The sequence below is a fragment of the Chionomys nivalis genome, chromosome 15, assembly GCF_950005125.1.
Source record: "Chionomys nivalis chromosome 15, mChiNiv1.1, whole genome shotgun sequence".
Taxonomy (NCBI): Eukaryota; Metazoa; Chordata; class Mammalia; order Rodentia; family Cricetidae; genus Chionomys; species Chionomys nivalis.
In genome coordinates this window covers 34917081-34988611 of record NC_080100.1, presented here as the reverse complement: position 1 = coordinate 34988611, position 71531 = coordinate 34917081, and the positions used below count along the sequence as shown (strand labels likewise).

General features: G+C 42.1%; 3 protein-coding genes and 1 pseudogene across 3 annotated transcripts in view; 2 read left to right on the top strand and 2 right to left on the bottom strand.

Annotated features, from left to right (window-relative positions):
- The first annotated feature begins 12874 nt into the window (after window positions 1-12874).
- On the top strand, window positions 12875-13325 carry LOC130887492 (transcription factor BTF3-like; annotated as a pseudogene).
- A 2998-nt stretch (window positions 13326-16323) lies between these two features.
- On the top strand, window positions 16324-44369 carry Mier3 (MIER family member 3). The gene is made up of 13 exons (XM_057789917.1): window positions 16324-16335; window positions 17747-17771; window positions 20862-21007; window positions 26499-26633; window positions 28122-28242; window positions 29032-29117; window positions 29699-29771; window positions 31825-31976; window positions 34396-34477; window positions 36403-36497; window positions 39976-40103; window positions 40191-40333; window positions 40428-44369. The coding sequence occupies exons 1-13, from the start codon at window positions 16327-16329 to the stop codon at window positions 40877-40879; spliced, it is 1647 nt and encodes a 548-aa protein (XP_057645900.1). The 5' UTR covers window positions 16324-16326; the 3' UTR covers window positions 40880-44369.
- Window positions 44370-47780: 3411 nt separating this feature from the next.
- Window positions 47781-50518, bottom strand: Setd9 (SET domain containing 9). Its single transcript, XM_057789407.1, is given in 6 exon segments — window positions 47781-47784; window positions 48419-48470; window positions 48473-48532; window positions 49298-49515; window positions 49517-49557; window positions 50411-50518. Coding segments are annotated over 6 exon segments (483 nt in total).
- Window positions 50519-62519: 12001 nt separating this feature from the next.
- Map3k1 (mitogen-activated protein kinase kinase kinase 1) overlaps window positions 62520-71531 on the bottom strand; it is a 67247-nt gene continuing 58235 nt past the window's right edge. Inside the window, exons 16-21 of the mRNA XM_057789406.1 lie at window positions 71484-71531; window positions 70522-70684; window positions 68904-69035; window positions 67414-67556; window positions 66611-66742; window positions 62520-65024 (exon numbers count right to left, since the gene is read on the bottom strand). The exon at window positions 71484-71531 is cut by the window's right edge and continues 105 nt beyond it. Of these exons, the coding sequence (XP_057645389.1) occupies window positions 64875-65024; window positions 66611-66742; window positions 67414-67556; window positions 68904-69035; window positions 70522-70684; window positions 71484-71531 (768 nt within the window). The 3' untranslated portion in view covers window positions 62520-64874. The remainder of the gene's footprint in view (window positions 65025-66610; window positions 66743-67413; window positions 67557-68903; window positions 69036-70521; window positions 70685-71483) is intronic.

The window sequence follows — 71531 nt, the reverse complement described above, 5'->3', positions numbered from 1 at the left end:
GCCTCCTTGCAATATGAGTAGCAAAATTAAACAGGGAGAAGTGAAGAGCTCCTTGTAGGTACTGTTTTCTGTTTAGCTTCATGATAGATACTGTGACTTTATGGGCCATTTAGAGGAGGGGCAGGCATTTGCTGTATTTAAGGAATTGGCCCATCCCTGAATAATATAGGGCTAAAATAGTGACGACGACTTACATGTTGTGGGAAAACAATGTAAGTCCAGTGTGAAGAGACAGATATTATCTCAATATAATATCTGCTTTGACTTGGAGTGCTTAGGGAATGACCTAATTGGCACACACACACACACAAGCTGGGATCGAGTGGGTCATGAGCTCGGTGGCAACACACCAACAGCAGCCTGGAGACTCGGACAGCTGATGGTAGATGGTCTCTGGAGGAGGCTTCTGTAAGGGAGCAGTCTCAGGTTGTAGTCATCTAGGAAGTAAAAGCTGCAGTGAGAGTTCCTACACACACTGGTTTTAGATTGAGGTCCATGACATGACTTTGCTCATGTCAACAACATGAGCACTCAGGGCTTTATCCACTCCCGACAAATATCAAAATATTTTACCTTGGTCCAGCACAGCAGCTCATGCCTGAAATTATAGCACTCAGAAAAATGAGGCAGGATTATGAGTGTTGACCTCTGATCTCCACATAGACACACATACACAGGCACCCACTTGTGCACACTCATAAGTGTGAGTTCGTAAACTCAAAAATACAATAGTATTACCTATTATATAACTAGGTAATATAATAAATCAGACATGGTAAGTCTTAAGCCAAATCTGGGTGAGCTTGACCATGGTTCAAAATTTTGACCAAGACATAATGTACAAACACTGTCCAGTCCTAGATTATATTAAAATTAAGAAATTTATTTAAACTCAAGACATCATGGATAAGATTACAAAACAGTAAACTGGGAAGAGTTTGCAATGACTAAGGTCCATTTAGGATCTGCAAGGAGTTTTCAAACCAAAAAGTAAGTAAACATAGTTTCTTCCATAATTTAAATATAAAAATAGGAAAAGTGAGGGCCAGGTATGGTAGCGCATGCCTTTAACCCCAGCACCTGGGAGGCATAGTTAGGTGAATCTCTGTGATTCCAAGGCCAGCCTGGTCTACATAGTGAGTTCCAGGACAGCCAGAGCTACAATAGTGAGATCCCATCTCAACAAACAAACAAACAAAACCCGACAAAAAAAGGAAAAAGTGTATATCAGGAAATAGACAGAAAAAGAACACGGAGCAGGGGACAGGAGAAGGGGTGTGGAAAACTGTGGTCAATTGGTATGTAGAATAAATGAAAAAAATGTTATTTAAAAAATAAAATAAAAAAAGAAAAAGAACACCTACAGATCAATAAGTATTGAAGAAAAGATAATAATTTTAGCAATTAGAGAAAAAATGTTATCACTCTATGTCTCCTGGACATGAAATTGCAGATAGTGCTCTGAGGAGCTGGGAGGCAGGGGTTCTTTCTATACATCGTGAATGAGAACATGATGAGAGCAGCCAGCCCCGGGCATCTATCCCTACCCTCCGAATCAGCACCTTCCCTTCTAGGTGTCTATCTCCAAAGGATCGTCAGAGAATTTTTATTAGATTATGTCACACACGAGCACACGCACACCATATAACCATATAACGTATGGTATAGCAGGGATAGATACAGGATAAACATACTAAGATACTGTTAGCGATTATTAGAGGATCCACCTGTGAGTATAACTTGGGAGGGGTGGAAACCTCAGGCCACAGCGGAAGAGAGCCAGAAAGAAGACTGGTGGATGTATCCTTAGGAAGGTTGTTAGTATCTGCCGGGAAGAGCTCAGATAGAGCTAACTGAGACGAGCTCCACTGTCCTAGAGGGGGCTTATCTCTGTGTCAGTATTGTGACAATTCATTTCCTGGTCACCTTGTTTGGGCCAAGGCAGATAAAAGAGGAAAGAAAGAAAGCCAGTTGAGGGTAGAAATTCTATTTCACCACTCTCTTTCCACCATGAAGATGCTACTTTGTAGGGCTGCCTCAATGGTTATATGCATGTAGAGCTCTTACAGAGGACCTGAGTTCAATTCCTAGCGCTTACAGGACGCAACTCACCACTCCCTGTAACTCCAACTATAGGGAGAGCCACTACCTCTGGCCTCCATGGTTGCTTGCATCCACACGTACATTCCCATACACACATATACACTCTCACACACGCACACACATACACACTCACACATGCACACACACATACAAACAGACACACACATGATTAAAAATAAATCTTAAAAATATAATAAAAGCTCCTCTGCCACACAGGACCTGCGTCTGTGATGTCCTGCCTCACAGCCAGCCAAATGAACACATACCGCAACCTCTGAAATGGTGGGCCCTTGGAAACCATTGGTCTACTGTCTGTCTTGATAGATGTATTTCTGGCTCATCCAGATGTGTGGAGTCCTGTAATCTGTGGTTCCTTGTGACTGGCTTCCTTCCCGTAGCTTAAGGTTTGCAGGCGCCATCTATGCTGTGGCCTGCGTGAGCACTTCACTCTTCCTTAGTACTGCGCATCCATTCCTGTGGATGTACCACTCCTCTTCTCTCAGTTCTTCAGCAGGTTGGTATCCTGGTTGTTTTTGTGTCTGGTGATTATGACTAATGTTGCATGACATTTGTGTGCAAGCTTCGGTGTAGTGATATACTTTCATTGATCATATTTCCAGCAGTGAAATGCTGGTTGCAGGCTAACTCTACATTCAGTCTTGCGGAGAACCGGTAGGTTGTTTCTGAAAGCAACCTACACCATTTTACACTCACACCAGCAACATAGAAGGGCTCCTGTTTTTCCACAGCCTTGTCAATATCTGTTCTCTTTCACTATGGATCCCTCTCTAGTGCCTGCTCTTGGCTCCAAGTTCCTCCTAGGCTCCTCTAAGATGTCTTTTACTCCCTTGTCTTCTGACAGGGCTCTTCATCCACTAGGAAGGGACTGGAGATAGCAGGGTGCTTGGAACCCCACTTTTAAAGGGAAATGTGACCAAGTTACTTTAGACTTTGTGACGGTTGAGTCTGTGTGTTAACTTGGCTGCTGCTGTGGAATATTCCTTTACACTATATGAAGACACGTCACTGTGGTTGGTTCAATAGAAAGCTAAACAGCTAATAGCTAGGCAGGATTTTCAGAGCAGAGAGAATGCTGGCGAGAAGAAGGCAGAGTTGCCAACCAGATGCAGAGGAAGCATGGCATGTAGGAGGTGAGGTAGAAAGCCACGAGCCATGTGCCAGCGCATAGTTTAATAGAAATGGGTTAATTTATAAGAGCTAGTTAGAAACAAGTCTAAGTTATTGGCCAAACTTTCATAATTAATAATATAAATACGGAGCTGACGATCCCAATGAGTAGTTCAGTTACAGACAGGGTTAGGAGATAGCAGAGAAGACATTACTTCTGGGTGTGTCAGTGAAGACGCTTCTGGAAGAGACTGGCATTTGAATGAGCAAACTGACTACTGTTGGTAAGCATCATTGAGTAGTTGAGGATCTTAACAACAGGAAGGCAGAAGAAACATGAGCTGCTGCTTCTTAGGCTGGGACACCGAGTTTCTTCTACCCTCAGACACTGGAGTGTCTAGTCCTCCACCTGCAGACAAGGAACTGATCACACCTCTGGCTTTCTTGGGACTCCACCATCCAGAAAGCAAGTCTTGAGACATTTTGGCTGGCCCAGGAGCATAAATTAATATCTATAGTAAGTCTGTCTACCTGTCTATCACCTATCTATCATCTATCTATCTATCTATCTATCTATCTATCTATCTATCTATCTATCTATCTATCATCTGTCTATCTATCATCATCTGTCTATCATGTTCTATTTTTCTGGAGAATACAGTTCTTTTCTTTATCTTCTGTACAGTTGCTGGGAAGAAGAGCTGAGGAGACAAGGTGTGGATGACCTGGGGACCATTCTGGAATTCTAACCTGAAAATGTTATGGATGATGGCAAGCCTTGGGTGATTAACCATTTACAGGAAGATTTTCTTTAAGTCATTTTAGTTCACAGCTGCGGAGTGGGGGAGAAGCAGCTGTGGGTGTGGGGATCATAAATCAGCGTTTTTACAGACAGCAGCCTACACTTGATAATGCTAATTGTTTTTCTTATCAGTGATTTCTCTTTTATGGCTGGCTTATTTAGAAACAACTGTTGGCAATTGAACCATTTTGACTTGTTCCAGAATGATGAGTCCTAGTTCAGGGTGAAACAGATCTCAGGATTATCATGACTAAAGCAGCAATGTTGCCAAGCACACAGAGGAAAATCAGGAAGCCTTGGATTGTGTTTCTGTTTAACTTTCTGTTCTGAGGCTGGGATCATGTTTGAGCCTTGATTAACTGACCTGTTCTTACATTTCTCAAATGCATTTGAATTTTGCCTCAAGAAAGCAGGATGGACCCCATGTCCCATTTCCTGAGCCAGCAGGGTTAGCAATTTCCTTAAAAATGAAAAACAAAAAGAAAAGAAAAGAAAAAGGAAAAACACTGTTGGGGCCAGGTGTGGTGGCATATGCCTTTAATTTCAACATTTGGGAGTCAGAGGCAGGCAGATCTCTGTAAGTTCAAGACCAGCCTTGTCTACATAATAAATTCTAAGCCAGCTAGAGTTACATAGTAAGACCAGAACAAAACAAACAAACAAACAAACAAACAAAAACACTCTTGGGGCTCAGGAGATGGATGTGTGAAGTGCTTTCTACACATGCATGAGGACCCAAGCTCTTACGTTTTAAAGAGTTGCTCATAGTAGCCTACACAACAATCCCAGTACTGGGAGTGGGAGGCAGGAGGATCCTGAAGGCTAGCAGGCCGACCAGTCTAGCCAGTCAGTGAGTCCCAGGTTTAATGAGAGACACTGTTTCCAAAAACAAGGCGAAGAATAGTCAATGGAGACACCCAACGCCCACCCCCTGCCTCCACACATCCATGAACAAATGTGTGCCTCCTGTGCACAAATGCACAACACACACACACCGAGTGCACACACGCACACATACCATGTCACAGTCATACCCTGAAATAATTCTTTACAATTATCTCGTGTTTCTTAGTTAGGAAAATTGGCATCTCCAACTAATCATCATGAAGTTCAAACACCTATGGTGGCCTTCCTCCAGAAGACACCATTCTCTTGAGGGCCCACTCATCTCGTGAGACCAGCATTCATTTCTCCCCAGGTTGGCACCCAATAACCCAATTATATTTCATAGGCCTGACCTAGTTTTGCCTCTTCACTGCTGGGGTAAAACACTGACCAAAAGCGACTTGGGGGAGGAATGGGTTTATTTGGTTCACATGTCCTGGTTAGAGCCCAGCACTGAGGGAAGTCAGGGCAGGAACTCCAACAGGAACAGAGGCAGGAACCATGGAGGAAAGGTGTTTTCTGGCTTGCTCTCCATGGGTTACTTAGCTACTCACCTTTTAAAAATACTAATATTTTTATTTATTCTTTGAGAATTTCAAACAATATATTTGGTCACATCCATTCCCCTTCTCAAATACCACCCAGATCATCCCCTACCTCTCTACTAATCCAAATTTAAAAACCAAAACCAAGCAGAGTCTTGTTTTTGTTGGACTACTACTCCTGGGTATGGGCCTGCCTTAGTGTATGATTGACATATCAAGTATCACACTATTGAAGAAAACTAGCTTTTCCTCGCCCATTAGCAAACAAATGCCAATAGCGCCTTGGGTAGAGATGGGACTTCATGTCCACTTTTCCTCATCCATGTCGGAATTTTGTCTGGCTTGAGCATGGAACCCTCAGATAAACGTTCATGCTCTCCTAGTCCCCGTGAGTTCATATGTGCATCTGCCCTGTTGTGTCTGAAAAGCACTGTCTCCTCACGAGCATCTCCCACCTTTGGCTTTTAGATTTTTTTCTGATCTCTCTTTCCCATGGATTCCTGAGCCTTGATGAGAGGGGCGTAATGTAGACATCCCATTTACGAATGAGCATTCCAAGGTCGCTTACTCTCCACATTGTCCAGCTGTGGATTTCTATGTTAATTGCCATCTACTTCAAGAAGCTTCTCTGATGATGGCTGAGCAAGGCACTGGTCTATGGGTAGAGCAATATATCATTAGAAGTCACTTTATTGCTATGGCCATTTAGCATAATAATAATAGTAATTTCTCCTAAGGTCCACAACCTAGCTAAGCCCCAAGTTCTTGGCCTCATTGGCATTGCCAGGTATAGGTTCCATCTCATGGAGCAGATCTTAAATCCAAGCAAAATGTGGTTGGTTGCTATCAGAGTGTTTATGTTACTATTGTACCAGGGGAATTATCTTACCAGATAGGTCACTATTACATCTCACAGGATTCATAGCTGGGTGAGATTGCTAACTGCCTTTCTTCTCCAGTGGTGTACATAATACCTTACAGCATTATGTTGGCCAGTAGAGATGAAGCTTTCAGTTGAGTACCAGCTAGACATCTCCATGTTCTATGGTGTAAGTATGTGGTATCTTCAGTGATAGGGTCATACTGTCAGGTTCAAGGGTAACCTATAGCATTTCTAATAGTCTGTAATGTTTAGTGGGTGCGTGTCTATAGGTCCCATTGGCTTAAAAAATAGATAGCCCATTCCTGGTACCCAAGCTTAGCTCTATAATGTACATGCTTAATGATTCATAATTCCTCCAATTTTATTTATCTATAACATGGGGAAAATAATGCAAAGTAGTGGATAACAAAGTACTGTGCAATGAATGCACAATTCAATATTTGCCAATAAAATGAAATATTATACTCATGTATTGTTATTTGTTTGCATTAAATAAAAAAGGAGAAAAATACTATTTAAAAGGAAAGTGTATTGTAATGAGTCTTTCTCTGTCCCACCAGCACCCAAATAATGACATAGAGACTTTTTACTCATTATGAAAGCTTGTCCTTAGCTTAGACTTTTTTTTTTTTTTTTTTGGTTTTCCGAGACAGGGTCTCTCTGTGGCTTTGGAGCCTGTCCTGGAACTAGCTCTGTAGACCAGGCTGGTCTTGAACTCACAGAGATCCGCCTGCCTCTGCCTCCCAAGTGCTGGGATTAAAGGCGTGCGCCACCGTCGCCCGGTTCTTAGACTTGTTTTTAACGAGATCTTATAACTTAAATTAACCCATTTCTATTAATCTACTTGCTGCCATGTGACTCATGACTGTTAGTTACCTCTCCTCCTGCATGTTCTCCACCTCCTGGAGTCTCCTGTGTGCCTAGATTCCTCCCCTCCTCCTCCTCTTCTTCCTCCTCCTTCTCTCCCCCCCCCCCCCCCCTCTCTCTCTCTCTCTCTGCACAGAAACCACATCTATACCTTCTATGTGGTTTTTGGCTGTTCAGCTATTCATTACACCAATCACAGCAAACATCTTCACACAGTGGACAACTATTCCACAATAGCGTATCTTCTGATATTACAGAAATATTTCACCGTAGCCGGGCGGTGGTGGCGCACGCCTTTAATCCCAGCACTTGGGAGGCAGAGGCAGACGGATCTCTGTGAGTTCGAGACCAGCCTGGTCTACGAGAGTTAGTTCCAGGACAGGCTCCAAAACCACAGAGAAACCCTGTCTCGAAAAACAAAAAAAAAAAAAAAAAAAAAAAAGAAATATTTTACTGTAATACTTTGAAAAGAAGTTAAACTTTTATTAAAAAAAGCCTTAGTGAAACAACAAAGGAGTGTGTGTGTGTGCAGCTTCCCCGAAAGCCTAGCAGGCACCTTTCCTTCAGTATTGGGCGGTTCTCTGGTTGAATACCAGATGAAGGAGTTGGCTTGAATTTATAGACCATGTGGTATCAAAAAGAAAAAAAAAATAGTGTTTCTTTAAACACCAGAGTTATACTCAAGGCGGCAAGATGTTCTCACGGTGGAAAGCCACCCAGCGCTGGGGAAGGGTCCCCTCTTCCACCCAAAGCTAACCCTGGAGTGCACGAAGCAGCATCACGGCCACTTTCTTCCAGCTCATTTATCCAGATGTTCTAGTGACTAACGATGCAATACCCTTTGCATCTCCCGCACTAGCCTGCTTTCCTGAGATGCATGGGTCCAATTCCTTTTTGCTTTTACTTGCCTTTCTGCTTCTTCGTTTTCTTTTCTTTCTCTCCCCTTCCCTCTTCCCCATTCTCCTCTCTTCCTATCCCTTCCTTTTGAGACATTTTGCAAGTAGCACAGTCTAGCACGAAACTTGATATGTGTAGTTCAGGCTGGCCTTTAACTAGCAATCCTCCTGCCTCAGTCTATCAAGTGCTAAGATTATATAATCATGCCCAACAAGTGCTAAAATTATTTTTAGTGTTATTTTATGCATTCAGTTCGTGTGTGTGTATGTGTATGTGTGTGTGTGTGAAGATCACATGACAACCTCCAGTGTCAGCCTTTGCCTTCTGCTTGTTTTAAGGGAGAATCCATCGTGGTTTCCCTGTGGTATACACAAGGCTAACAAAAATAAATAAATTATTCAAAGACTTTAAATGATGATTTGATGATAAAATCCATTCCTAGCTATGCATTTTCTAAATATGATTTTTCAAAGGTCATATCTGTAAAAAGACTAAGAATACAGTTGGTATTAAGCTTGCATCCTAGCATCAAGCATCATTCATTAACAGAGACATGAATTAATGTTTAAATACACTATCTATTCTATTGCAAGATTGACTTCCAATGTAATTTTTGTTCAATAAGATTTAATGAAAATAATACATATATATTGTTTTGATCAATGGTAAATTGATAATAATTAAATTGATAACACAATCTGGAGGAAATTAATCTTGACTGTCAACTTAGAGGGATATTTTTGCTGCAAAGAAAGCAATATATCACAGAAAGATTTCTACACATAAATCATAGTGTACTTGTTTAGAATAGGATGGGAATGTGTGTTCTAAGAAAAGGAGAATTGGGTAAAATTTCCTATTGTTAAAGAAGAAACAGTTTTATTTTAGCAATTTTAAAATTAATTTTTAGGTTAGCATAGAAATGGGTTTTATTATGCCATATTTTTTAGATATGTGTCATTATACTTTATTTTCATTCATTCACACTCCTACCACGTTTACCAGGACCCCTTTGCCCCTGGTTGCCTTCCTTCTCCCAAACAGCCCTCCTCATAGCCCCCCTCATAGCCCTCCTCATAGCCCCAATCATAGCCCTCCTCATAGCCCCCATCATAGCCCTCCTCATAGCCCCCCTCATAGCCCTCCTAATAGCCCCCATCATAGCCCCCTCATAGCCCCCATCATAGCCCTCCTCATAGCCCCCATCATAGCCCTCCTAATAGCCCTCCTAATAGCCCCTCCTTTTCTTATCACATGCAGCCCCTTACCCTTTCTCTCCACTACCCAAGATGTTTTCCTCTGTAATGCCTCTATTTCCACTTTCATAACCTACACATACACATACACACATGCTTTATTTTTAAAGAATGATGGAATATCAACTTCATATGGTACTTAAGAATCTATTACATACATTTTGAAGTGTTATGTAATGGCTTTAGTTTTAATGGTCATTATTGCAATATGTGGGAGAGTATATCCTTTGCAATTATTTAAATGGGCAATAAAAATGAAATACCAGGGTTGGAGAGATGGCTCAATAGTTAAGAGTACTTGTTGCTCTCGCAGGGGACCTGGGTTCAGTTCCCAGTTTCCACCCACACAGGATGCCAGACAACTGCCTGTGACTCTGGTTCCTAGGAATTCAACATCCTCTTTGTTCTCTATGGACACCTGCAAACACATGGTACACAGATAGACAAGCAAGTGCACATGTGTGTGCATGCACAGAAACACACATACAAAAAAATTTTAAAAGCTGATATAACTTGAATTTGTGAGGGAAAGCACAGTTATTAAAACTATTTTGAGGGCTGGAGAGATGAGAGATAGCTCGGCTGTTAAGAGCAGCTGTTGCTATGGCAGGGGTCCTCTGTTCAGTTCCCAGCACCTGCACTGTAGTTCACAACCATCCATAACTCCAGACAGGGGATCTTATTCCCCTTTCTGCTTTTGGAGAGCACTAGGCATGTAAGTGATGCACAAAAAGCCATGCAGGCAAAACACACATACAATGAAATAAATAAACACAGGCATACATATTTTGAGGATGTAACGTAAATAAATGTAAAATCACTGAGGTGGAAGGTGGAATTCGGCCACTAACAAGGATATGTTAGCTTAAAGAATCCATCTCAGTTTGTTGGCCTTGATTCTTGGAGACACGTTCCTGTCCATGGACCAGCCTGCCCTCTCCTTGCACAGGAACTAAGAAGACCAGTTTAATCAGTGTGAAGTCTTTTCTCACTGTGTAAGTCATTTCCTTTTTCTCAGTAATCTTTATTAGGCAAAACTTACCATAATCAATTCACCTCCTCAGTAGGACAGTAGCCACTCTTTCCAACGAAAGGTATTCAGGCTAATTCTTGAAACTGTACTAAACTTAAAATCTTATTTAATTCAATATCATAGTCCAGACATAGATACAATTAGAAAAAAAAAAGTAAGTATTTAAACTTGGTGCTGGTCTGAATTATCATTGCAATTTTATACAAAGCCTTACAGAGAGGTTAATTTGGTGTTGGGGACTGTCCTGGGGCAGAACATAGGGCGTTGTGTATGCTAGGCAAACTCTCTGCCCCTGAGGTAGACCCCTAACAAGAGGTCATTTTCAGTGAATGCTCTAGGCCAGAATTTATAAATTGGAAGCTCATGGGATGCTATGATGTACTTACCTGTGCTCTGTATTTGTTTGGTTAGTTTTGAGGCTGGGTTTTGCCATGTTGTTTGGTCTTTGAACTCGGCTTCCCAAGTAGCTGAGACCACAGGTGTCTACCACCACGCCTAGCTTTTTTTGTTTTTTCCTTACTCAACAACCATAAACAACAAAACAAGCTAAAAGAAACCCAAGCAACTTCACATAATTCTGCTTCTCGGCTGCTCCTGGCAAACTGAGAACTGTGCATTTGTATAGAAACCCGGGTTCCACTTTTTTCACAGGTCAGGAGCAAGTCTGCTGAAGTATAGTGTTGCCCTGTTAGGGGCAGCACATGCTATACCTGCATTTGCATCTCTCTGGGTTTTATCTACACTAGCCTCCCTCACTCCTTCCTGGGTTCTGATTGAGTATGATGGGTATTTTTAAATGGAGGCATCAAGTTCGGATAGCTCATTATTTCCCCTTGGGTTAGAGGAAGTCTGTAGATAGCGGAATATTGATATTGCCTTATTGTAGTTTCAAGATGGAAACTCCACGAAACAGGTTATAAAATTGGGTAGTGCTTTGGAGCCCTGGCAAAGGAAAGGGTCTTTCCTTATATTTCTGATACTGTCCAGCACAGGCAAGGAAGGCATTTAAAGTATGCTGAATGTCATTGTGCTGGTGAAGAATCTGTGTGTAGCTTTTCAAAGATGACAAAGGTCAAAGAACCTGTTGTGTTTACTTTTTTTTTTTTTTGGTTTTTTGAGACAGGATTTCTCTGTGGCTTTGGAGCCTGTCCTGGAACTAGCTCTTGTAGACCAGGCTGGTCTCGAACTCACAGAGATCCGCCTGCCTCTGCCTCCCAAGTGCTGGGATTAAAGGCGTGCGCCACCACCGCCCAGCCTGTGTTTACTTTTGTTGGTGTTGCCCGGCTGCCACACTTTATGGTATAACTGTTACGTTCTAGGCTGTCCTTCATTAATGTGAGATTCCCCTCTGTATGTTTGGAATATGTTTTATTGCCATTGGTTAATAAAGAAGCTGATTTTTGCCAGTGACTTAACAGAGTAAAGCCAGGCGGGGAATCCAAACAGAGAAAGAGTAGGTAGAGTTAGAGAGACATCATGTAGCCACCGAAGGAGACAGATGCCAGAACTTTATCCAGTAAGCCACAGCCTTGTGGCAATACACAGAATAATAGAAATGGGTTAATTTAAGATATAAGAGCTAGCTAGAAATAGACTTAAGTTATTGGCCAGACAGTATTATAATTAATATAGTTTCTGTGTGATCATTTCGGGTCTGGATGGCCAGGAAAGAATGGACAGCCTTTACCTACATAATGGTGCCAATTTGGAGCTGATGTCTGCCACCCACTTTGGGTCCTGGTACTTGTGTGCCCAGAGTTGAAAGGAAAGTAGCTGAGACCATGCCCGTGGCTCCATAACCCCTCCCCCTTCCTGGGCAGGCCGCAGAATTGTGTCTTCTAGGCGTACACAGGCAGGAGAGCATCGCAGATTCTTACCACCATACATAGAGGTATTTCTAGGCTGTGCAGTGCACTGCATGGAAGATTTAGCTTTTACTCAGATAAAAAGGGTTTATATGCTGCACAGTGCTACCCAGAGTTGAGGTGATGAGGACGGCTCCCACCCAGCAGTTCCAGAGTTGGTGGTGAACTACCTCCACCATATTGAAAGCCTAAGAGAGGCAGAGCCAGCGTCCAGGGCTGCTGCAACCAAGCTGCTTACCATTTTAAAAGTGCTCCTGGTCAGAAAATTATTACAGATGTACAATAAAAACAGGTTCAGATAAAAAAGACCTCTGAATGGGTCACAGTGTTGGATAAATGTACATAGGCTTGGGAGAGAGAAGAAAAGGAATATAGACAGTTATAATATAAAAGAGTACAGACAGTCATAGATTAAAGGAGCAAAGATAATAAAATAAATATTAAACTTCTAGAAAAAGTAATAGAGTAAGAAAAACAAGCCACATAAAGATAGCTAATTCGAGCTGCCATTTTGCCTCCTGGTGTGTGCGTGCCTTATCTTAGCTGGTCTGCCCTAAGACCTCCTGAGCATGAACCCTAGTCCCACGGGCCCCATTTCCACTCAAACAAGATGAAAGAAATGACCAGGAATCAGGAAAAACTCGCCAAATTGCGGGCACAAGTGTGCATCGGTTGGAAAAGAGCTGCTTGCAGAAAGAAGATGCTTCATAGGACAGCAGCGCAGATGATTTTAAAAAACAAAAGAAAATGGCAACTCTCCTCAAAGAAGTGAGGGGTAAGCAATGTCTCTGGCAGTGAAGAAGTAAACATGTTTATACACCACGGAACATGGATCCATTTTAACAATCATAAAGTTCAGGCAAACAGAAATGCCTCCCAGCATCCTAAATCAGCTCCGGGCAGACAGTCTGAGTCGTCTAAGGAGACTGGCTGAAGCTCTGCACGAACAGTCTCTGCATGGAAGAGTACCACTAGCTCCTGGTCCTGGAGAGGACGGTGATGATGAAGTTCCAGAGCTGGTGGAGAATTCTGATGAGGCCCTTGGGAAGGAGGCGAACTGAACGGAGGCCACGTCAGAAGAAGGCGACGTTTGCAGAAGTTACAGGAGCTGCTGTTTTATGTCATGACTGCTTTTGAAAACTCTTTTGCTGGTGGGCCTGATAAAGTCTAGAGTGCTGATATTTTCAAGTCCAAGCGCCCTGGACACTGCAGCTCTCTTCAGTTTTTGCTCATACACAATTCATTCTTTGCGGCAAATTAAACTTGAAGAAACCGGGGATAAAGTTTGGAAACAGATTAATAAAACTCTGCCTAGTAAAAAAAACTGCTAATTCATCTAACTTTATCATTTTATGAATTTATTAAGACTACGGACAAAGCTTCCCCTGTGATGTGGAGCGTGTAAGCTGTCAAAATAGCAAAAGAGAATCTACAGAAACCCTAGTCCACTCGTGCAGAGCTCTGAGCCCATATCATTCTCAGAACTGGCAAACAGTATCCGAGGTCACGTTTATTATATGGATTTGCCAAATTTGGTCGGATGAAACATTTCTCGTGGTGTGAAGGACTGGCGGGCTGTTGGAGACCTGGCTGTGGCAGAGTTGCTGAGGCAATGTTTAGTGGCTCTGTCCACAGGGCGTGTTCCCTGCCTCATCTCTGAAGTTGGCCACTTGCATTTCACTTCAAGTTGCTTTTTTTTTTATTTTGAAAACTCTGAACGCCTCATTGAGGATGGTAGGTACAGCATGTGCCAAGCCTTTGGCTTCAAAGTTAAGTTGTTTTTTAAGTTATTTGACTGAACAAAAGGTCACAAGATATCTTTCACAGTAGGGAAAATGTAATTTTCCATGTCTTTAGGATGTTTTGAAGTTGTGGAGTGGTTTTTTTCTGTAAAGTTTCCATGAATAAATGACTTTTAACAGTGTTGTAGCTTGATTTTTAAGAGTGCCTTGACAGTAGTCTTTAAAGTAGCCCTTCCTTCTCCCCACTGTTCAGTCTCGAGCCGCTTCCTCCGAGTAAAGGAACTGGAAACCTTATGTTAATACCCCAGCAGTGCAAGTTTGAACTAAAAGTTTGAAATTCGGGGGGGGGGGCAGTTGGAGAGGTGGTTCTGAGATTGGGAATTCTGGCTGCTCTTTCAAAGGACCCAGGCAAAATTCCCAGCACCCACAAGGCAGCTCACAACTGTCTGTAACTCCAGTTCCAGGAAATCTGACACTTTCACACCAATGCACATAAAATAAAGTTACATAAATTACATAAAAGTATGACATTTTTAGCATATTAAAAGTGTTTAAATTTATGAAGTTATAATGCAAACCTGTAGCACAATTAATAAAAACCCAGAGACAGATATTGGGGTTCAGACTGAAGGTCAGAAAAGCAAAATAGCCAGCCACTGACTCTTACCTCTACCTCAGCCTGAAATGGCGATTCTGCCTCCAGGAATCTCAAAATGAGACTGAGTCTGAGAGCTGTCTCCTCCTGTCTTTTATTCTTCTGTAGGACTGGGATTAAAGACGTGCACCACTGGAATTAAAGAATCACACCACTACTGCCAGGTTTCTATGGCAAGGAATTAAAGGTGTGTGTCCCCACTGTCTGGTCTGTAAGGCTGACCAGTGCAGCTGTTTTGCTCTCTGAACTTCAGGCAAGCTTTATCTATTAAAATACAGATGAAATATCACTACACAAACCTCATTTTTTTTTTTTTGCCATTAATATTACATGTTCCTGGCGGCAGCTGGGAGGAGAGCTCTGGCGTTTGCCAGCACACTTTCCAAACCCCGCTAAGTCCCTAGCTAGCATATGCTGCCGTTTGTGTATTCATGGCTTGTGGAGCCAGGCAGCTAAGACTTCTGTTTCCATACACATGATTATTTCCAGCATCCCACCTAAAGGCAAGATATATCTTCCAGATTTGCCAGACTGACTCCCCACAGACTATCTTCTTGCACAGTCTACCTCTGCAGGTCACTAGCCGGTTGGTAGTGTATATTTTTGCGCACTTTGCTCAGTGTGAATGAGTATCTACCAAAGGCTAAACTTAACTCCCACAATGCAAAGAAAGTGGCAATCAAGCCTATGTAGGAGCAGATACATCTGCTAAATCTTCTCTTTCTTCCATCTATCTACTTGCCTATGAGACTACATATATTGTGTAATCTCAAGCAAATGTTTGTTCCCGTTTCCCGGAGGAGGTGAGAGGCAGTTTTTGAAACTCGGTTTGGGGTCTTTGGCACACTCTTTCATTTAACAAGTTTATCAAGTGTATATCTTTGGGTCATCTTCCAGACTCTTTGTGATTAATAACTCATCGAACTGGTCTTTTTTTAAAAAAAAAAAATAATAAATGCACAGTTTATGAACGTCGTCTTTGAGTCGTGCAAGCTTGCTCATCATGTCTGCCGTGTCGTTCTTCTGCCTTTTCTTCTGAATTGTCCTTATCTCCCAGAGCCTGTCTGGCCAACGTCTACTTCCACAGTTCACTCCACGCCAGTGAACGCCGATGCTCATTCCATTCCTGCAGGTGCCTGGTCGGTCGGGTCGTCGTGCACCCTGTCGGTTCTCCCTCTGCCGTCCAGCATCAGCCACTTACTTGCTCGCTTCCCATCCCCGACTCTCTCACTTCGGGGAAGTCGGTCGAGCCCTCCTCCTCCAAGTCCCCCGCCGCCCCCGGCCGTTCCCCCGCCCCCGCCGGCTCGGGGCCCTCCTCTGCACCGGCCGATCCCCGCGCCCGCCCGCCCGCCCGCCCGCCTATCCGTCCTCCCGCAGTTCGACTGCAACTTTACTTCGGCCGAGGCAGAGCGCCGTGGGCGCGCGCGGGGCGGGCGCGTGCAGGAGCGGCGGCCGCGGGAGCGCCGGACGGCGTGGGTGTGCGAGCGGGCCGGGGGCGTCGCGGGCCGGCCTGCCCTATAAGGGGCCGAGCCGCCTCTGCCTCCGGGCGGGTGCCTGGCGGGCCGCGGCGGCGGCGGCGGCAGCGGCGGCGGCGGCTGCGATTGGCTCAGGCGCCCCATCCGGGGACTGGGCTCGGCGCTGCTCGTTCGCCCTAAAGGTACCAATATGGCGGAGGTGAGCGGAGAAACCGGGCAGCGGCGGCCGTGCCGGAGCGGGAGCCGGGCGGCCCCCCGAAGCCCCCGCAGCCAGCCTGAGACCCTGGGCTCCTCCCGCGGGTCCTCGGAAGGCGGCGCGGCGGCGGCGGGGGCGCGGGGCGGCGGCGAAGGCGCGGCGGGGCTGCCGGGGGGCGGGAGCGGGCGCGGGAGCGGTCTCCCTTCGGGACTAGGCCGCGGCGGCTCCGACCCCAGCCGGCCGGGCGGTGGGGCCGGGCGGCGGCGGTGAGCCTCGGGCCGGGGGAGGCTCTGGGGCTGGGGCCGGGGAGGCTGACGCGGGCTGCCGTTCGCTCGGCTCCTTCTCCCGGGGTCAGGGTGGGTGGAGAGCTGCCGATCCACCGTCGGCGACCGGATTGCAGCGCCGAGAGCGGGCTGCGCCACTGCCCCGCCGGAGTGAGCCGGCCCGGCCCGAGGCTCTCCGGCCGCCCCGCCGCCCCTCCTGGCCGGGGCTCCGAGGCCAGCGGGAGCCGAGCTGGACTCCCTGCCCCGAAACCTAGGGTGTGCGGCGTCCCCGGGCGCAGGGACCGACCCACACCTCGACGCCCTCGCCGGCCCGAGAGCCCCTTTACCCCGAGCCGGACGAGGATGGCCGGGCGAGCGGAGCCGCCGGGCCATCTCCCCTGGGACGGGGAGCTGGGGGAGGGGGTGGAGTGACGGGAGCCCCCGGGGCTGGGCAAGAGCGAGGGAGGCAGGGGCCGAGCCGGAGACTGACCGCTTACCCGGGGAGGAACCGGCTCGTCCCAGACCCGGGGGCCGTGACTCCGGTCCCCGTAAGGTGTGTGTTGGGGGGGGGGGAGTCTCCCGCTTTGGGTTGGGGACCAGTGTCCTGGTCTAGCAGGCCTACGCGTGGGGCAGTGGACGAACCCTGGAGTTGGGGCATCCACGCCCCAAAGGGCAGGTTGGGTCTCAGAGGTGAGACCCTTCCAGGGAAAAAGGGGTGGCTTCGAGGAGTTGCCCTGGGGCCAGCGGAGAGCAGGGTGAGCTGTGTGTATGTGTTGGTGGGGGGGAGGCACGACGACTCTCGAGATGCCCGGGATGAAGGACTGATGCTGCGAACCGACTAGCTCTGCCTTCAGCTTGTCGGCTTTGTAACTTGCCAAGCTCCGAACTGTGGCTTGGAGTTGCCTGTTTCAACTCCAGCCTTCGTCCCGTGTCTGCGAGTTTGTACACTGGGGACTTGGGGAGGAAGGCGAGGCAGCCAAGAGGGGGCCCGAAAGGGGCCGGGAGCGATTGGAGCGAAGCTACGTCTTGCACTTTTTGGCAGCTGCCTGGGAGCGCTCGGCTCCGCCCCCTCTGCGCCCTGTTGCCTGTGCTGCCTCCTTCCCTTGCTATGCGATTCAACCTCACAATTTTCTTTTCTCTCTCTCTCCCAGGCTTCTTTTGGAAGTTCGAGCCCAGGTTTGTTCCACTTTGTTACCTCTTCCGGGGGGGGGGTGTCCCTATGAGAAATGGGGACTCAAAGATCTGTTGCTAAAAGGATCTTGCACACACAGAAATTCATCCTGAGAGTTGTTCATCATTTGGATCTTAAAGAGTTTTGGTAATTACGTTGTTTGAGGAAGAAATATTTATGCTCTTATTCTCTGTACATGTTGAAAAAAATACCCCCAAAACCTTATTACAAAGCTGCAGACAGACTTTTTTTTAAAGTTAAGTGTCTTTTAATCTCACATAGCTTTTTTTCCTGCTTATTTTTCTCCAAGCTGGAAATAGTGAATCCCAAGTCAACTTTCCACAAATTTTAACAGTTTAGCTTTTATTTTTGTTTATTTAAAATAAATTGTCCTTTTAATTTGTTAGAACTTGGGGGCAACTTAGATTATTAATTTAACTCTCCATTTTCCTTTACTTTGTCCCTCAAGAAATGTCTGTATTGTATTTAAATTGAAAATTGAGTTAGGTAAAGCTCTCTTAATAATAAAAGGAAAAAAAGCAACACACATTTTCCAAGTTTTGCCCAGAAAAGTGTTAATGTGGTTGTTTTGAACCAAGATAATCTTAGCTTATCTAGTCCAGAAGTCAGAAGCCTCTGTGGGGATCCGATAAAAGAAGCAGCCCCTGGAATCTGCATAGGTGTAGTTACATAGTAAGAGAGGTTGTGGCATCTTTCCCCATCTGCTAAAATGCTTTAGTTTCTCAGTTCCTTCCTTCTTAGCTCCCATGTCTCATCCAGTAGGGTACAGAAAAGGTGCCTCTGGAGTTGTCCATCCCTTTATTTTACAAGGAGGCGACTGGAATTATTTTGCAGAGAGTCACCCAGTTAGTAATGGAGTGTATGCACTTTTTTCTTCCTTTTCTGTGTAGAGACTTCCATCATCCCCAGCTCCCCCAAGACTTTCCTTAGTTGCTGCCGTGGAGGGGACAAACCACTTGCTTTGCATTCTTAGTTTTTGTATTTAGGTAACGTTCAAAGACTTACTTGATTGTCTTTTAAGGTAGTAAAATTGATCAACACAAGGTAGAAGGAATTTGTGGTTATTTTTAAGATTGTTGTCTGTATCTGTAAAGAAGTGTTTTTACAATTTTCCTAATTTTGAGACAAGCAGTTTTTTGTAATAAATTCAGGGAAGGACTATCACCATCTGGTTGATGATGTAGTTTTTCCATTTTTCATTATTGTCTGAATTTAAGAAGTCACAATTTAAATAAAAATCCAAAAGGCAATGTGGCTTTGATATCTAAACAGACACTTACACCATGTTTTTAATGAATTAGCCAATATTTGGAGAGACTTATAGCCCAGGAAGGGATTCAGAGCATCTTTGTTAGCTCTGTGTATTTCACAGATGAAAACCTCAAGCTAGACCCAGACATTTTGAATGCCTTGCCTTGGGTCTCAAGTCAAGGACAAAGCCAGGAGTAGATCTTCAGAGCCTTTTGTTTTATTCCTGGCATTTTAGCATACCACAGATGTTTCTCAGGAAAGAAAACTTATAATGGTGGGTGTTCTGGTTTTGAACTAGTTAGTAAATATTCACCTTTCTCTTTAAAAGTAAATTAAGCCATATCTACTTCAACAAAAATGAGCATATACTACTTTTTTTTAAGCTTTAAAGAACTAACAAAAACATGCTGGCAAATAAGGTCTCATGGAAATTCATATTACTTGTGTGTATAGGAGGGCTGATGGTTAGAAGTCTCGGGAACATTGGGTTATAGCTGGAGCCTCTCCGTCATGAACATTTTGGCCTAGTTCACTGTTTTGGTAATGATCTCCTATGGAACTTAAATGTTTGAAATTTTAGAATAATAATAGTTTGCTTAAAAATATAGGAACCTGTGTTGAATGTTCTTTGATCCACCTCTGACCCCCGGATTTCAGTATTACTTTCTTCCCATGCTCTTAGCTTCACTGATCAAACCTGCATTCAACACTAGAGAAAAACAAATGGAGAAAATGCTGCTTTCCATAAATTTTGTTTCTTTTGGATAATGGGTTTTATTTATTGCAATCTGTTGATGTTATAGTAAAAAAAAATAATACAGCCGGGCGGTGGTGGCGCATGCCTTTAATCCCAGCACTTGGGAGGCAGAGGCAGGCGGATCTCTGTGAGTTCTAGACCAGCCTGGTCTACAAGAGCTAGTTCCAGGATAGGCTCCAAAACCACAGAGAAACCCTGTCTCGAAAAGAACTCAAATAATAATAATAATAATAATAATACAGTGTTATAGACAAATTTTATTGACAGTAGCTACTTGCAGTGGGATGTCTTCCAAAACCTTCAGATAGGATTTTCTGTTACCTTCACACAGTTCTAAAAAGTTCTTAGGAATCCAGAGCATGGGCTTGCATTTTAATGTCTGTCTCACTAATTCTAGGGAGTTTGAAATACTCTTGCTCTGTGAAAAAAATGATTCCGCGCTTTTAATAAACTAAATTGTTATGTAGCTGCTTCACAGAAAGTTGAATTTGTTTCAAAATTTCTATTTAGTTTTGTGTCTTTGTCTAGGCTTAGAATTATTATAAATTATATAGTCTGTTTGAAATGTTAGCTTCAGTTTGCTGGCTGATTCTTGGGGAGTCTCCCATTCCTGGAAACTTAATTCTTCTGCCAGTTTGCCATTTTGTTTGTTGATTTTATTTTTATGAATTGAACCCAGGCCATGAGTATTGAAGGCAGCCATGCTACCACTTTGCTACATGCCCAGCCCTTGCTATTTTAAGCAAATGAATTTAACTAATAAAAAATTTGACCGATACTGTCTTCAGACCCTGCTGCTGAAATCATTTCATTACTATTCTGAGTTTTCTTTTTCGTGGCCTACATGCCTGTAAAGTGTTTGTGAGTACTCTACCTTGTTCTTCTGCTGGCTTAGCTTTTCAAGACCACAGAGTCTTACTTTACAGCCCATAAAGTGTATAGTAAACTCATTTAATAAAATCCACATATAAATATCAAAAGCAACTGGAAAAACCACAGACATTTTTATTTTCTTTTGTAAATAACCCCGTGGGTGTGTGAAATGACTCGGTGTGTTTCCTTCCAGTTGGGTCTCTGTCTTCGGAGGATCATGATTTTGACCCCACGGCTGAGATGCTGGTCCATGACTATGATGATGAAAGAACTCTTGAAGAAGAGGAGATGATGGATGAGGGTAAAAACTTCAGTTCTGAAATTGAAGACTTAGAAAAGGTAATGGATTTACTTTAGCATTATAGAACACAAACTTTGATAAAGACTTAGAAGCCTTGTAAATTCTTTTGGAATCTTTCTGAAATAAAAGTACTATATGTATCTTTCTTTTTCAACCTAACTTAATAAAATAATACTGATTTTCTCATTTTGAGAGTAGCCTAGTTAGGACATTTTCATTTCATTTTTTATCTCTTAGCTGATTTTCAGCTACTCAGAACACTGAGGATCAAACTTGACTTTAGCTTAGCAGTGCAGTAGAATAGGAGAAATACTTTTCCTTCGGAGAACTTGGAATTGGTAGGGTACTGCTAGAAAAATGAACAAGTTTTACATACTTTCAAATGTAAATTGCTAATATTCCATCTTTACCCTCCAGTCATCTTTTAAAAACTTGGCTAGATTGAGTGTAGTTCACAACTTCTTAAGCCCAAAGTCAATATAAATTCAAATGAACTGAATTTTAAACCTTCGCTTACACTAGAGCTATAGTGAAAGGCTTCCATAGGGTCACCTTGATATAAATTAACATCATTTGAAGATTTCTAATCGGCTCACAGTAACAAAAGCCTTCAGGAATAATAGAGAATAATATTAGTCGCCCGAGTTTTTATCCCTCTTGTGCTTCTGTTTTCTTTGGAAGGCAAACATATGACCCCCTCAGTCTTGGTGAAGCAGGGCTGTACCATAGTCTTTCCTTTCTGCTAACATACAGGGAAACAGTCGTCTAAATCAAAAAAAGAAAAACAAGAACAAATCAATAATAAGAAAGACTTTCCAACTTAAAAATGCTTAGTCCCTCTCTTTGTGCTTTTATTATTATAATTTTTTTGTTTTGTTTTGTTTTTGTTTTTCAAGACAGAGTTTCTCTGTATCTTTGGAGCTTGTCCTGAAACTAGCTTTTGTAGACCAAGCTGGCCTTGAACTCACAGAGATTCGCCTGCCTCTGGCTCCTGAGTGCTGGGATTAAAGGTATGCGCCACCACCCAGCGTGCTTTTTATTTTTTAATACATGCTGGTAATTACATGTTTGTTTTTCGATACCCATCTCTGAGTTTGTACATTTAAGAAATGTATGCTGTTGTAGTCTCTAGAGTTTATCAGTGTCTCTATTTAGATGCTTCTGCATTTTTGCAAAATATAATGATCTTAAATTTTTGACAACCCAAGAGCTGTGTCTCTGTTCAGAAGGCAGATCTTTCTTTTCTTGTGCAGTGGCCGAGAGGCTCTGAGTTCCTACTACTTCCAGATGAGATTTTACACTTACTTATTTTTATACAACTTAATATATTGATCTTAAATATTGAAGCCACAATTTAGGCATTAGTATATTTGACAGTTTTAGTGATAGGGTATTAATGTTTTCAAAAAATATATGAAAGACTTATTTTTATAGTAATTTGATTATTGACTGTGCATGTATTTTAGTGCAACAAGTTTTTGGTCATATGGAATGGAAAATAAGAATAGCAATGCCAAATCAGTTTTCCTTTAGTGGCTGGGGTTCAGTTGTTATTCGTTTAGTTACAGCAAAGTAAGGCTTTAATCACAACTTCATAAATTTTGATTTTTCATCTGATTTTCAGGGTTTTAATTTAGTAGTTCTAGATTTGGATCTAACTCTTTTAAAAGGTTGTTATCAGTCCTGATTTTATTAATATGTAGATTCTCCTTTAATGTTTAAAATTTCCAAAGAATGCAGAAGTTTAAATAAATAAGAAACTTTAAAGAAAAAAATCTGTTCCCACTAAACTTTGTGTGATTTAAAAAAAAAAATTTAAAGATTGTATATGTGTTTTTTGTGAGGTCTACAGGATGTTGTATTAGGTGCTAAACTTGATCCTCATTATACCCAGTCTGAGTTCACCTGCCCAACAGTGCGCCTGGTTTATCAGATGCCTGTCAACTGTTGTTTTCCCGTTTTGATTGTAAGATAGCCTATTGAGTAAGAAATAGCATAGATGAATGTGTGGTAGGTAGTGGGGTGCATCCTAATGTCTAACATGATCATCAGATTAAAATAATGGTGTCTTTGTTTTTTATGGTAAGGAAATGGAGATGTAGGGTTAGGTGGGTTATAAACCCAAGGTGACGGTCAGCAGTCAGCACACACCGTGACTCTAAAGTATATGCTCTACTAAAGGCTGTCCCTAGCACGATTGGATCAACTTTGTAAGGTGGACTAGCCATCGCAGATCTTTCTCAGAGACCTTGAGATTCAATAATTCAGCTTTTCAGGGAATGCATAACAGCGTTTTATCACTAAGTTCTAATAGAAACTTCATTCATGAAATAATTCAGAAACTGGATTCCCCTTTGACCGGTATTGATTGCAAAGCTTTCGTGCAAGTAATTTGTCTTTTTTCTCACTTGATTTCCCTCCGCTGTTTGACCACAAGGAGCACCTCGATCTCTCAGTATCACCTCTTCATTCACTCGTAGAGTCCTACTTCCCTAGTCCACCCTCCTCATGCACCTCAATCTTCCTTTGCCATGGGCTCACCCCACATCTTCTCACTCATTTCGCCCTTTCGTGGTCTCTCACTCAAGTACACTCCACTTTTCCTTAAATCTCATCATTGTTATCCTAAACCCTGCCTCGGCTTTTGCGGCTCTGCTAACTAGCTGACTTCTCAGGCCAGAGTTCCTGAACACTTTACACTCATAGAGCTTTCTTCCTGCTGTCATATAACTTAAAAAACTACTTGCGTCTCTTATATGTTACAGAAGTAATTCTGTTTCTTAGTTCAGGTTTTCATTCTCCTTGGTCTGGAACACTATTTCTAAAATAAAAACCCCATTTTAAGATTTTGTAGCTGCACCCCATTGCCTGTAAACTCCTGTCTCTGAAGTTTTTCCAATAAAGCACGGACTCCTCTCTTTTCTCTCTGCCCTTTTTGTAGGTGATCTCATCAACTCTCAAGGCTTTAAATATCATCTTGATGCTAATGAATACCAGATTTATATCTCTAGCCCAGCCAGATTCTCTGAGCTCCAGGCTCCTGGCCAACTTGACTTTTCTTCTTGGATGTCTTGTAGTTCTCTCAAGCCTAACTTGTGTCCTCTGTAAAATTCTTAAATAGATTTCCTTAAAAATAAAATAAAATAAACACAAGGCTTTTCCCCCTTGATTTTCTGTCCCTCTAAAAGTCGCCACCCCTTGCTCAAGGAGAGATCTGAGAATTGTCCCTGCTCCCATCATCCCCACTTTAATAACTCCCTTGATTCCACCTCAGCGCATACCTCATCCCTTTACTTCTCTTTAGACGTCATCAGTATTCAAAGCCAGCATGAGGGTCTCAGTAGTTTCCATGTATCTCCACAACTTCTGCATGCAACTTCTCAGTATTTTAAGGAGAAATTCTGTCATATTTCTCCTTTTCAAAACCATGTTTTATGTTTCTGTGTGTGCGCACGCGTGTGCATTTGTACTCACACCTATGTACATGTTGCAGAGACCATTTTGCAGGAGTCTGTTCTTTCCTTCCATCATGTGTTTCTCAGGCTGAACTCAGTGAGACTTGGCTGCAGGGGCCTTTGTGTTGAGCCTCACACTGGCCCTCCTGTTTTTGTTATTCTCCGGTGACTTCTCATTTCTCTGGCATACGGTCCAGGTTTCTTTCCTTGCCATGAGGCCCTTTTGATCTGTCCTTGCTACTCTTGCCATTCTCTTTTTGAGTCACTTTTCATTCATCCCACTGAGCTAGAGCCACACAGCTTAGTGAGAAAGCTTTCGGGTGTGTCCTTTCCTTTGGTGGGAATGCCTGCCACTGGCCTAACTCCGTCCCATGCTTACAGCCTTGGCCAGAGATCGTTTTGTGTCTTCTCTCCGCTACTCAGTGAAAATGGACTGCAGCCTTACTCTTTGTCTCTGGGTCCTTTTCTTTGCACTCATCACAGTCAGCAGCTACATGTCTGTGTGTCGTTGGTTCTCCCAGTCTGAGACTAAGCTGTGAAAAGGAAAGGCCTCTGCCTCGTTCCAGTAGCTATCGACCTCCTGACACACAGTCACTGTCACTCGTGGTGAATCACACCCTGAGGTGCAGCCTTTGTCTGTCCTCTGGACACCCCTCCTCATGCTGTTTTTCCTGGGGTCAGGTCCCTTCTCTGGGTGTATTGCTTCAGAGCACAGCTTCCGAGCTGGCATCTCAGCCATTATGTTGTATGGCAGTTAGCCTGTTTTTCTCTCCGTAGCACTGAATTCCTTCAGAGAAAGGGTTTTTCTCTAATTTTCTATACCCGTGTCTAGTAACCTTCACTAGAGTACCTAGAAGTCGGTAAGGGATATGGTAGCGCATCAGGGAAATAGGAACAGCAGCAGGCGCCCCCGTACCGAGGGCTGTCACCTGTGAAGTCTTGGAGAAATGCTGCTGCAGACAGCATGAGGTGGCTGGCAAAGAGTGCAGCCCAGTCACCTGCCACAGTGCAGTGAGAAGAGCCAGAGGGGATGCTCTGGAGACACCGAGTGGGTGCTGGTTACCTTTCTGGGGTTCTTGAGGTCGTGCAAAGAATAGCCATGCTGGTTTTCCCTTGTGGGTAATCTTCTCTCTGTTCTGACCGTTCATCTCAGTTTGGGCTGACTTCACATTTATGAATTAGCTTGTGCCACCTGGCTTAGTCTGAGCTCTGTGTGTGGTCACGCTCAGTGGTATACCTAAGTTCTGTATCTATGGAGGTGAAACCAGAGTTCAGGGACCTTCCGCCTACATTCCCTGTGGGTCCTGGTGGATCTCTAGCATCTCTGTAGGCATTGTCAGTGCTTAACTTACTTTGCGGTCTCCATGAACACTGTTTATATGCTCCACATTAGCATCTCCACACAGTGTACTCTATGACAAAGTTGTCTGTCTTGAAGTTCTGGAAAACTAAACCAATAAGCATACTTTAGGAAGAACTCTCTTAATTGATGTAGCCTGATAGCAATACGTAAGTTATCAGGCTTATCTGGAAGTTGTTTGTGAATGTGGTCATGAGTATTCTATACATTGTATTGGTTAAAGCAAGTATGCTCAAGAAGTACATGATCAGCTGTGGACAGAGTTCAAGGGTCAGCATATGGGATAGAGTATTGCAGCCAAAGCAGACTTACGGGACTGGGGTTTGCACTGGGAACTGAGAACATAGAAAGGATGGTTGGAGTTCAGACGTTATTATAAATATTGCTGGTGCTGCTTCAGCCAAGGTTTCCTTTGGAGTCTTCAGTTAACATGGAGAAGAAACCAAGTGGTGAACGGTTACTTAACTGCAAAGAAACAAGCTAAAAATGATGTGAAGTTGTCTGTTGATCAGTTGATTGGTTTGTTGGAACTGTTTGCTTTCATTAAGACACTAATTAAGCTCCAGGTTTAGTATTTTCCAACAGCAGCACACAAAGAAAACCTAAAGCTTGGCCGTGGTTGATGCTGTGCTGTATACATTTAAGAGCATTGCAGTTTACCCACAGTTCAGATTATGGCTTTGCTGAGTCTATGTCTGTGCTCTGCTCAACTAGGAAGGAAATATGCCGTTAGAAGACCTACTGGCATTCTACGGCTATGAATCTACAATTCCGACAGTTACAAATTCCAGTGCCAACAGCCCCCCAAGTGAACTTGCGGACGAACTACCAGACATGACTCTAGACAAAGTAAGTACAGTCCTTATACTGTAAAGTTCAGGGATTACTGTCATTGTCTGCTTTCGTTAGATTTTTTTTTTTTTTTTTTTTTTTGGTTTTTCGAGACAGGGTTTCTCTGTGGTTTTGGAGCCTGTCCTGGAACTAGCTCTTGTAGACCAGGCTGGTCTCGAAATCACAGAGATCCGCCTGCCTCTGCCTCCCAAGTGCTGGGATTAAAGGCGTGCGCCACCACCTCCCGGCTCGTAAAGCATTTTCTAATTCTGAAATATAAACTTACTATTATTTTGGTGGCTGGTCTAAAGGTCATTTGACTTTGATCTTATACTTCTGAACAGTAGTAGCTTTTCCATTCTTCTCCAGTATTTTTCTGTTTAGATGTTGTATCTAATGGATTTTGCCTTAACTACTTTTGATCTGTAAACACATGAAAACATTCGTTAACAAATCTCCCAGAAGTGTGCACACCAAGGTGGCTTAGACATCGAGTTCTGTTTCTGGGTCCTGGGAGTCACAGCAGCTAAGGCCATAGTGACCTGTCTTATACAAGCTGCGATAGGGATGTCCACTCCTTGCTGAGGAGAAATGCGCAGCCGTAGCTCTACATGGGACTCCTGAGAGGTTTCCCTTGCCTGTCAGGCTTCAGGAATCCACGTCTCTTAACCTCTTCCTGTGAATGATTTTGTCACACTCTTCATGCCTGCTGTATACCAGTGCACTTTAGTAGAAATCCAAATGTGGGACTGGAGAGATGGCTCAGCAGTTAAGAGCACTGACTGCTCTCCCAGAGGACCCGGGTTCAATTCCCAGCAACCACTCGCCAGTTCACAACTGTCTGTAGCTCCAGTTCCAGGGCATCCAACACCCTTAAACAGATAAATGTGCACATTAAAAGAAAAAATCAAAATTGCTTCTTTCTAAGCACTGTCACCAGTTAGTTTTTAAATCATTGGGAAAGTAGAGTTTGGAGATATTTCTAAATTTAAAATTTTTTTTTGAAAACATATAATTGCTAGCCATTTAGAAGTTGTATTTTGTTGTTGTTTTATTGTGTTTTGAGTTAACTGTATTGTTCAAACTTCCCATGAACTCCTGAGCTCTTGAATTCCTGTCTCTGACTCCTGTCTTAACACTGTAGACACACACTCCTGTGCTAAACTGGAGCAGATTGTTTGATAAAATCCACTGTAAATTGGTTCTGCGCCTTCCAGTAAATCCTTTGCATGCCCACAAAGTAGGCAAGTAGTTCAAGTGTATAATCGCATGTTATTCTTATTTGATAAGTCATTAAAAATTTAAAATAGTATATTAAGTGTATAGCTAATTATTAAATATTATTAGTATTTATGCACATAAAGTAAGTTATAGAATTTCAAGCTTTTCAGAACTAAGAAGTCATGAATCAGTTCTTTGTTATTGTGTGTTATAAAAACAGAAAGGCATCTCTATTAACTGGTAAGATGTGATCTTCCTAACTTGCATGCTTCCCTCTTCTTCCAGGAAGAAATAGCAAAAGACCTATTGTCGGGTGACGATGAGGAAACCCAGTCTTCTGCAGATGACCTGACCCCATCCGTGACTTCTCACGAGACTTCTGATTTCTTTCCTCGGCCTTTGCGATGTAAGAGTGCTAACCCCTGCTGATGGACGTCATAGCGTGTTCAGTACATAGCGTACATAAAATGTCATTGTACTCTGGATGGGATTATAGCCTTTGTTATTGGGACGGAGTAGACCACATGGTATTAGCATCCCCTCACTCACCTAGTTTTACAAGCTACCTGTTTCCTTTCCCAGAGCTCCTATGTTTGCTCTGGTAACCACAGAATGTTATTGATTGTGTTTTGGGATTTGTTAAAAGGCCCTGCTTAGCTGTTTTGAAAACTTAATCAGTGCTCAAAAGGTATTTTCATTTTTAGGGATTCATTTTTTTTCCTCTTAGTTCTTGGTGTTTAGTGTTTATTGTAATACCTGAAGGGCTTTAGACTGAAAAAGTACTCAACTGCAATCCCATTTATCTTGAAATCTGTTCTTTGAGTAGTTAATATGTCTGGGTACACATGCATGGTTGTGTCCAGGAACAGCTGTGATGGCCTCAGCTCTCTTTGCAGTCCTGGGTTAGTCCAGTCAGAACAGACCCCCATGCTTCTCTTCACTTCTCAGGCCATCACACTGTTCCTTTTAGTTCCAGTCTCTTCATCCATGACTGGTTATTATTATTCCAATTAAAAGGAAAATATACACTTTAAGGTATTAGTGTCGCCAGTGTCTTGTCATTGTGGCAGCTGCCAGCTGTGGAAGCAGGCTTGATGACAGTGAGGTGAGTCTTCCTCACTGAACAAGTTTTTACTATATAAATGGCATTCTCTTAGGTGCTGCAAAGACTTTTTGCATTTTTTTTTCCTTTAAGCAAATACTACGTGTGATGGAGATAAGGAATCAGAGATTGAAGATGTTGAAACAGACAGTGGTAACTCACCTGAAGATTTGAGAAAGGTAAATTGAGTTACCATTATATTCTAATAGAAAATTAAAAACATTTGTGAGGGCTGGCGCGATAAGTAGAAGCACATAATGTTCTTATAGAGGACTAGAGTTGAGGTCCAGCACCAGGTCTAGTGGCTCACAACTGCCTACAGTTACAGCTTGAGGGACTTTGATTCTCTTTCTGGCTTCTGTGGACTTCTGTGCCCATTCACGTATGCATGCATGTGCACACATAAATACACATAATTAAAAATAAAATGAAAATCCATAATAATTTTTGAAATGAGGCTAGATAGGTGGCTCAATAGTTAAGTACTGCTCTTGCAGAAGAATTGACCTGGAGTTGAGTTCCCAGGGCCAGGTTGGATGGTTCACGACTGCCTGTGACTCCTACTCCAGGAAGCCCACACATCGCCACCCACACACACATATTTCAAAATAAATTAAAATCCTAAAAAAAATTTCTAAAGCAACTTGATAATTTTATTGTTATGTGATAAGATTTATTTTGATTTGTAAGAATATTGTTTGGGATTGCTTTTCAGTGCTTTTTATAATTATATTGCTTTTACCTCTCCCTTTTCCTGTAGGAAATAATGATCGGTTTACAGTATCAGGCAGAAATCCCCCCTTATCTTGGCGAGTACAGTGGTGACGAGAAAGGTGAGGTCAAACTACCCTACCTCCCTGCATTTACTAAACTCTGATTGTGTTCCAGCGTAGACAATGCAAAGACAGATCATCACCAGAGCAGCTTCCAGAGTCCAGGCACAGTGTATCAAAGGCAGTCATGAAGCTGGGCCTGGTGGGGCCTGGTAGGGCCTGCTTACCATCCTAGCCGTTGGGTGACAGTGGCAGGAAGGGAGGGCCACAGTAATAAGACCCTGTTTCAGAAAGACAAGGAAGTGAGCAGTAGTCACAAGACATGGAGTCCCAGCCCAGCCCACAGTGCTTCCCAGTCTGTATATGCAACGCCTGCTGACAGCCTTGTCCTTATAAAAGTAGCACCCTGGCCCTGAGTGGGGCTTCAGGAGAGTGGGCAGTCCTGTCACCTAAAGTGATGAGAATATTACAAACATAATCTTGTAGAAAGAGAATTCTGGAAGAAAAAAGAAACCAGGAGGAATGCTTTTGTCCTGCTGCTGGAAGAGCAGGAAGTTGAGTGTGCCCTAATGCCCTCTGTATGCCTCTCCTGTGGCACCTCACCTCACCTGTAGTAGATTCAGCTGCGTTTGGTCCTGAGCATGTAGAGAACATAGGATGTTGAGATTATAATGCAGATGTACCTTTGTAGCTGATCTTGAGAGGCCCGTAGATCTGGACCATTTCCATGGGCACTGGGTCTTTTCCCAAATGCATCGGTTCACCCCTGGGAAGCCACCCAGACTCAGCTTTTCTCTTTTCCTCCATATTGCATTGCTCTCCTTTTAAAAGCCCAAAGACTAAGGCTGGTTACCCAGGGGTCTTTAGCTCTGGCAGCCTCTAGCAGCGCCATTTCCTTAATTGCTGTCTGATTGATGGGAGAAGCTTGTGTCAGAGGAAGCAGACAAAGCTGATGGTCTTCAGTACATCACATCCTTCCCTCGTTCACATGTCACACAGTCCAGGCCTGATGTAGCCTCAGGTCTTCTGGCTAAGCATAGCAGAAGCAACACTCCTAGCCTGCAAATTCAGGAGGGAAGGTGTGCACCTCCTGGATGTTTCCAACAATTAGCCCAAAACTTCAGTTAAAGAAACTGGTTCTAGAAACCTGTCCAGAAAAGACATCTGAGACTTGACCAGGTGTGCTGGTCTACCTGCCATCCCAGCGTTTGGGGCTCACATGTTTGATTCCAGCCTGTGCTATATAGTGATCCTGCATGTCTTCTTACTGTTGAGATGTTGGTCTTAATGCTGCATGGGCATCTTTATTCTTGACTTCCTGCTAGCTGGGAAGAAGAGTGCTTATCTTACATAGTTCACAGCATGAACATGTTGGTCCTGCTACCAAGAAATTACTCGGGTAAATCCTTGGGTCCTCAGTATTACTCTTGTGTAAAGTGAAGCTTTGGGTAGGGTGGCAGAGTACATTAATCAAACACAAATCTTGGGTCTTGCATTGGTGTCTGGGTCATTTTAAGAGATGCAGACTTTATTGCTCTTATGTTAGCCCTTCTAAAGTCTCTATAGGGGGCTTAATTAATCTGCTTCCTCCTTTAAATAAAAATTCACTTTGAACTAAAGCAATCTGTAAAGGAAAAATAGATCTTTCTTAGGCATCAAGTTATTATTTGATATTTTGGCTTTTATTTTTGTTTAGTTTGTAATTTTAACCTAGCAAGTTCATAGGTCATTTATGGGATCCAAGAGGAAATTCTAAAGAGATTGTTAGAGAATTTGACAGGGTTTTGTTGTTGTTGTTTGTCTTATTACAAAACAACAAGATACCAGTATGGGGTTTTACTATTGTACTTAACTAGACGTGAAAAACCCTCTAATGATCAGTAAATCCAGCTTCCAGAATAGCTTTATTCTCTGATCACTGTGCCCAGATAGTCAGGCTAAACAGTTCTGTTTCTTTTGTGCCAGCGAAAGGCTGTTCTCTCCCAGCATTCATTCACACTGCTGCTGAGTTCCTGTCCCAGGCAGTAAGCTCGATCAGGGAGGGGAGGCACAGTCTGTGCATTTGTGATGTGTTCACCATTTGTGATGTGTTTAATGGGATTGTCTTTCTCAGCATATGAAAATGAAGACCAGTTACTGTGGCGTCCTGATGTGGTTTTGGAGAACAAAGTCAAGGAGTACCTTGTTGAGACATCGTTAAGAACTGGAAATGAAAAAGTCATAGACAGAATTTCTTCAGGCACACACACCAGGGATAATGAACAGGTATGCTTCCTCCCCTTATTTTGGATTCCAGATAACTTTGTAGCTACAAATGTCTGATTAGTTTCAATCTTTTTTCTCATGTTTTTTTGTGTGTGTTGGGGTAAAGGGTGTGAGTGGCGGCCAGCAGTTGACAGTGGTGTCTTCCTTGATTGCTTTCTGTATTATTTTTTGAGACAGGATCTCAGCAAGAATAATGTTGGCACTTGGTTTTTATTGCAGGACAGTGTTCATCTATTTATATCTGGTATTGTCTCTCTTTCATTAGAAATTAATCCTGAATTGTCAGGTCCTTTTACAACATCTGTTGAATGGATTATTTAAATTAAAAAACTTTTTTGATATTATAGTGTAATATATCATTTTCCCCTTCCCTTTCCTTCAAACCCTTCTTGCACCCTCCCACCCTCTGTCCCACTCCCCTGCATTGTCTCTCAGATTCATGGACTCTTTTTCTTGTCGTGTGTGTACTCTCCCTCTCTCTCTCCTATATGCATAAGTAGGACCTGCTTAGTCTGTATATTACTACTTGTGTGTATATGGTTTCAGGGCTGACCATTTCATATTGGTGTGTTCATATCCCTGGGAAGACTATTTCTCTGGCTCTCAGCATTTCTTAGTTGCCTGTAGTTCTTTGTGTAGTACTGAGACCATCTAAGCTTTCCCCTTCTATCTTAGCGTGTCTGTCGGTGTCTTCCATATTCAGCTCATGGTTAGGTCCTTGGTGAGACTTCAAAAGTATAGCCTGTGACATTCTAGGACACACAGTCTCACAGCAAACAGCAAACTCCCTGTTCTCTGGTTCTCAGTGTCTGCCCCTCTTCCATAATGATCCCTGAGCCTTTCTTAGGTGCAGGAGTTGTGTTGAAGATGTATCAGCTGGGACTGGACACCGCAGCTCTGCAATTTGGTTGGTTGTGGTTTCCTGTAATGATTCCTGTCTGTTGCAAAGAAAAGTTCCTTGGTGCGGTGTGAGGATCCCACCTATCTGCAAGCATTAAGGACAGATACTTATAATCCCCAACTGCATTCTGAATGATTGTTTCATGTTGATATATTAAGCACTTTGCTCGTGCTGGCAGCCTCGTTTTTCCTGAGATTTGCTGGGAAAGGTGCTTCTTACTGAACTTTGAGTTGAATTCTGCCTGCTGCCATTTACTGCACTATAGTCCCAAACGCTTAGCAGCCGGAGATTGATTGACATAAACAACACCTGGCACAGTTACAGAGAAGGCCAGAGTCCCCAAGGAGTCAGTGCTTTTCACAGGCCTACTGCAGGAGACAGGCACAGCTCTAAGTTTCCCAACTACCACAATTATCTAAGATTGGGGAATTTGGCCAGGCATGTTAGTGAGTGCTTGTAATCTTAGCGTTTGGGAAGTTGAGGCAAGACTGTTAGGGCCAGCCTCAACTAAATAAGCTCAAGTCCATTCTGGGCTTTATCAGACCCTGTTTCAGTAAACCTTAAAAAAATAAAATAAAATCTTCCCAAGTGAGAAGACCTAGAAAGTTAAAAACATCAGACTTATCCATGAACAAGAATGAACAAATTGCTCTGGGTAGATGCTTAGTGAGGACACTATCAGGACCAGAGTTTGAATCCCTGGTACCTCCAGAAAAAAGATGACCGTGGTGAAGCACTGAGCAATGAAATCAAACCTTTTGGGGTTTGATGGACAGCCATTCTGGCCAATGGATAAACTCTACTTTCAGTGAGAGACCCAGTCTCAAAAAATAATGTGGAGAACAATCTAAGAAGATACCTGAAATCAGCATCTGTTCCATACACGTGCATGGATGAGTCACGCTTGTGCGTACAGTACATGACACTCATAGAAACACGAGTGAACAAGTGCTTGAGATCCTCGAGCCAGTTTGCAGAATGGCAAACATGCTTTTATGACGTGACTTGTTTGTTTATTTGTTTTTTGTTGTTGTTGTTTTGTTTGTTTGTTTGTTTTTTATTATTTTTCTAAGACAGGATTTCTCTGTATAACCACCCTGGCTGTCCTGGAACTCACTGGCCTCGAACTTACAAAGATCCTTCTGCTTCTGCCTCCCAAGTGCTGGGATTAAAGGCGTGCGCCACCACTGCCTGTCTTACTTGTTTTTTTTGTTGTTGTTGTGTTTTTTATTTTTTTATTTTTTTTTGAGACAGGGCCTCTACACAGCCCTGGTTGTCTTGGAACTCATTATGTAGACCATGCTGGCCTCAAACTCACTAAGATCTGCCTTTTGTCTCCCAAGTGCTGGGATTAAAGGTGTGTGACACCATAACACAGGTTGTCGTGACATCTGAAAGCATTTTAGTAATGCTTGTCAAGATTCGCCTATAAAGATACCTATTTTTAATAAATGCTCTTAGATATGAATTGTTGGCAGTTTTTATTGAATTTTTTTTCTTTCATTCTTGTCCTCTTAGGCACTATATGAACTTCTCAAGTGTAACCACAATATAAAGGAAGCAATTGAAAGATACTGCTGTAATGGAAAAGCATCTCAAGGTGAGAAACGCCTGGATTGAAAAGAGAAATTGCCAGGGCTGTCCGCTTAAGGCTCAGGATAGGTGATGTAAACGATAGAGCAGTCCTATAGCGTTGTTGTAAAATCTGTGCACATGTGCATACCCCACCCTGCCACCTCCACTTTTTTGTAGAAATAGAGAACAAAGTAGACCCCACAGATAACAATATAACAAAGTAACTAAAAAATAAAAAGGATGATTTCCTGGTTTGATTGTAAAATATTGGGAATATTTTGGTTTTGTTTAAGTCAGAAGATAAAATGGAGATTTTGGATTAAGGGAGAAAAAGAGGACTGGCGAGATGGCAGATAAAGACGCTTGCTGTTAAACCTGATGGCCGAGTCCAGTTCCTGGGACCCACATGTTGTCCTCTGACTTCCATACACACGGACGTACAAGCACACAGATAAATAAGTGAGAAAAAGAAAAACGATATACAGTATGTTCCGTGGAGTGTTTTGAAGGAAACAGGTCTAGTGATGGTGAGATAGTTTTTATAGCACTTGCTGTCTGTTTATGCCTGTTACAGAACATGGCCACTCCTTTAATATTTCCATCATTGTGTATGTGGATTACATTTATAGACATTTATGTACTGTGGCTGTCATTAAGTGAATATAGAGTGAAAATAATGCTTAGTGATGTTATAAATGGCATGGAGAATGTGAAGGCTAGAAATGTGTATTTAACTTTGAGATAGTATAGTGAACTGGCGTCCCTTGTAGAAGATGCCTCTTTGAAAGAACTCCCAGTCTCTAGAAACACTAGTTTTTTCCCCGATTTCAAAATATTTTTTTGATTTTTGTCTACTGCTGTTGCTATCTTTGTGGATCTGGGCCCCAGTATCAATGATTGAGGTAACTTAGAAATAAAGGAGAGTAATGAGTGAATCCCAAACCTTGGCTGAAACCTTTGAAGTTTCTGCCCTAACTAGAGTTTTAATGTAGCAGCATTAGCATCTGCTGGAAATTTTATGGGATTTGATATTTTGAAAGTATGGATTAATTCTCTTTCACCAACACTGACAATACTGACTTTAAAGAAATATGGATTATTCTTTATTTGTAATCTTGAATCAAAGAACTTACTTTTTATGATAAACCAAAATAGAACATTTTGTTTTACTCCAGAAAGACAATAGTCATTTTTAGTTCACTTAAAAATGTGTTTGTTGGGGTTGGGGCTCAGTTGGTAAAGAGCCAGAGTCTGGTCTGCACAGTCCATGTGCGAAGCTGTGGTGGTGTGTGCTTGTGATCCTATGCTGGGAGCAAACACAGCTTGATCCTTGGGTCTCACTGGCCAGTGAGCCTTGCCCAATCAGCAAACCCAAGTTAGGGAGAGACCATGTCTCAATAAAACAGGGTAGATAGGTTCTGAGGAGACATTCATGATTGACACATGTGCACACACAGTGTTTTAAAAATAGAAAAAAAATGTGTATTTTAAAACACCATTAAATCATTGTCCCACAGTGCAGAGAACAAAACTGGGTTTTTTGTTGTTTTGCATTGTAAGCTGTATTTTTACTGTTTTAATTATGTGTGTGTGTCTGTGTGTGAGTATATGCCTCTGAGTGGAGGTTCCCACAGAGGCCAGAAGAGGGCATCAAATCCCCTGGAGCCAGAGTTGTGGCTGTGGTGAACTGCTTGATGCAGATGCTGGGAATCAAACTCAGGCCCCTAGAGGAACAGTACCCACTCTTAACTGCCGAGTTCTCTTTCTAGTCCAATATTTTTATATTCTAAATGACTGGTGTGTATTTTGGCAATATTATCTGAAATTCCCTAATTCGGAATGTGTGTGAGAGAGAAGAGTTGCGTTTCTGGCCTTTCCCAGGGAATGCATAGTGAAGATAGATCAGTGATGCACAGGGCGCCGATTGAGTTCTTCCTTTTTCTTTTTTAGAAGGAATGACAGCCTGGACAGAAGAAGAATGCCGAAGTTTTGAACATGCACTCATGCTTTATGGCAAAGATTTTCATCTTATACAGAAAAATAAGGTAAATTAGTAGGGAAATTTCTTACTAGTTAAAATGGATATAAGCAATGATTTATGTCATTTAAATGGGGAAAAGTGAACAATGTGTTAATGTTCCCTGCTAATAGAATTTCTAATAGTACTCTAAACATGATTGGAATGTTCTTATAGATGCCAGATAGAATTTAGTTTCTATATTCAATTCTCACAACATGGATTCAGTATGTTTGTCTGGAAGCCTTCCGTGTTTCTTCTTGACTCTCACTTTCTTCCAAGCTCTTCTGATATATGTGGTCTCATATTTTTATTGAGTGTTGAGAACTGCAGTTGCTAAAAAAAAAAAAAAAAAAAAAAAACAAAAACAGGGAGGAAGGAGAGAGAGAGTAGGAGGGAGGGAGGCTGATTCAGAGAGAGGGATTGAGGATTAATAAGAGCAACTAAGAATCCGTACTGATCACTGTCCAGTGCGGGCAGGGACTGCAGCCCCAGGAAGTCCCATTCGTTGCTCGTGTGGATGCAGAATGGTATAGCTGCTTTGGATAACTGCTAGTCTCTGATCATCTAAACATGTTACTAAATGAGTTAGCAGCCCTATTCCATATATCTATCTAAATGGGCTAAAAATTTTATGTTCAAGGAGAAACTTGCATATAAATGTTCAGAGTCGATTTAATTAGTTTTGATTATATTGCCAAAACTGGGCATCAGTATCTCCTTAGAGATAAATTCATAGATTGGTAGCAGACTAGACAACAGGTTATCATTTAGCACTAAATAAATAAATAAAGTTAGCAAATAACAAAAGACACAGGGAAAGGTTTGAATATTTAATACTAAGCGAAAGAAAGTAATCCAAAACGGCTGCGTGCATCCTAAAAGTTCCAGCAGTCTGACACTGGAAAAGTCAAGAGTGCTCATAGGGTAGGTTGGAGAGGCTAGGCAGGAAGGAGAGGTGAGCAGGTACAGGGGCCCGAGGAAGGGAACCTGTTGAGTGTGACGCTGTAAAGGAGTCGTGCAAGAGTCCTAATGGAAACTCTGGACTCTGGGTGGCAGTGAGGGACTATTGATGGAGGCGTATCACATGCAGCAAGTGTCCCGATCCAGACACAAACAGTGGGAAGCTGTGCATTTGTGGGAGCAGCAAGTATATGGGAAGTCTGTACCCTTTAGCTTAGTTTTTGTCTGACTCAGAACTGCTCTTACAGACTGAAGTCTGAGTCTAGATGCATTTGTTTGGGCTCTGTTTTGTTTGTTCTAGCACTGTTTGTATAAAAGACTCTTCCTCCGTTGAGCTGCCTTACTCTTTGGTTAAAGATCAGTTGGTTGTATATCTGTGCTTATATTTCTGTGCTCTTTTAATGTTTGCCTTCTCTGCCTGAACACCCTGGTGTCTTACTAGCTTTCTTCTCTCTCTTTTGAGACAGGGGTTTACTGTATATCCCTGACTGGCCTGGAGTTCAATATGTGAACCAGACTGGCTTTGAACCCTGCCTCTGCCTCTGCCTCCTGAGTGCTGCACCAACGCCCCATGCACGCCTTTAATCCCAGTACTCAGGAGGCAGAGGCAGGTGGATCTCTGAGTTTAAGGCCAGCCTGGTCTAAAGAGGGAGTTCCTAGACAGCCAGGGTTACAGAGAAATCCTGTCTTAAAAATCCAAAACCAAAAACAACAATAACAGCAACAACAACAACAAAAAAACCATGTGCCCTGATACCCTGCTCACACTGTTGATTGTTGCAGCGTTATTAATCGTTAGTTTTCCCATCCTTTAACGTAGAATTTCTCTCCATTTATTTAATTTCTTTACTCAGTGTTTTATAGTTTTACTCACAGATCTGTTGTAGACTGATGTAAGTAGAGTTGTTTTCAGTTTCAAAATTCAGCAAACTATTTGTACATAGGGAAATTACTGTTTTTATATACATTTATGTATTTGTCTGTGTGTTTGTTTAAAGCTAGTCCAGGCGGCCTGGCCCACTGTGTGACCCAGGCAGGCCTCACACTCACAGTGCTCTTCCCCCTCACCCTTCTCAGTGCTCAGGTGATGGCATGAACTGCTGTGCTTGGCCCTAGGGTAATCTCCGTAGCTTAATACTGTATCCCGCAACTTAGCAGACACTGCCTATTAGCATTTGACTCTTTTCATGGTCAGTGTTGAACCTGCACTTGTCATTCACCCCCTTTACCACTGAGCTGTAGCCTCCCTGGCCCCCTCTTTAGTCTTTATTTTGAGACAGGGTCTCACTAAATTGCCCAGACTAATCTTGAATTTACTCTGAAGTTAAGTAGGCCTTAAATGTATGCTCCAGTTTATAGACTCTCCCATGTAACTGGATTCCAGACCTGCTGCTTCCCGATCTGTCGCTGCTGATTCTTTGGGGTCCGTGCATATCTTCTGTCATTTCTGAGCCATGGCAGTTTTCTCCCTTTCCATTCTGTATGACTTGTTTAGTCTATTGCATTAGCTACACCTTCCATTACTATTTGGAAATTTCAGGCTTTTTGTTTGTTAAACAAAAAACAGCAACAACAAAAAAGACATAGGGTTAGGGTTAAAAGAAAAAACAAAACAAAAACACCAAATATTTTCTTAAAGAGGAAGTTTTTAGTGTGAATAGTTTAAACATGTTCAAAGAAGTCTGCATTGGTTGTCCATTTAAACATCTTTTTACCATGACTTTTGAAATTTACTCCATTTATTCCATAAACAGTTATGTCCTTCCACTTACCATATACTATTTTAGGCACTAGAGTTTTATTAATGAATAAGACTGAAAAGCCTGTGGCTCCAAGAAGCCTGCATTCTCTGCAAAGACTTCCATTACAGCTAATGATGTTTATTGAATGGTGTACCATATTTCGTTCTTTCCAAAGCTTGGCCCTCTATTCATGACTTCAGATCACCACTCACTCTGGAGTCAGGATAGAAACTCTGAAATGCCTTTATTGGGACACTGATCAATCAGGGAAGACAGTGTTTGTTGAATAAAAAAGTTTGTTCCTATAGCCAGACGCTTACTTGTAGCTGTGAAGTGATGTTTTGAAGGACCATAGTTTGGATATGGAACCAACTCTTTGTCTTTTAAAAGCCCTGCCTTTGGTTACTGATGCTCTCGAGTGATCTGTGGATATAGAGGCTGGTGGCTCCTTTGTCAGAGCTTCTTCCTTCTAGTCCATGGAGCCTTTAGTCTGGTGAGGCTGTATGTTTCTCTGGAATCAGTAGGTGGGCCTGTCCTGGCGGTTGGTCAGACTCAGCACAGTCAGTGGCATTGAGTAAACACACAAAATAACTTGTGGATGTCTATTTTGTTTTATTTTTGAGCATCTTGTGCTTTTGAAATCTTTGCTTACTACACATAAAGACATATCACTGATAGACATATTTAGAATTTCATAATTGTGACGGGAAAGACCTGTGACTCAAGCTTCTTTGTTGGGGAGTCTGCTCAAAATGGAGTTGGAAGTAGCAGTTTGTAATGTCATCTTCCTTTCTTCACTAGGTGAGATCTAGAACTGTTGCTGAATGTGTCGCCTTCTACTACATGTGGAAGAAATCAGAACGCTACGATTACTTTGCTCAGCAGACAAAATTTGGAAAGAAACGCTATAACCATCACCCTGGAGTTACGTAAGTCTAGTGGTTTGACTTGATTGATTGCTGTTTTTAGCTCTGATGCACAGTCAAGATTATTGAGGTTATTGGTGTGTTTTTCAGGGACTATATGGATCGTCTTGTAGATGAAACAGAGTCTCTGGGTGGTACAGTAAATTCTTCAGCCTTAACTTCTAACCGGCCTGAGCCCATTCCTGATCAGCAGCTGAACATTCTCAGCTCCTTCACTGCCAGTGATTTGACAGGTAAAATGAGATCTTTGTGTGCCATGTGCTACGAGTCCTTTTTCTGTGTTACACATCAGCTCTCTCACTTCAGCTACTCTCCATTTCTTTTTAGCTTTGACCAACAGTGTAGCAACTGTCTGCAACCCCACAGATGTGAACTGTCTGGACGATAGCTTTCCTCCACTGGGAAACACACCCCGTGGACAAGTCAATCATGTGCCTGTTGTAACGGAAGAGTTACTCACCCTGCCCAGCAATGGTGAAAGTGATTGTTTTAATTTATTTGAGACTGGATTTTATCACTCAGAGCTAAACCCTATGTGCAGCGAAGAATCGGAAAGACCCGCAAAGAGATTGAAAATGGGCATTGCTGTCCCTGAATCCTTTATGAATGAGGTTTCTGTAAATAATTTGGGTGTAGACTTTGAAAATCACACACATCATATCACCAGTGCCAAAATGGCTGTCTCTGTGGCTGACTTTGGCAGTTTGTCTGCCAGTGAGACCAATGGATTCATCAGTGCCCACACTCTGCATCAGCACGCCGCCCTTCATTCAGAGTGACACGGATGAGAAGCCCAGAGACTGTGGGTGTGCAGTACCAGTGACCTTGAGGGGAGCTGTCAGGTGTGCATAGTCTTTCACTGGAAGTTTGACTTTCTCACTATGACATCAGTGATGTCAGTATGTATAGAACTATATCTTGATTTATCAAGAGTATTTTCATTTTTCAATCCATAAATGTGGAAATGAACTATGATCAGCAGAGTTGGGAACTAAGATTGAACTCTGTGGTGCAGCTTTAAGCTCTGCTTCTCTTCCTCATCCCTTAATACCTCTTCCACTTCCTCCTTCTTTTCTGTTCCCTTTGCCCTCGCTCCCAGTTTTAAAACCTGTAGACAGAGGCCACCAGCTCAAAACCAGCACAGATGTTGTGAACTGATGTGTGGCTTCTCTTTGTGTAAATTCCTTTTGCCGTAATGGATGCAGTGGAATAACAATGTTTACAGGTACCAACCCCAATCCCTGCTCAATGTAGCATTTTTTTGTTTGTTTGTTTTCTTTGTTAATAAAAGCAGGGGTAGGTTTCTTTAAACTGCACAAACATGCAAGGATTTTTTAAATGGAAACTTCTCTCATGTTATTCAACTAGAGCACTTCAGTTTACAAAGCAGCAAGACCATCTGTCTGGAAGCCAGCACGAGGGACTGCGTGCAAATGAGGAAGACTCTTGCTTGGATCCTGTTTCAAAATTCTAGACCAGGGCTACCTTACACAGAATTGGTCATTTTACTGCCGGGAGACTTCTGTGTAATTTCCTTTTTTTTTCTTTCTTTCTTTTTTTTTTTTTATTGTATTTTTTGACTAAAAATTTGGCATTTGAAGATGTGTTCATATGGGGTTTTGTCCACCATTGTCAAGATTGCAATATTAAAAATCATACTGGTCACTGATAATTTAGTGTATTCTGAGGCAGTTGACTTGCAGAAGCAGTCTTCAAAGCCCAGGATGTTCCACCCTGGTTTCTGCTTGGAACACCTCTTAAGTTTGGAGCACTGCAGTTCATATGTTAATACTTAGACTTGTAGATGGTATGCATAATGCAGAACCTTGAAGTATATTTAAGCTATTTTGTTTAGCTTGAATAGTTGGCAAGAAAAAACTGTGAGTTTCTATCTGAAATCGAATGGTACGCTACCACTTTTAAGTTTTAAGAAGTGACAGATGTTCACATGCATCTCAAATGCCATTTTACTTTTATTCCAGACGTGAATAAGAAGCCATTGTCATAAGCTTTGACCATTTTTGCTTTATTAGACATGCTCCTTTAAGTTTTAAGGTGAATCAACTATACAATACAGTATTAGGATATAATAAGCTTTGCTTTTCTAGCACAGTTAAAATAATTACTTTTTGCACCGTCTTAATTAGAAATTTTGATCTTATTACTAGTTGTGTTGCTTTGCAAAAAACCTTACCATTTGACTGTGTTGCTGTTTGCAAGTGTAAGTCGCTTCAAGGTTGTGCTGCTGACTAGCTAGGATGTAGTGGGCTTAGTGCTGGAGGGGAGGGTATTTATTATACAAACTGTGAACTGCAATGGCATCCCTAGAGTTGGATGATGTGTATTTTGTTTCTTTGCAGCATTTTAATGAAGATTGCTTTGAAGTGTTTATGCATTAGCACATTGACTATAACATTTAGTTTAGCACAGAGGACAAAGGGTAGTTAAATTAATAACTTAAATCAGTCTCTAACTTATACATCTAAAATCCTGTATGCACACAGTAAATAATGGGTAGCCTGGGCTCTATGTTGCTTTCTGATATTTTTATCCAAGTGGTTAGCTTCTTATTGCTGTGTTGTGCTAAACTTTGAACCTTATTTTTTTTTTTTTTTTGTTCCCTTTAGTGTACTTTCTTTAATGTAGGAGGATACTGGGCATACTCTTCCATTGTTATAACTTTAAGTTTCACTCTGGGTTTACAGTGGCTGGTCTGTAAATAATTTACACAAAGATGACTGAATGCTAGTACCAGTTGCACTTAAGTGAAGATGCCCATTCTCATTAGCTGATGCAGTAATATATCCAGTTTATCTATGCATTGCTGGGGTCTTGATACAAGATGGAAACAGTGTTTCTTATCTAGAGTTATGATTATCAGCGAGTTGAACGAACACTTTAGTTATTTAAATAGATTTTTACCAAAATCCAGAAAATGATATGAGAGAAAAATAAATTCCAGCTAGTTTAACAGATTTTTAAATGCTAACCTGATTTTAGCCTCTTAGAGAGTGCTACCTAGCTGGTAACGTTTACTTTTAATTCCTTGTTAAAATGAGGCAATAATTTGCAAGATTTTTGTATATATGTGTAAAGTAAATTCTTCATATCTTTTTAGATCTAATTCAATATTTTCTGACTACTCCTGCCATGTATAATACCATTTTTGTGCATGCTTGATGTGACATTCATAAATTGTACCACTATGACTTTATCCATGTAAAATAGCTATTTATTGAATTTTCTTTCAACGGCTGGATTTTATTTTTTTGTCTCCATTTAAACATCTTAACAGAATTTGTTACTGTTTATTAAAAGAATTGAGTTTGAAAGCATAAGTAAAACCTGATTTGCAGTTGTATGAAGAAAAATCAATGCCTTTATTATCACGCATTAAGCACAATTCTTATAGCAAACTGTGATAAATTCTTTGTTTTTTTCATTTGCCGCAATATTTTCATATGAACAAACCAAAAATTCCTGGTGAGCAGTTGCAGTGTCGGCTGATCCATCCTTTGTGTCCAGGGAACTGGGGAGGACGTGGACTCATTCAGAAGTGTAACTGGTGCTGTGACTATAGCAATACTTTACTTTTGTTAGTTGTGCTTCTCCTTGCTCATGCTAGCTTTTCAAATGTTTAGTTTTCCTCTTGTCACGGTCAACTGCTGAATTTACTTGAAGGATGTAGAATACTGTTTAAAAATTACTAAAGTCTGTACAATTAGGTCAAAGAATTGTGCAATTGTTTCCTTTTTAATTTTTGAAATTGAAGGTCATAACTATTTGAGAACATCAGACCTAATAGAACAGTAGTACTATTTAATTTAACCAAAGTCTAGTAACTATTTCAACTTTGAATGTAAACTAACAAACCTGACCACCAAGGAGCTTGTTTGCCCAGAGTTTCAGAGCACATTGTCTACGAATGGAAATTGAAATAATTTATAAAATATTGACATTACTATGTTTTTTAAAAAGTTCCTAATTTTTTCACTAAAAGGAGGGAAACTATTAGTTTTATTGTTAAATATGGTAGATATTAATATTCCTCTTAGATGACCAGTGATTCCAATTGTCCCAGTTTGAAATAAGTACCCTATGAGTATGAGATAAATTAGTGACAATCAGAACAAGTTTTAGTATCCAATGTTCAAGAGGAAGTTGCTATTGTTGCATTGATTTTAATATTTGTACATAAACACTGATTTTTTGAGCATTATTTTGTATTTGTTGTACTTTAATACCTGGTGTACAGTTCCAGAAATAAAAATCTGGAAATCTGTTTTTCCTGGTGCGTGTGACTATTTACCAAGTAATTCAAGCCACTCTTAAGCTATACCAGATAGGTAAACACTCAGCTTAAGAGGAAAAAATCATTTTCCTAAATCCTCTCTACTAGTTTTTGATTTATAGTAATTCTAAAAATTCCTGAAGTGAGGATTCTCACTTAGTTCAGGAAGCAGTTAACGGGATACCTGTTCCAAACAGCCCTAGGAAACTGTTGTGGGAAGACGGAGAACTGAGATATGAGCCGTCGAGACTTAACAGGCTGCTATTTGTGATATTACTCTTATTTATAATTTTCATAATCCCATTGCCTCTGGTCATACCTTTCTCAAGTCTTCATCCTTTCAAGCTAAAGATCTTAGCTTAAATCCCGGCATTCCCAGTTCCTGTTTTAATATCCAAACTGAATGATATTCAGAGTTTACACAAAGCAAGAAAAAGAGTAAAAACCTTAATTAACCCTTTTGCTTTTGTTGCTTGCCTCCAAAGAGCCACATCCCTCCACCCCCAAACACCAGAGTGCCTTCCTGTGACACCTGTGTGGACATAGGCACAGAAGCCCCATGAGTACTCTATGTACAGCTAAGTACCATGTAAGCTCCATGGTGGGTGCTTCAGGCCTTGTGGGAAGGAGAAGCCTGTGGAAGCAGAAAGGGATTTTATGGCCCAAATGACTTCTTGACTTCCTTGTGTCCCTTCTAGTTGGACTGCAACATAAACATGTGCCTTCTAGACTGAAGTGCTGTGGAGAAAATGTCAGGGGGGGAAGGGGTTAAAGTCTCACTAGTCAAGCGTCAGAGAGGAGTCAGGCTCTTAGGTGATCTGGGGAAAGGTCTGTAGGTAGACACCCTGAGGCACAGTCAAGAGGTGGAGTGGGTGCCGCATGAGTGAGCGCTGGGAAACAGAAGATGGGAAGTTCCAGCTACATCCCCCATGTGAAGGAATCCTCATTTTCTCTAGGGTTTAAGTAAGGACACGTCAAGAAGTTAAAATACCCTCAGCTGGGTATTTAATCCCAGCACTTGAGAGGCAGAGGCAGACCTACCTCTAAGTTTTAGTCAGCCTAGTCTACAGACCTAACAGTTCCAAGACACCCAGGACTCCCTCTCCACAGAAATATGAAACAGGAACAGGCGTCCTTGCCCCAGCCTGATCTTTGATAGTATCCCCACTGAAACAGTCTCTAGCCATCCTGTTTATCACCCCGGGGTCCCCGCTTAGAGATGTCCAGTGAGTAGAGGACAGGATGGTGACCTGTGTCCAGTTGGAACAATCTAAGTCACATGCATGAAGAAACAATCTCGAAACACCATGCCTTGGTGATATATTCTGTAAGGGGCAAGAGTGGAAAGAGAAGCCAATTAGAAAGCTACCAAAATTTCAATAAACGAGGCAAACGAAGTAACAGAGATGTCACAGTGGTCAAAATCCTCCCCCCTCCCACATACAAAGGGAGTGATTAAAGGGAGTGGAAGATTCTGTAGTGTGGGAATACTGGTAAGGGACAAGGTTGCTTGGTAGCAGGGACACCTGTTCCTGTCATGTTTCTGTGGAGAGGGCTTCCTATGGCAATGTTCCTAACCTTTCTCCACCCACCAGAGAAGAGTTCTTAGGAGAGCAAGGCGCCCATGACTCACCCCCTCCAGTTCTCTGTGAACCCTGTGCAGAGCCGCCAGCCCAGCTGTTGATCAAATGCCTGTACTCTGAGGTGAAGTACTACCCCGCCAGCCCAGGTGTTGATGAAATGACTGTACTCTGAGATGGAGTACTACCCCGCCAGCCCAGGCGCACTCAGTCCTGAAGCTGTCTGCTCCAGAGTTCTCCTCACGATGGTTTCTTTGGTCCGACCAAATGACTCAAGTTTCAACTCTCACTTCCCAGCTTGGGCAGGATGACATCGTTTACTAAGCCCCTCCCTTCACCCTTAGGAAAACTGGTCTTTAACTCCCCTGCAGCTGAGGGTGACCTTGAACTCCTTAACCTTCGAAGTCCACCTTCTAATTGTTAGGATTACAGACAGGCACCACACCAGATCCTCTGCAAGAGTAACAGGTACTCTTAACTTCTCAGCCATTTCTCCAGCTCCAACAATCCAAGTTTCAAATATTTACCTTAAAAGGGTATTTTAATAGGTGTACCCCCATAAACTTTAGCAGCTGAGTGGAATGATGTAAAGGATATGCCCTCTTTACATATGTCGGGGAGTATGTGATTCTAGCACTCCAGAGGCGAAGACAGGAAGATCTCAAGGCCAGCCTTACTTACTACCAAGTAAGGCCCTCTTTCAGAGACAACCACAGCATAACAATGACCTGAAGATTTTATGGAAAGGAGAATAATAACAGAATCGCTTGATATGGGCTTCAAGGCTGACACTGACAAATACTGCCCACAAGGAGAAATGGTTCCTAAGAAGCCGAGTAAGTCTCCATTTTCAGTAAACCTATAGTAAAGAAATATAGTGTTATGAACATACCTAAGTTCCTTATGATATTTTTTTAACAATCCTGGGAATCAATTATTTACCAATCTGGGTGGTAGTAGTGCATGACTTTAATCCCATCACTCAGGAGGCAGAGGCAAGTAGATCACTGAGTTCAAGGCCAGCCTGGTCTACAAAGCGAGTTCCAGGACAGCCAGGATTACAGAGAAACCCTGTCTTGAAAAACCAAAATGAAAAGAAACAACAACAAAAATCCCAGGGTCTTGAACCTACCACGCAAGTGCTCTGCCACTGACCCTCCCTATCCATCAATGCTTTACTAAAAAGAAAAGCCTACCCCTAATTCTATAAAGATTTTTCTTAGAAATCTTATTTTTCAAGTGTAGTGTAACAGAAGACAGGACACACTGATTTAAGAGACTGACCTTGTGGGAGCTGTAGGCAATGTCTGGGAGATTTGCTTCAGGTCTACAGGGAAAACTGCAGGCCCATCAAATTCCTAGTGAGAGACATGAGTGGCTCTCTAGGAAGAGGCACATCACTGAAGAGAAAAAGTCATGACAGTCTGAGAGTAAGAAACCACTGAACTGTGATGCTTAAAGTATGATTTTGCTAAACTTTTGGAACATACTCAAACTTACTATTATGGAGTAAAATAAACATTTAAAGTAGTAAGAACATGTGTTCAGATTATACATAAACCTATGGAGTAAACATACATGTTTACTAATACTTTGTTTGAGACAGGGTCTTGTTACCTAGCCCATGCTGACCTTGAACTCGTGGCCCTCCTGATTCAGCTTTCTCAGTGATGGAGTAATAACCACGCACCACCATGCTCGACGTCATAGTTTACTTTAAAATACCAGAAACTAAGGGTTCCAGACAGTCATTTGGTTAAAGAAGGGAGTCGGGCTTCCTCCTGCTCTTATAGCCAGAGGGTCGGGGCTCTACCTGTGGGAAAGTCAGGGCAATAAATGAACAACTCCCCCACTTATAGCAGAAAGGGGATACTAGACTGGTGAAGAGTCCACTAGGCTGTACTATAACACTGATAAAATAATCTGGGATCATTTTAAAAATTCTAAAATAATAATGATCCCAAACTATCTTTTCTCAAACAGTTAGGCTGCTTGAGTACTGTTATTCAATTGCCTTTGTATCAGTCACGTGGTGAAGAAGAATTAGCCATTGTAGCCTCCTGTCCAAGCCCCACCATGCCGACTTACTGCCTGAGCAATTGTTGGCACACTGTCCTACAGTCAGTAATTGTCAGTTTCTGATGCTCACCCTGTACAGTCCCTCATTCTTAAAGGGCTAAGTTAGTCTCTCCTAGTGTGAGATCAAGAAGAGCTGAAAGCATTAGCAGAGAGGGTTCTGTGTATTAAAGTCGAATCCAAAAATACACAATGAATCCTATAGGTGCAATTTCTTTCCAAAAAGTTTTGTCTCCCAATCAAGCACCTACATTGCCACATAGCAGCCATCAAGATGGGTTTTCACCGAAAGCATGAATGGTTATGCCATAATCCTTACAACTAATGAAGCTCTACATTGACAAGTGAATTTTAATATGGATATTAATTACCTGAATACAATTTTTGATACTACTTTGTCATTTCCATCAATGAATATGCCATACAAGCAAAAATAAATGGATTTCCAAAGGACTGGAAAAAGATTGACCCATACTTCTGACCTACTGTACCTACTATACAACAAGCAGGAGACAAAACAACATGGAAAACTAATTATTCTGCTAAGGACATTTTTAATTATAAACCTAAAATAGGAGAGTCTGTTTTAATCCCTCCATCTTTAAAAATAACTCACTAGTGTATATTAATTGTATCAAATAATGGGATATTATAACATGTATGTGTCCTTTTGTCTTTTTACACAGTTAATTCCCAGCTTGTTTTTGAAGGACTTTTCCCTTTACAGGGCTTGTCTCTAACAGCTGATGAAGCACAGAGCCAACTGTCCACATAGCAGACATTATCTAATTATCTTACTTAATGATAAGATGACAACATCCTTTGGCTCAGTTTTACAAAGCTTTATACACATATATGCACATACATATTTATTTAACTTTGATTTGATATCCACTGGAGAGTATTTTTAAAGTGCATTTTGTTAATGGCTAATGTAGACTTAAATGGGAATAGATGAATCTGAACTTCAGGCTTTCTTTTTTCTTTTATTGGCAAAGAAGGAAAGAAGAAAATTCATATTGGAAGAGTCTCATGACCAAAAAGATGGCCCTAAAAACCACAATTATCCCACCAAACATTGTAATATACTTTTCAACACACAACATAATTCATAAGGTTAATTATGGAATTATAATTTTAAAAAGTGTGTAAAGTTGGTTTCAGATTCATACCTTTGCTCTGACTACAAGGCTAGGCATTTTGTTGAACTTGATCGGCACAGAAGGACTTTTTGGCAGTACAAACTGAGCTGTTCCCAGAATGCATAGCCACAACTGCCCCTTGTTACCAGTCCTTTAGTGACAAGACACCTCTTCCTTCAGAAATCAGTGAGCCCAAGGTCTTACAGAGCACATCTTCTGGTTTAAAGAGACTTTGCTAGTGGCATCTGCTTTTAAGCAGCTTAACCCTGTGATGCTGAACTCCCAGGAGGTGTTGAGATTTTGGCTCACCAGGCTCTGGAAGCAGTCAAGAGATCTGATTGTTTCCGGCAGTTATTTAAAAATAGAGCCTGCCCAGATGTCACCACGGCCTCAGGTGGCAGTGCAGGCCATTCGGATTAGTATGGCCTCAGCAACAGCACGGCCCTTGGACATCAACATGGCCCCAGGTGGTGCAGGTTCCAGGCATTGGCATGACGTTTGGTGATATCACACGCCATGGACCTCAACATAGACCCCAGCGGCAGTACAGCCATGGACCCACACATGGCCCTCAGCTGCAACTCGGACCTTGATGTTAGCATGGCCTTGGGTGGCAGTGCGGGCCACTCAGAATGGTGTGGCCTCGATGGCAGCAGGCCCTCAGGCAGCGAAGTGGCCTCAGATGTTGACCCTGACCCTAAGCACTCCCACGGCTTTCGGTGGAGGCCCGAATGGCCAACCCAGCTATATCCAGGTCTTTGAGTTGGCCCACCCCAATATCTACCCCATCTATAACCTGCTAGAGTGGGCAAGGGGACTGGTTCTGCTGAGCCGTAACCACAGGGTCTCCATGACTAGGGGTAACAGCACAATAGTGAAGTTTCAGTGAAGGTCCACTATCAATGGTGTACCAGAAGTCAGAGGCTTTGAATCAGACCCCTTGGTTCAGCTCATTGCAATGAACATTTGCAAGACAAGCTGTTTGGGCAAAGAGTAGACTTTGTGACTCGCCTCAGCTCCCAGGCTACTACGACAAAGATGGAGAGGTGGGAAAGACGGAGGAGCACAATGTTTTCATTTTATTTTTAAAATTTTATTGGGGTGGGAGAAGCTACAAGAGTGTAGGGTGGATATGGAAGGACCGGGAAATAAGCGGGATTGGGATGCATGATACGAAATTCTCAAAGAATCAACGAAAACTTTATGTGAAAAAAATAGAGCCTGGGAAACCTTCAGTAACATTCCTGGTCCATGTGCACACGGGATAATTTTGTCTTTGGACTTCTCTGGAATGTATCGAAGGATATGAGAAATAGGGAAAGTTTCCATATACTCCCTATCAACTGACTCAAGTCGGTGCTCTTGATGCTTTCTGGGCTATTGGCCTTTATGGCCTGAGAGGACATTAGGAAAAAACAATTGTTTGGGAAAGCTCCAAGGACGTCAGGAAAAGCAATTGTTTGGAAAAGCTCCAAGCTACCTAACTCTCAACAATAACCGCCCTTTCCAAGTAGTCAGTATTTATGAAAAGGTCTATTCTGTTCAACATGCTGTTGAACACTAACATAATTTATTGTGTTTCTGTAAGGAAACTTTATGGTGTTTCTAGCTGTAAATGGAAGGGTCAGAAGCAGAAGCATAGCTCAGTTTTCCTCAAAACATTCATCAGCTACTTGAATGTTCTCAAATAAGAAGAATCCTCATAAACTCCTTTTTTCTCATAGGTATGTTCTCTTCAAAGGTAAACTTAAGTCAACTTAGCATCCCTAGTCTCCGGGGAGCGGTAACTTCTTTGACTATTATTACCACTTTTACTTCCAGAAAAAAAATTTTTTTTTAACTGTTGTTTCTGAACCAAAAGGAGGCAACTGTCTCTTCACAATTCTACAGTAACGATGCGCCCAAACTCAGGTCTCTGGAGTATGAAGTTTCGGAAAAGCGTTTGGGTGTCTCAGTTTTTCAGAAAACGGTTTTCGGGAGCTAAGTGGGTACTGCATGTACTGACTGGGGTCAGCAGCACGCTCTGAAATGCCAGGCAGTGACAGGCCCGAGGCGACCCACCCGGATTGGCCTGCAGTTATTTTCTGCACGTTTCTGTGCATTAGTCCCTCTTACCCCATCTGAGCAATTTGCAACACAAAATGTCCTAGGGAGCGGTGAGAAGAAACCTGACTTTTCTGAGGATGTTCAAGCACCTAACTACGACGACGGGGCTGAGAAAAGGTCACACCCCCCACTTCGTAAGCTTCCACTTGCGTACAAACGCTGACTGGAGAGGTAAAAAGCGCGCGTGAGACCCCGCAGCGCGGTGCGCGCTGGGAAAAGGAACACAAGCCCCGCCCCCGTCGGGTGGGCGGCAGTCCGCAGCCCTAACCTCCTCCGCTACTCTCAGGCTCCGGGCTCCGCCTACTTTGGGCTCCACCCACTTTAGGTTCCGCCCGTCTCACGCCTCTGGTTGTTCCAGGCTCCACCCACCTTAGGCTCCTCTTGGCTCCGCCCTCCTCAAAACTTTGGCTGCCCCCTCCCGGGGTTCCACCCACCCCAGGCTCCGCCCCTTAGTCCCGCTGGCCTCAGCCTCGGCTTCTCCAGGCTCCTCCCACCCAAGGCTCCGCCCCTTCATCTCGCCCGCCTCAGCTCGGCTTCCCCAGGCTCCACCCACCTCAGGCCCCGCCCCTTCATCCCGCTCGCCTCCGCTTCCCCAGGCTTCCCCTTCGTCAGGCTCCGCCTCCACGGCACGCCCGCCTCGCCCCGCTGGCAGCCTTGGGCCTAGCAATCTTGGCTGCACGGAGGATTGAGGGAAGTCGTGAGGTCTCGCCGTTCCGTCCTCTCACCGCGGGTTGTGGCTTAGGTTAAGCAGGATCCGCGGAACGGAGCAGCGCCATCGCGGACGGACACACCGTTGCAGGCAGCCGGGCAGGTGGTGAGGAGGGCGCGGGAGAGGCGGGCCGAAGTTCCCAGCCCGCTCCACCGAGGGAGGAGCTGGGTTGCGCGGTCCCGCCCTCCGCACCTCCGCCCTCTGTGTCCACCCCCTCCCCCCCCCACACACACACAGCTGCACGGGGCTCTCAGAGCTGGAGCTGCCCGCGATGCCCGCTCTTGGTCTCTGCGTTTTCCCTCCCACGTGTACACCGATCTTGGTTGTGCGCGAAGACTCACCGGGCTTCAGGGCATCCTGCCCTCTAGGAACGAGCCCTAGGAGTGGGCTGCCTGCTCCCCCCACCCCCGCCCCGGGCTTGTTTCTGCTGTTGGCCAGCACCCGTCAGCTGTGTTTCCCGTGGCCCTCGGTCTCTGCTCAGCCCCTCCTCTCTCACCGCCTCGACGCTGCCGGAGTCTTCCCCCGAACAGGTTTCTGCCCTACGTAGACGTCAGGCAGTTCTAAGAGCGAGCGAGTCCATTCAAAGAGATTTTTTAAAAACACTGATGTAGTTAATACATGTGTATTGGTGATTTGCCTGCATGACGCACATGCGCCATGTGCTTATCTGGTGCCTGCGGTGGTCAGAAGACATCAGATCCTCTGGAACTGGAGTTAGAAATGGTTGTGAGTTACCATGTGGTTGCTGAGAACCGAACCCTGACCCTCTGCAAAAGTGTTCTTAACCCCTAAGTCATTGAAACGCTGTGTGAATTTATAAATGTAAGAACAAAATACGCTGTTTGCACTTCATTCTCCTAACTACTCAAAGGCAATGTTTTCTAAAGGAGCTTTTAATGATATAGTTGGTGTATGACAAACCACACACACTTAAAGTGAACCATGCATTAATCAAAATCAAGACTGCAAACATATCCATCATTTTCAAAATCCCCTTACAACTTTCTCTGACCATTCCCACCTGTTCTTACTCCCAGCACCCAAGTGACAATTGAGTTTTTTGTCCTTGGATTAATTTGATCACGATATATTATTTTCTGTGTTATATTTTTCTATTCTTTCGGTAAGATTTTGTTTAGAAGTTATATCAGAGATATGGGTCTGTAATCTTGAATTGGATGGCTTTTTATCCAGTTTTCCGACCAAACAGTGAGAAGCCGTCCCCTCCATAGGTGACATTTGAGAGAACTTTTAGAACTCACCCAGTGCACACAGGAAGTACCCACGTGTATCAATAGGTCCGGTGTCCACACAAGAGATTTGGACAAGGCTCAGTTCCAGTGAGGACAGACAGCCTATTGGAATTCCTGGACCGGCTTCAATTCAACACGTGTTTATTAAAATGTGAATGCGTTGCTGCTGTTTCTTTAGGGTGAGGATTGACTTCCCTGTTCCTGAGAGTGAAGATGAAGTTGAAAACAAATGGTTCAGATTTAGTGAAGATGCCGGCCCGTGGCCCTGGAGCTGATTTGCTCTATTCCAGAGAAGAAAATGCAAGAGTGTGTGCCCGTATCTCCTTCTATCTTACTCCAGTGCCATGACGGCTGTGGGCAAACTTAGAGGCTTTCCTCCTGGACTCTGCTTTTAGCAGTGCTATAGATCAGATTTATATGACCTGCTTAATGAAGGTGGTTCAGTTCCAGGATGTGTTTTCCAGACTTACTAGTGGCATATGGACAGAATGTCCTTATGATCTCCAAATTTGCAGAGAACCAAAAGTAATTAAGAATTAATAGAATCTTTACTTATATCAAGTATATCGCGCTGGTGCTCTTTTTGTTTTTTGAGACAGGGTTTCTTTGTGTAGCCCTCGGCTGTCTGGGAACTTGCTCTGTAGACCAGGCTGGGCTCGAACTCATAGAGCTTTGCCTGCCTCTGCCTTCCAAGTGCGGGGCTTAAAGGTGCAGGGCACCACCACCAGGCATGTCTGGTGCTTTAGTATTAAAATCAATTTTTAGTTCAGTGAGGAACTTGTGGAAACATTCTTCTTAGAATAAAACCGTGATAGCTAAAGCTAAAAGTATGCTACTTGCACTACTTCTGTCTGGTCCTCACCGTCCGGACTCAGCGGGTGTCAGCGGTGACATGTTTTCTGCAGGTTTTATTTTGGGACACCGATGGTCCTTTGTCTGTTCCTGTAGATCCATAGTATTCTGAGTGAGTTTTTAAATTCTCTGGTAGTTGTAATTTGTGGAATATTTATTTTTGACTTTCTGAAAACTTTCATCTTAATTTTCAGTGAATGATAGGCCAAATGTTTCCCCTAATAGTTACCAAGATGGTGGACTGCTTGTTTTATTTGCATTCTTCTGTTATTGTAGGAATTATAGGCATGCCTTCTCAAGTACTGACACATCCCTAGGAGTCCGAGATAAATCTACTAACTTAGGAGTGTCTCTTTGGTAAGACCCTACAGCTAGTTATATATGCTCTTGCTGTTAACCAATAGTTTTTTCCCTTTTAAGTTTTCGTGCTGAACTTTCCAGCAGAACTGTCTGGGTTTTTAGTTCATTTTGACACTGAGTTTAGTTTTGCAACAGATGAAAAGACTATTCAAAACTTCATTTCTTCTTGTGTAACATTTGGCAAGTTTTTTTTTTCTTTAATGAAATCTGTTCATTTAGTCTAGGTTTTCAGATTTTTCAGTGTGAAATTGTTCAAAACATTCTATTACTATATATTTAAATTTGTAATTCATTTTTCAGTTATCCTACAATGAAATGGGTTTCATTATGCCATTTGCATTCATATAAATCTTAAACTGTGTTTGTATTCCTCCTACCAGATTCATACTCTATTCTTCTACCCTGCCTTACTGGTGTCTTTCCTCCTTGAAGATGGTCACCTTCTGCTTTCATGTCATATATATGCATATGTTGTTAAATATAGATTCCAGACATTAGAGAAAACACACTGTACACTTTATTTCTAACTCCCATGTTGCTCCCTCCTGTTCCCTGCTCTCTCTTCATAATCACTCTTATAGTTTGATTCATTCACGTGTATTTTCTTGAGCACAGAAGTGTTTTCGTCTTCTAATGTCTTTTTCAGTTTCTTTATTTTATTTTATGGGTATGAGTATTTTCTGCGTGTAAGTATTCTCATATGCATGCCTGGTGCACTTGAGGGTCAGAAGACAGCATGGGATCCCCTAGAACTGGGGTTACAGATGGCTATGAGCCACCATGTAGGTGCTGGGAATTGAACCTTTGTTCTCTTGAAGAGCAACAAATGCTTTTAACCACTGAGTGAGCTCGTATTTCTTCAGTTTTAAAGTGTCATTGTGATGACGTTCAGATCTTTGATTAGGTCTAGTACTAGGTGTTTTACTTTTCTAAAGCTGTCATGAATAGAATCTTTTCCCCTACTGGTGTCTTTCTTTGCGGATTTCCTAGTGCTATATAGAAAGCCGCTGATTTTTATGTTGATTTCATATCCTGATACTTTACTAAAAATGTTTGTTATAGTCAAGAGTTTCAGGTGGAATCCTTAGGGTTTCTTAAGCATAGGGTTATACCATCTACAACAGGAATAGTTCGATGTCTTCCTTTCCTATTTGAAGTCCTTTTATTTCTTTCTCTTGCTTTATTATTCTAGCTAACACGTCAAGCAGTATATTAAGTAAGAGCAGAGATAACAACCATCCCTATCTTATTCCTAAGTTTAGAAAACATGTTTTCAGTAGTATTGACTGTAGGTCTGTTATGTATAACCGTTATTGCGATATGCTCTGTTTGTTCCTAGTTTCTTCAGGGCTTTTATTGTGAAGGGATGTTGAACTTGAGTGGCAGGCTTTTTCTGCATCTATGGAGATGATCTTGTGATATTTAGCTTTGATTCTATTTTATGTGCTATATTTATGTATGTTGTGTATGTTGAACCATCTTTATAGTCCTGAAACAAACCCATCTTGTTTGTGACATGTGTTCTTTTTTTTTTTTTTTTTTTTTTTTTTTAAGTTTAAGATAAGCATACAATGTACTGCTGGCAAGGAAGGCACCAGGCCTCATTACAGATGGTTTTGAGCCACCACGTGGTTGCTGGGAATTGAACTCAGGACCTCTGGAAGAGCAGCCAGTTTTACCTTCTGAGCCATCTCTCCAGTCCACATGTGTTCTTTATAATATGTATTTTTTGTTTTTTTGAGACAGGGTTTCCCAGTACTATGAAGCCAGTCCTGGAACTCGCTCTGTAGACCAGGGTGGCTTTGGACTCTCAGAGATCTACTTGCCTCTGCCTTCCAAGTGCTGGGATTAAAGGAATGTGCCACCACCACCCCACATAAAATATGTTCTTAAATTCAGTATTTTCTGGAGAAGTTTTATTAGGAATATCTGCAGAGCTCAAGGAACCATGATTGGCAGGATCATGAGTGGACAGTTGTATAAATGAATGGATGGGTAGATGACTGGAAGCCAGGAATGAAGTGGTCTTGAGGGCAGGAGCCCCGGCAGGAAGGCAGCGAGTGTCTTTCCTCTCTGCACATTGCTGAAAATGGGAGGAATAGGCACGTCCTTTTAGGCAGGAGATAAACACCAAATCCAGGTTCTAGTTGGTAAAAAAAAAAAAAGGAATTATTGATGATTTTTGTGTGTCTTTCAGATTTCTGAGGAGATCTCTGGAATTTATGCTATAGTTTTGAGTAGGGAATAACAGAATTTAACATTTCGTAGCAAAGTCAACACACTAAGAAGCCCTTTAAATCAAAGTTTTACTCTGCTGCCCTCTTCTGGACATGGCTTATGTCAAACAATTCTGTTTAGTAGGTGCAGGGGACAGAAAATAACAGGTACTGGGCTGCAAGAGAAGTTAAAGGTTTTTTTGTTTGTTTGTTTGTTTGTTTGTTTTTTGGAAAACTGAAGGTAAATTCTTTTTAAAAGTCTAGTCAAACCAAAGACTATTCAGACTCCCAAGTATTTTTTCTAATCTTTCATTTTGAAAATTTGTCATTTTGAAGTATATAAAGGTTCCTCCCTCATTCTGCACCTTTGCCCCCCCGTCTCTCTCTCTGTGTGTGTGTGTGTGTGTGTGTGTGTGTGTGTGTGTGATGGGGTTGTGGGGCTGGGTGGTGGGTGGGCGAAATAATCCATCAGATCGTTAGAATTCTCCAGGGCTTGATGCACCTGCTGGTCGAGGTCTATCAGATGGGGCGGTCATCCTCAGGCGATGGGCTCAGCGCTTAGGCACTGAAGGTGAGGTTACAGTGGTCCTCCTCTCTACTGCTAGCTTGGTCAACTAACTTGAGTGTTTTAGCCTCTGTATTAGTCCCTGAGAACATAGAAATAAAGATATACTGTCTGTGGTAGTTTGAATGTAACTGGCCCCTCTAAGCTCATGGGGAGTGGCACTATTAGGAAGTGTGGCTTTGTTGGAGTGGGTGTGGCCTTGTTGGAAGAAGTGTGTCACTGTGGGGACAGACTTTAAGGTTTCAAGTCTGTGTTCAAGATACTGCCCAGTGTCAGAGATACTTCCTGTCACCTTCTGATCAAGATGTAGCCTGAATGCCCCCATGATGATAATAATGGACTGAACCTCTGAACTGTAAGTCGTCACCTCAGTTAAATGTTTTATTAGAGTTACTGTCATGGAGTTTCTTCACAGCAATAGAAACCCTAACTAAGGGCCAGGTAGTGGTAATGCATGCCTTGTCTTTAATTCCAGAACTCAGAAGGCAGAGACAGGCAGATCTCTGTGTGTTCAAGACTAGACTGGTTTACAAAGTGAGTTCCAGAACATCCAGGGCTGTTACACAAAGGAACCCTGTCTCAAAAAAAACTCAAGCATCATATACACTGGGGAAGGAGCAAAGGAAATTGATGGGTACTAAGGCGTTATGGAAGAGGATCATCTTAGCCTGAGTAGGCATGGTTTCTTTGAGGAATTAAGAGTCTTCTGGGCTGGAGAGATGACTCAGCAGTTAAGAGCTTCATTGCTCTACGGAGACCAGGGTTCAGTTCCCAGCACCCACATGGAAGCTTCTGTATCTCCAGTCCAGAGGATCTGATGCCCTCTTTTGACTTCTGTGGGCACATACAAACACTCCTAACAAAGATGAATTGTAAAAGTGAGCAATGTTAAAGAGAAAGTAGGAGTGAGCCCAGGTTCTAGGAGGGGCAGGATGTCCTGGTAGAAGCATTTGAAGAGATCATGCTGGTGCTGGTAAGATAGCTCACCCATAAGCTGGGTCAGGAGGGCAGAGCTGAACAGGCAGCAGGTCACGCAAAGAACCCTTTAAGCTATGTTAACTGCATCCATGCCCATTGTAGGGTACAGGTTTTACTCATTCTTCCCCCTGGGCAAGCTTCTCGACTAACTCCATCTTGTACATCATCTTCATGCCCACATATTCCCATGGCGCTCAATCAAGCACAGCCTCATTCCTTTCTTTCTGCTCCATTGGCGTGGTCCTTGTCATTCATCTCCAGAGACTTGGTGTTCTTGTGTTAGTTTTTTTCCTGTGACAAAATGGCTGTGATTAAACAACTTAACACAGAAAGGGCTCCTTTGGCTCCCAGTTTCAGAGGTCCATGGTGTGGTGGTGGCAGGGCAGAAACACCCTAGTGGTGCCAGAGGAAAGCTGCTCACCTATGAGTCTGCAAGAAAGCGGGTGGTGAGATAGGAAGAGGCCAGAGATGAGCTGTACATCTATCTAATTTGTGGTAAGGCAGGCTGGTCTTGAATTCTTGTTTCTTGTTTCTTTTTGAGACAGGATCTCACTTCCTAGTCCTGGCTGTTCTGAAATTCACTATGTAGTTCAAACTGGCCCAAAACTCACAGAAATCTGTCTGCCTCTGACTCCCAAGTGCTGGGACAAAAGGTATGTGCCACCACTGCCAACTGGCCTTGAATTCTTGATTCTCCAATCTTAGTTCCTAAGTGTTGGGATTATAGGCATAGACCAATATACTTGACTGTTTTCAATGTTTAGACATCAGGAAATTTGACATACAATCTAGATAACCATGTTCTTTTGAAGATTTAAGGGCTTTGGCAATACAGAACTATCATTCTAACATGACAAACATTACACCCCTTAGACATGAAGCTGGCATGAATTCTCAGGTTTGCAGTGAACCTTTACTAGGCTTTTCTAGTCCCACAGGTCTTTGACTTTGTAACCATTAGGTCACTTGTTCAGACAAATATACAACCATACCCACTGTGTGCTGGGTACAGTTCAAGGCTATTTCCGTAAGTTCCCTATTATTCACAACATGGTGGCTTCCATTTTATAGCAGACAGGGAGGATCAGAAAGCCTTGTATGTGAGGGCACAGATCTCTGTGCCTTCTGCCTCATTTGTCTTTATGCCTAACTGCTTCAAAAATTAAAAGTTTATCCAACATAGTATTATTCTGCAACCCCACTCCTGGATGTGTGTGTGTGTGGTGTGTAGATGCCTCTAAGTATGAACAACATCAGAATGTCAATGAAGTGTGTGCACTCGCATGTTTGTTGAAGCACAATCTGCAATATCAAGAAGTGCAATCAACCTAAATGTTGACCAGCTGATGAACACATCTAGAAATGTGGCACAGACATAGAGTGCAGTACATTTAAGCTATAAAAGAATGAAATCCTGTCATTTAGGGCAGCACAGATGGGAACTGAGATCATTATGTTGAGTGAGATTTACCAGCACAGGCAGAGAAGTACCACACGATCTCTCACAGAATTTATAAAAGTTGATCCCCTGGAAGTTGGGAGTAGAAAGGTGGCTACCAGAGGATGAGGAGAGTAGTGTGGCTTGGGGGAAAGGATGGGAGAGGCTGACCACTGGACATTAAGTTACAGTTAGAAACCACAAAGAAGTTAGGCTTTTGGCACAGGTCTAAGATCCCGGCTGCTCAGGAGATGGTATAAGGTAGTTCGAAAGTTCAAGGCCAACCTGGGCAAGTTAGTCACACTCCGTATCAAAGCTAAAAGGCTAAGGATAGAGCTCAGAGGTAGAGCATTAGCATACAGAAGGCCTAGGTTTATCACCAGTGTCGCCAGAAGTAAAGGAGTAAGACTGTCTGGTGAACACTGAAGTGTGAGTATGAATAAGGACACTATGCACACTTTTTTTAAAAAAAAAATAGTAAGATTTAAAATGGTTTCAGAATGGAGAAATATTTGGGATGTTTACCTTGAGTGTGAAAAGCATACTTATATAAAAATAAAATCTTAAAACTACACACATAGAAACATCACATAGTAGCTCATTAATTTTGATGCATCTCGGCAGTTAAAAGGCATGCATACACAGATTACTTAAGACCATGAAAAGCTGGGTGTGGGGGTATAGCCTTTAACACTAGTACCTAGGAAGCAAAGGCAGACAGAAGTGCGTCCCAGGACAATCAAAGCTTCACAATAAGAACCTGTCTTAAAAAACAAAACAATGACAAAAAAAAAAAAAAAAAGTTCAGTAAGAAACAAAGCTCCCAGGAGCAGTGATGACACCGTAGGGGTTAGGAGTCCACAAAAGGAAGGCTCTTTCTGTGAAACCTAGGTATGAGGATCAAGAGGCTGCTTCCATAGGGGACAGAGTACATTGGGAATGATTATAGCCACAGTTCTTGGAGAAAAGAATCATAAATTTAGGAAGTAGAAAAACTTCACTGAATCTGCTGGTGTTTGGTGGAGCTATGCGCATGTAGGTTTATGCACTGTACCCCATTCTGCATGGATGCACACTGTGAGAAGGGCTGCCCACACAGTAGCCTATCTTTCACACGGGTGCTTATTCAAATTTAACAATCACTGGGCAGTAGATTTAGGTTTGACATTTTCTTTCCATTTGTCTCACCTGTTCTTTACTCTCTTTCTCTCTTTGGTGTTGAGACTGGGTTTCTCTAGCCTTGGCTGTCCTGGAACTCCATCCGTAGAGCAGGCTGGCTGGAATTCACACGGAGATCCATCTGCCACTGCCTCCTGAGCACTTTTAATTCCCCCTTTTCTTCTTTCTTTGGGGTTGAGTGTTTTTACATTTATTCTATCTCTTTGAGACAGGGTTTCTCTGTGTAACTCTAGCTGTCCTGGAACTCACATTGAAGAGCAAGCTGGCCTTGTTCTCAAAGGAGATCTGCCTGCCTCTTCTCCGGAGTGCTGGGATTAATGTTTGCCACCATGCCCTGCTTACATTTATTTTTAATACATAACTAATGATGGTACACATTCATGGGGTACCATGTGCTGCTTGGCACATGCATATTTATTTTTTAAATGCTATTGCCCATCAAAGGAATCAACGCTTTTTGGGAAGAATGGGCTGCTCCAAGGTCTACACAAGACAAATACACAAGACGGACCTAAACATTAAGTATTCAGACTAATGATGGCCTGTTGTGAAGGGTAATCTTGTAACTTGACTGGCTCTGAAATCAACTAAGAGACATGCTCCTGGAAGGATCTGAGAAGTGCCTTCTGGTGGCAACCTGTATTTAAGGAGGTCCCAGGAAAAGCTGCCTTTTGTTTGTACCGTTACTGCTGCCGCTATCAAACCTGCTTCTTCAGCCTTCCTACATAGTTGGGAAACCAGTGCTTCTCCAGAAATCTTCCAGGCCTTCAGTGCCAGATGGGATTGCTGAGGCACTCACCCTCCTGGACTGAGCAGTTTACCAGTGACTCCTGGAGAGTATCGGTAAGTCGATCTAATAAACGCTCTTCGTAATATATATTCCTTCTACTGGCTTTTATACGGAACCCCAACTAGTATACTAGCCAAGAACTGAGATGCTACCCTCAGAAACTGACATTCTGTCACTGTCACTGATTTGTGACAACTTGAGCAAATCCATGAAAATATACAATAAGTAAATGGAAGAAATTGCTCCCTAATAGCAAAATACAGTTGACACATGTTGAGAAATGAGGAAATGAAAAGAAAAACCACTATTTGGCATCAATTAGGGTAGTATCACAAGCATGTAGGCTAAGAGCACATAGCTAAACTGGCTGACAAGTGCTACTTCTGCAGTCTCAAAGTCTCCCTCACGGAGGACTTAATGTGAAGGTGTCTTTTGGTTGAAAAGGGGAAACAGTGGCTTCACAGTGCTGCTCAGGTCATCGCAGCAGCGCAGGAACAAATGGACAGTGTGGCCCCTTCCAGTCATCATTTCGAAAGCGTAGCACTGCCCGCAGTGTTCCAGCCACCTGCAATCCCCAGTCCAACAAGAAAGTGCCACACTCAGACTGAGGGTCTTCCATAAGCTGATAGCCAATATAATCATAGAAACACAAAGACCAAGGAAGGAGGAAGGTGTGGTTAGAAACTGAAAGAGACTAGAAGAGACTAAGAAAGCAGGACAGTAAAGGCAACCACGACCCTGTTGTGCAGCTTCTGCTGTAGAGGTGTGAGTAGGCACTGGGGTAGAGCAGGATGAAAGGCAGAGACCTTTGCGGTGCTTTCACAACTTCCCTACTAGTATAAAATTATTTAAAAAACCCAAAGTACCAGTCAACTTTTGTTCAAAAACTTTTATTTACTATAAAGACAAAACACCAAAATAGGTACAAATACTATAAAATTGGTTCAAAGGGGTAAAAATTTTAATTAAAATATCTCGATATATTTAAAATAACAAAGGATACATTTAAGCCAAATTTTCTTAACCCAGAGGTTTTCTGTAGCATTTGCTTACACAGTAAGGTGCTAATAGAAGTTAGCCCTTAAGCCCTGGAAGTCTTAGGAATCATAGTCACACAGCACATAGAATGTCATTGTGAAAGCGAACTTTGGCAGAAGAAATTTAAATCTACAGGACACCTGAGGTAGTAGAAACCGGAATAAACAGCAGTAGACGTTATTTACAACTCGAGTACCAAATAACATTAAAAACACAAACATAATTACACAGTACAATTTTCAGTCCAGCTTTGATCCAAAGAAAATAAGAATATTACATCACATTTGCATCGAAAACAAAATACCACAATTACCAGCAAGCTGAGGGAACTGCAAACAAACTCAAACACAGTGATCTTGACATCTGGAGACAGTTTGAGTTTGAAATGTGGTGGGCATGTTGATCTACACAGTAATACTGATTAGCTGAGGTTCCTCAGTTTAGACAGTTTACACCTCTGTCAGATACAGTGCTAATCTGACCAATGATCTTCCAGTATATAAAATGGCAAGAGTGCGTCCTTTAAAGCTTGCACACGAGACTCGGAAACAATCTTATTAGAATTGTGAAAATCCTAAGTAGTCAAAAAAGTAAAAATAAAAAGAAAATAAAAAAGGAAGTCAAGTACAAGACATTTAGCATTACCAAACTTCACATTTCTGAATTATTTTTAACTCTTCAAATATTGCCAATCTTCCAAAACAAAGGAATGTAACATTTCACTAAGAAGCACATTCACATAAAAACTGCCTTTGAAAATGATCTGCAATATATCTCTGTAAACTTATCTTGGAACTTATTTTGCTTCCAATTTGTGTAGTACATTTCAAATGTATTACATATAATATAGCTTATTTAGTTTATCCTGAGTCTTTGAAAATAACCAATTCTATTTCACACTGGCTTCTGAAGAGTTAAAATTTAACATTTCAAAGTTACATTTAATAGCTAATCAGTACTTGATTTAAAAGACAGACATGCAAAAGTCTACCATTTTGCTTCAAGATTCCATGCATCTGAATTAACTCGAAGTTAAGACAATTAAATAGTTGTGCAAATTTCAGGAATTAGTGTGTAAATGAAATTCAATTTTTCTTTCTGAACATTTTCTAAATGCAAAGTAAATTTATTGTTTGTTTAAAAATGTTACTGATTGATAGGTAAGTAAATGAGTGTATCAGCCAGGTCTAGTATAAAACATCATGCATGGCAGAAGGAAAATAGCAGTTATGTTATAATCAGTGGGCATGAATGATGGATTGTTACAAAGAGGAAGATTTAAATGGTGTGAATTTCCTATAGGCTAGCAAAATAATATGAAATAGTTCAGCTAACTTTCAGGTAATCTCGCCCTGCCTTGTGCTGACTCTGAAGTGAGGATTACTTAACCCGCCTGGTGAGGGCAGGCTGACTCATGAAGCCAGTATTTCATTATTCGCCTATGAGAAGAAAACACAACTCTTGCAATAGGCACAGATTTAAAAAACTAGTTCACACCTACTTATATCTTTTTTTTTTTTCTGGTTTGAAGAGATCACCCTTCCCTGAATATTAAACACAAATGAAGGTGAAATGAAAATACAGAACCATATTTTCCAAAAACGAAATGAACGGGCCAACAGTAAAATGCACAATGAACCACAATCAACCACAAGTAAAAAAAAAAGCCAACTGTGGGTGATAAAGAAGTTAATAACTTTTAAAAACACATGTATTTACTGCTACTCATAGCATACTCTGACCTAAAAGAGGCAGACACTGATTTTTTTTTATAGCCAGTGACAAAAAACCCAAACGGAACTGCAGAACCTCCTGCTGTGCTCACCTGACGAAATGGAAGAAGTGACACATGAAAACAGACCCTGAGCCCTCAGCTGCTAATATTGCTGAAAAAGTGCTCCAAAAATAAATTTATGCTTCTGTTATTTAGTCATGCAAACTCCATCGCTTTCCTGTTCACCTAGAGCCAGTCCTTTGAAAGGCACGGTTTACAGTTTCTGCACAAGTTGTGGACTTTTGCATATTGAGCTTAGGTACAGATCATGATTTGTCAATCACATACTTAGGTAAGGGTTCGCTACTGGCCTCATCTCTAGCTGTTCAGTGGCATGATGGCCAGTAGATTATCAATGTGGTTGCCCACAAGTTCTTTTTATTCTTTCCTTGTTGCACATTCTGTCTCCACTATAGTTAACAATTAACTACCAAGTCGTACGGAAGACAGGATGCTTCAGTAGCTCTCTTGATGGAGGTCTGTCCTGAGGTTGAAGTTCTAAACAACGCAGAGCCACATCACGCAGACCTGGGGACAGATGTGATGGGATGGATGGCGCAGTAGTCGCACTGGCAATCTGCAGGAGACAAAACCAGAGCACTGAACTTTCCATAATAACTTTGCACAGAACACAGGCATCATTTTCATAGCCTCTATGAGTGTGCATCTATGTGGTAATACAGGGTGTTCTTCCTCAGTGTTGGACAAATCCTGATTCTTTGTACCAAAAAGTACAAACAACTTTTTATTTCTCTTTTGAGCACAGACTCTTCTGGGCACAGGCTGCTGGATCTTTCTTCAGTCACAGTTGTGCACTACCAAGCCCAGACAAGAGCTGACTATTCTATAAACAGGTAGAGAATGAATCTAAATAATGTAAACCTACCACTTACTCATAATCACAATAAAACTCTCCCTTTTCTTCACCTTAGCAACTTCATGGATCATTACTGAAAAATGCAAAATGACAGAGTCAAAAAAAAGGCCTTAAAAAGTCTGAGATCTAGGAACACTGAGTGGATGCACACAGCCGTGATCCCCTAGTGTTGTCTATCTAGAGACACTGAGTGGATGCATATGCTTTTTAACACACCATAAGACAAAAACCAAACCAAAATGACATCCCTTTGTACCTGCCCAAGAGTAATCACTCACTGCTCTTGTTTTTCCTTCACAGGGAAAAAAAAAAAACCCAACTATTTCTGTTGAATACCTCATTTAATTCATGTTTGAAGTGCTCTAGCCATAGTGCACTGCCTGGCCCTAAATTTGAAACACTTTGAAACATGGAGTAAATTTCTTATAAGGAGCACAGATAAGTCAAAAAAGTGTTCTGAAGATTTTGGAAGTAGAGCCAGGTGTGGTGGGGCACACCTTTAATCCCAGCACTCAGGTAGATCAGACCAGCCAGGACTACATAGGGACCCTATCTCACTGCCCCCCTTCCAAAAGAAAACAAAACTGGGGAAGTAGGACTAGAGGGAAAAATGCTTGCCATGCAAGCTTGATGGTCTGAGCTGGGATCCCCAGAACCCATGCAAAAAACCAGGTATGATAGCTGGGAGGTGGTGGAGCATGCCTTTTAATCCCAGCACTTGGGAGTTCCAGGACAGGCCCCACAGCTAAGCGGAGCAACCTTGTCTTGCAAAACCAAAATAACAAATCAAAAACAAACAACATCAACAAAGAACCCAGATATGAGAATGCTTGTCTGTAAGTCTAGCACCTCTACAGTAAGACTGGGGGCAGGAGAATCTTCTACAAGTTTATAGGCCAGAAATCCTGGACTATGCAGTGTTGTGGTCAACAAAAGTATCCCTCCTCAAACGAGAAGAAGAGCAAGGGCCAAATGGCATGGCATGCACATACTCTTAAATACAAACATCTACATACATAATCCATACACAAAAATAAGAAAACAGGTATCTTTTTTAAATTGGTAGACAGAGACCAGCAACCATCTGTCCCCACAATTTCAGGGAATCTGACTCCCTTTTCTGGCCTCTGCAGTCACCAGACATGCATGAGCTACACAAACATATGTGCAGGCAAAATACTCACACACCTAACAGCAAACAAATAAACAACGATTAGTAGGGCCAATTCATGGGAATCTGACTTCTCCCAATTTCAGTACAAAAAAATCTGTCACCTCATAATTACCTTAAATATCAAAGCAAGATGATTGGAGTGTTTTTCTGCATTCCAAGGTGGTTTTGCACAAGCCATTTCTATAATAGCGCAGCCAACACTCCATACATCACAGCTCCTACCATACTGCTGACCTCTTAGTACCTAAAACAAAGCAGTTAATTGGAAATGTGACTTACTTAAGAGAGATCTATTTCTTTATGTATGAGTTCAGAGCAAATAGTGGTACAAACAGCAATTACATGAACTACTTGAAATCCCATTAACAAGCTTAATATCCACATGGCACAGAGATAAATATCACAGGATTCCAAAGCAGCCCCCTCCTCCTAAACAGTGGGGCAAGGGAACAAGTCAACACTACACTGAGCACGAAGAGCTATGAGCTCAGGAGAGGCCACATTCACAAGTGCGTACTATGTTAAGATACCGGCAGACAAGGCCAGCTCTGGCTTACCTCCTTTCAGGAAGGAAAGGTAACTTTTGCATATTGCTACCACACGTAGTTTTGTTTTACCATAAAACAACTATTACGAACTAACCCCACAATTTTGTGTTAAATTTGCTTTGTGTTAAGTTCATGTTAATTGTGTTGAAGAAGCCTTTAAGCAAATGTATGAAGATTTATCTTTTGTAATCTTGTTAAGAAAAACGGAAAGACAAAAAGGAAGGTACTAAACTACAGGGTACTATTAAAAACCAACTTCTAGGGTCGTGGACTTGCAATCAGTTAAGTTTGTTCTGGATCTTACTGTGAAATACCCTGGCACAATGCCCCACAGGACTGTTACATTACACACAATGCCACTTCTTACCTCAGGTGCCATGAATGCAATTGTCCCCAGTAACTGTCCCTGAAACTCCCCTGCACCGGTTCCTTTTGATGCCAACCTGGCAGCAGCTCCAAAATCTGCAATTCTCAGCCTCTGCCCTGTGCTGTCAATGAGCAGATTGGCACCTGTCAACAGAAACAGCAGATGACCTGGCATGTTAAAATCAAGTAAGGACTTGCTGAGAGCCTCCTGAAGTTCCACTAATGAACTAAACAATGTACAGTCACAGCCTCAGGGAAAGCTGCTCGTGTCTTCCTTGTTCCATTTCTGCTGAAGGCACAGTAGTGCTCTTTAGGGTAACTAACCTAAAACCTCAAGAGAAAATTCTGAAGGTCAAAGTTATAAGGCCCACAGAGATAAAGGAATACACTTAAAGACCCATTAAAGAAAGGATTAAAACCCTTAAAATGATGATTTTGGCAAAATCTATCCAGAATTCAAATTTTGGTACAATTTACATTTTAGAACCAAGTAGTGTTGTTGATACATACTAACACACGCCAATTTAAACCATATGCTTATTTCATAATCATAGTTTCAATATTCTAAACATTACTCTAATACTCAAGAGATTCCTAACAGAAAAGTCAAATTGCCTTTTTTTTTTTTTTTTTTTTTTTTTTTTTTTTTTTTTTTGCGAGACAGGGTTTCTCTGTAGCTTTGGAGCCAGTCCTGGCACTAGCTCTTGTAGACCAGGCTGGCCTCAAACTCACAGGGATCTGCCTGCCTCTGCCTCCCAAGTGCTGAGATTAAAGGGGTGCGCCACCACCGCCCAGCTAATAAATATAGTCTTAACTGCAAGATTTGACAGACTGACTGACTTACTTCTCCCCGACCCTCCACACCCTCTTAACAGGATTTCTCTGTGTAAACCGCACTGGCTGTCTAGGAACTTTCTCTATAGACCAGGCTGGCCTAGAACTCACAGATATCTGCCTGTCTCTGCCTCCCAAATTCTGGGATTTAAGGTGTGTGCCACCACCACCCAGCTATGACTTTTTTTAAGTTTATGATGTACCAATTATTTCAGAAAAACCAAGAACAGGGATCTCCTGGAGATACATCATAATGCCAAGACAGGGGATCAGAGTCCTCGGTTCTACACTTCTTGTCAAGTCACACCCTGTTTCTTGTATTGAACACACTGCCCTATATAATGAGAAAGGTGGGCTGAAGACCTTTTTTTGTTTTTTGAGACAGGGTTTTTCTGTGTAGCCCTGGCTGTCCTAGAGCTCGCTCTCTAGACCTGGTTGCTCTTGAACTTAGAGATCTGCCTGCCTGCCTCCCAAGTACTGGGATTAAAGGAGTGCACCACCACTGCCTGGTGACTAAAGACTCTTAAGGGTCCTTTTAGTTCTAATATTCAGAGGATTATTTAATACCAAACTTAAAAACTTGTGTTAGAAACCATCACAGGTCAAGGTTAAAGATTACATTTGCCTTCTTGTCATGAGAAAACACTGGGCTCTTACCTTTGACATCTCTGTGAATGATCTGGTTCTCGTGGAGATACGAAAGGCCACGGAGTAACTGTTCAGTATAGTTAATGACTACTGACTCCTTGAAAGCTCCATATTTACTCAAGAGATGAGCCACAGACCCTCCTGAAAGACAAACAGATTTGTGTGAACCTGACCAGAACTACACTTGTTTACTGCACTCTAGTTTCTTAAGCTTACTATGAGCACATATGAAATGTTAAACTCATAGCATATCAGAAGTAAAATTGATTTCCTATATTACCTCAAAACTGTAAATTAGGAAGCATTTTCTACAGAACCCTAATGAAACCAGGGTCAAGATTTCAGGAAACACTAAAAGTTATACATTTTAGACTGAACTATTTCGGCAATGTAGAATCTTTCTTTTTCAATCTAAGTGTATAAACTATTACAGAATTAAGTAAACAACACTGATCATTTATTTAGCAGAAGGTAAAGAGCAGGGGAGGAGCAAGAAGGCAATCAGGCATCAAATACCACGTACAAGCTCTGATGGGACAAGCCAAAAACTCAATGAGCCTCACTTATTGATACTTGTAAGAGCCAACTTATCGGTTCTGTATGTCCAAGAAAAACAACAGGGAAATAAGGGACTGAAGAACTCTTGGGTGTCCCTGGGGAGACAGCTCAGTAGGTAGAGTGCCTGCCATGCATGTATGGAGACCTGAGTTCAATCCCCAGAACTAACACTAAAAACCCAGGCACGGTGGTATGTGACTGTAGCCTCGGTATGGGTCAGCCAGCTTAGCACATCTGATGAGCTTCAGGTTCAGAGGGACCCTGTCTCGGAAAACAAAGGTGAAGCGGGACTGATGTAACACACCCACCACCTTGGATCAGATACCCACATGCACACATATGCATGCACATGTGCAAACATCCACACTAGTAAGCACACATAAACATGAACTAGAAATGTACTCTTAAATCACAGAAGAACTTAAATAATTGCCTAAATAAGATAGCTGTCCCATCTTAAATCACTGTTCTACATATTACAGAAGTAAGTTCAGTCTGTGTTTAAGAGATGAGGTTTAACTTTATGCCTCACTACTGCTTTATCTGCAGGAAGGTTTTCAAATTATATATTAATTTATTTCGTTTTTTTTGAGACAGATTCTCACCTATTATAGCATGGGCTGAGCTTGAACAGACCACTCTCCTGTCTCAGCCTCTTGAGTGCTCTGATCTCAGGCACATATAACTGCTCAATAACTTTATTTTTATACTGTTAGAGACATTTTTTAAACTGATGACTATTCAGAAAAATACTGAATTTATATTATCCAGGTTTGAAACAAAATAAAACAAAACAAAATCACTCTTCAGAAAGGTTGCTGGGTTGGGGAATATCACTTAGCAGTAAAGAACTTGCGTAGCCTGTACAAGTCTCTGGGCTCAATCCCAAGTACAACAAAACAAAACACCAAGATGGAAAGACTTTAAAGTTTACTCTATTTAAAAATAGATAAATACTTTTTGTGTATACTTGTATATTAGTAATAATTTATTTATTTTTAAATGAAGCATTCAGTAAGTAGAGGGGAGCTGAGTCTGTGTGCTCACTCATGCTCTACACCGAGCATACCCGCCATCCATTCGATGAAGAGGTTGTAGTTGCTCTTTTCACATGTGGCACCCAGCATCCTGATGATGTTCGGATGGTTCAGGTGGCTCATCATTCTGATCTCTTCCCTTAATGCTTCCACCACTTCTTCCTGCTCAGAAGACGTGTTTCTGACGTAAGTCACCTGTTTTAATAAACATGTTAACAAGGTTTTGAGTTTTGATGTTCTTTGTTTTCAAAACAACCTGATCTAAAACAGACAAATCCAAACTATTTTAGATATAGACAACAAATGGCATTTACCCTCATGGATGCAGGATTCTTTACATAAAACCAACAAATCAACAGAGAAACACAAGTCAGGTACTTTTAGACAATAAGGATATAGCTTAATAAACTGTAAAAAAAAATTAGAAAAATGATAAAAGGGGAGGGTGCTGTAGCCAAGATTGCAACTATAGAAAAACAGTAAAAATGAAAACAGCCAACTACAGAGGAATAAACAATAAGTTTAATGAAAAGTTATTATTTTTGCATTTTGTATGCTCATTCTATGTATTATGTAGATATCCTCACTGAATGTATTTGTAAGTACGTTCATTACAGAAGGCAAATGACAGACCATCAACTGGCATAGGCGGAGAGGGGCAGAACGACAAACCATTGTTCTGACCATCCTGATACTGTATCTTACAATGATCAGCCTCAACTTTTAATAACAGAATTTATGTGTGTGCTGCTTTTTGCAACATCTACTTTGAGCCTGAAGCTTTTCAACTGTCAAGTGTGGTGGCACAATCCTATAATCCAAACACTAGGGAAGTAGAGGCACGATGGTCCCAAGCCTGAAGCTACGCAGTGTGGCCGTCTCGGAAAGCAAAGCAAACACAGGTGACACTAGAGCATGAGACACCAGCGTCTCATCCTTTGTCCTAGCTGCACATTCTTCACTGCAGTCTGAACCCTGTGCTCCCGATACCAACCTGTTTAACAGCCATTAACGTTCCAGTCCCTACATCTTGTGCTTGGTA

Bases quoted from the DNA above. Each gene is read 5' to 3' on its own strand.
- Mier3 (XM_057789917.1), top strand. The intron at 21,008-26,498 runs GTAATGGATTTA...CTGCTCAACTAG, and splicing joins AAATTGAAGACTTAGAAAAG to GAAGGAAATATGCCGTTAGA. The intron at 36,498-39,975 runs GTAAATTAGTAG...TTTCTTCACTAG, and splicing joins ATCTTATACAGAAAAATAAG to GTGAGATCTAGAACTGTTGC.